The sequence below is a fragment of the Lolium perenne genome, chromosome 7, assembly GCF_019359855.2.
Source record: "Lolium perenne isolate Kyuss_39 chromosome 7, Kyuss_2.0, whole genome shotgun sequence".
NCBI classification, from domain to species: domain Eukaryota; kingdom Viridiplantae; phylum Streptophyta; class Magnoliopsida; order Poales; family Poaceae; genus Lolium; species Lolium perenne.
In genome coordinates, this window is record NC_067250.2 from 145,481,136 (window position 1) to 145,553,224 (window position 72,089).

Below are 72,089 nucleotides of genomic sequence, written 5' to 3' on the forward strand. Positions count from 1 at the left end.
GGATCTGCTTCAGCTTCACCATAATCACCAGATTTTTTTACCTTCATGCTTCCTATGTACTAAAGTACTCCTCTGTTGAGGTAAAGCATGAATTTTTTATTGGTACTTCCTTCTGAATATTGTGGTTGCTTCCCACAATTTTGCTTCCTTCTTCTGATGAACCTTCATCTTGTCTTCAGAATCTTCAGAATACGTCACTTCCTCACACAATACTATTACCCTCTAGATCTATAGCATCAAGTAGGATATTGATATTGCAACATGCATTTGCATATCAAAGTCAAACTTCATGTATGGATCTAGTCAAACAATGAAAATCCAATAAAATCCAAGAAGATTCAGCTTTGTGTTTATAATACACACCATCATAAGCCTGAATATGATTGTTGAGTAAGACATCTCTAAACATCAGGCTCTGATGTGTATTATATAACACCACATAAGATAGGTTTATATCGTAATACTTAGTACTTATGGAAGTCTACTATTTGTCTCAACCTTTACCTTAATTGCACATTAGCAATGAGATAAACTTGAAACAAAGTGGTCTGGAATAGTAAAAGTTAACCTGGTTTTGTTTGGAAGTACAAACAAAGTATTATACCATATATAAGTGCTATTGAGGACTATTTTGTATGATACCACTAGTTCTAATATGGTTACTCTGAATACATATTTATTAGGATATAGTTCCTATACTTCTAAGTGTTTCTACCATAAGCATATGGTCATGCTGTGCTTGGCACACTTCCCATGGTTCTGGAACACAAATCTTGCTTTGTTGTTGAAGACCTGACTTCTTATTGTTCTCCTCCTAAATAATTATGAGATTCTAGTCCATCACATAATGATTCTCAAATGAATCATATATGATTAACAACTCTACTATGTAAGTAAGCATATTTTCTTCATATCACTCTTCCTTACCTCCCATGATTGACTCATCATGGTCTATACTACCTTATATGACTTAAATTTTTCACTTACTATCAGTTGTTTCCTCTAGTTGGATAATTTACTTACCCATTACTTGTATTGGTTTACACCTTCTAAGGGGATATCTTCATGATATACTGATTTTAATCATATGTTATTACTCCTATTACATGTCTGAATAATTCTTACTTAATCATAACGTGTGTTGGTACACATCTTCCAATAGGATATCTTCCTTATGGTTGTATCCTCTCTTTGGACTACCATGTATTGTATACCAACTGTGATCCACCCATCTGTTGTATAAGGACTTCATGGTATACTTCATACTTGGGATTAGCTAACTAACTTTACTTAGAAAAGATAGATTGAAAAGGTTGACTCAAGTGTGTCAGGATTATTCTCAAGTGAATATCCATCTCAAGTCATAAGAACTATTTGGTTTATCTAGGACAACTTCCTATAGACACTACCAATCCTATAGGTCTCCTTTAAAGGGTTTTAATCCTAAGGTCAAAGCATTTGCTCTGATACCAACTGTGGTGACCCGGCATACCACTGCATGGTGTAGTATGCAAGTCTGATACAACACCAATGAAACACCGTTCCACTAGTATTATATCGCTCAGAGTGGTACAACAGAAACATATGCGGGTCCAAGGCATGTCTATAGAATTACAACATCGACTCTTTACAAAAGATCCACACAGCCTCCTACTTTACAATGAGGTGAAACTGCAAATAAACTCCAGAAGAACGACTCGTGGTCTAATCCTACTACGAACTCTATTTGTAGAGTATTTAACTAGCTATAGAGGCTAAGAATAGATCCTAGCTAAGTAGGAGCTAAGTTTAGGAAACTAGTTCCCTTCTATGGCTAAACTAGGTTTTCCCCTTGATGTATGTGGTATCTAACTCCTCTGACAGGGTCCTGTCTCTTGAAGTAGTTGTTGACTCCTCGGCCTTCGAGTTGCACTGTAGATCCTCCTTCGATGCCTTCATATCTAAGCAGGGGATTTAAGAGTGGGATGAGTACGAGCGTACTCAACAAGTTCATTATAGGAAAGAGGTGTTTAATGCACTAGCTACGGCATTAGACCAGAAAGTCTAATACCAATGCAAGTTTTCATAACCATTTCTTCAAAAGGTTGCTTTTATTCAGAAGAGCTATGTCCGTCAGCCTTCACCGGTTTACTAGAACTTCATGGAGCTCCTTTCCGGCCGCGTTCGCGATTCCATATCCCGGAACGAGGGAGTGACAGTCACGGTTCTTTACACTCTGCAGAGGTGTGTTGCTTTACCCATAAGAGATCTTAACCTTGGTGCCAACCGAGTCTAGTTCTCGTCCACACTTCCTTTGGTGTGAGGCCCGGTATAAGGTCTAGCCAATCATGTTCCTCCGCTACCTCGAACACCCACCCTTTGTTGCATACCCCGACCCTGGGTCCTCGTCGGTCCTCTTATACCACTTAAGGATGGACCCCGACCACGACAACAGTTTGGGATCGAACCAAACTCCTTCGCTGTAGCTGCAACCCATCATAGACCGCAATACCGTGGGGACTTTAGGCTTCCCCAGCCCACCGCTTGCACTTCGAGCGACAAGTGTCTACGGACTATGCCGTGGGGACTTAAGGCTTCCCCAGCCCACCGCTTGCCCTGACAGATACAAGTGTCTACGGTAAAGCGCATCCGTTGATGAACGAGAGGTGGAAACACTTTTGACTATTCCGTCCCACTCCGGATCTTATGGTTAACACGGATATTACGGCACAAGAATCACTGGCGACATTTGTTGTTTAATCCTAGATGGATATAAGCCCGTGCAATGGAACCTCCACCATATCAACATAATCCATGGTTCCATTGCCCACCACATAGTCATATTCATAGTTATGAAAGTAGTGGTTTTGATTTTTATGCAATAGTGATAACCATAATACTTTGCAAGTAATTTGATAGAAATACTCAAATGACATGAGCAAGTGATGAACTTGCCTTTCTTGACTGCAAGATTATGCAGACAAGGTCTTCGATACGCAATAACTCCAAATTCTGAAATAGTATCATCGTCCATTAAGGACGATGTTTAAAAGATTGGCAAGGATGCAATAATGCATAAGTATGAGATGCAATCGCTCTAAGCGTGATCTAACCCCGATGATTTAGGATTAGTGAGTGGTAATGATTAGTTCAGGGTGTGTTGCACTTTTAGAGTGATCCACAAACAAGGTTCTTATTCAGGTAGTATTACTTGGTATCATGGACAGGTAGATAATAAAACATAGTAATCAATTGGGCATACAAAAAATGATATTAGGCATAATGTAAACATGTAAAGAATAGTTGTCGAGTTTAGTACTATATGACATGGTTAATGATTAATTATCATATACTTCAAAAGAATAACTTTTGAAGAACATGTTCTTAATAAAGAACAAGTATGATAATTAGGTTGGTGGGTTCTATGGTTAACTATGGTTCCAATTGGCTCTGGAGTAGATATTAGATGGATCCTAACAAGGTTGGATTTATCAATACCAGGTGGAGTTATGCCTAGGCATCCTAAGCAATTAATTACACATGGGTGCTATCAAGATTGATTTATCTTGCTAATGATAGCTGGCTAGGGTTTATAAGTCCTTGTAAGCAGGGTTGGTGATGATTCCTTATTTTCTTCAAAAGAATGACTTTTGAAGAACATACTTCTTAAGTAATAAGAAGTAAATCAATTAAGGTTGAGGTTGTCTTTTATTAGCTATTGGATCTCTAAGTAGAGAATAGTTGGTTCCTAAATAGGATGGTTCATAAGTATCTCACACTAGTAGGGTTTAATGGAACAGGTTTATGTAATGTAAAATAGTGGGTATGGTTGCTATTAAGGTTCATCACAATGGTGTGATGCTAAATAGGGATAAATAATGATGGTGGCTTTGGTAATAGGATCTAGGGTTTTTTACTTGATTAACCCTACTTGATTATTTAGGTCTGATGGAAATGAACACATGGGATACCCATATATTAGTGTTAGGTCTTCTACATTTTATGTGACAAAGCAAGGATTTAGTTGCTACTATGTATCTCTGGATACAAAGTAAGTATTATGATCATAGGTTCCAACCTAGGTTTTAGGTTGGAGGCAATTAAGGTTCTCATGTGATAATAAAGCTAGGTTTCTAAATGAACCTAGGGTTTAGGATTACACATGAAATGATGAATTCCTGTTTTTCTACCATATGGAACTAGGGTTTTCTAATTACCCTATAATTTTTGGATTAATAACTTCATTATAAAGTTGAAGTTATTAATGAGTTTGAAATAAAAATAATACTGGATTGGACATTTTATTATATTTATGGAATTTAATAATTAAGGTAATTATTAATTAGGGTTTAAATCTCTCTAATAAAGATTTAATAAATAATAAATAAAGAAAATTAGCCTTAATGTTTTCTTTATTTCCTTACTGTTTTTTATTTATTTTATAAAGTTTTCTTAATTATTGAATTTTAATTCAATTTAGAATTAATAAATAAGGCTTAATTAACAAGTATTAAATAATTGAATTTTAATTAAAAATATAAATTTCATTTTATATTTTTATTAGATAGATTATTCTTTTATAAGAATTTTGATATCTCATTTGTATTTTTCTGAGCTTTTATGAATTTTCCACATTTATTTGAAATTGCATGTATTTTCTGGAATTTGAATTTAAACGAAATAACTAAATCTACCCGGGCTTCTTACCCACGAGGACACTGACCAGTGGGCCAGTCGCCACGTTGGCTGCCACGCGGACGTTGACCGAGGTCAAAATCCACGACGTGGCAGAGAAGCTCTCTGGCGGTGGCAGCGGTGACGGCGCCGCCGTTCCTGGGCTCGGGTGGACGGGATCCTCACACCCCTCGATTCAGCACAACATGGTGAACCTAATGGTACGAGCGCCGCCCTTAAACGGTCGCCGGAGCAAGCTCGCCGACGATGCCAAGCGGCAGAGCTCATGGACCAATGGTGCTAGGTATGTTACGAGATGCAATCGAGCGATTTAAGCAAGCTACTGGAATCAGTGGCTCACCAGGGGCACGACGCGCTTGATGGCGTGGCCGGAGGTGACCTGAGTCGCCGGAATTCATGGCGTCGGCCGCCAGGGGGTTGAGCTTGGTGACGGCGCTACGGGCTGCTCCAGTTCAATTCCTTCGGTAGGAGGAGCAAGTCGATCACGGCGGTGCTAATGGCGGTTACGGCTTGGTCTGGGGAGGTTTCTACCGGCGGCGAGGAAGATGGCCGGGCGAGCTAGGGTTTGCTCAATTGGGGCAAATGAGGAAGAAATCCGGGGGCTAGGGTTCGTCGCGGACCTTTATACGGCGCCAGGACGCGCCCTGTCACGAGGTGGAGCAAGGAGAGGCTGCCAGCGCCGAGGAGAAGACGGACACGCCGTCGTGTTGTCCTCCATGCGCGTTGGAGAGGATGAGGACGAGCTCCTCTCCTCTGTTTTAATCGAAGGGGTATCTCGGGCTGCTAGGTGGGCTGGTGTTGGGCTCAGGCTTGGGCCAGTGTTAGGCCACTTCACGGGCTGCACGGCCAGGTAAGTGTTCCTCCTATTTTTCTTTTCTATTTTTATTTTCCTGTTTTATATTTATCCATTGAAATTCATATTTGGGTTTGGTTTTCTTTTGCAGATCTTTCAATTATCCAAATTTCAATCAAGATTTAGTTTCCTGTCTTTCATACCAATATTCTATTGGAACAACTATTTTAGATGAAATTATATTGCATATTAGTGACTTATTCAAAATAACAATTTAATCATAAATTTTAAATGTTCCCTTTAATTCTCCTTTTGCTATGCAATCTATTCTGTTTAGAATTATGGAGGTGGATACTTTCATCTCAAAGTTTTTCAGAGATTGTTATTAAGTCTTGGTTTCCATTCGAGGAATTAATCACTTTGCATATTATTTTATGTGAGCAACATTTTATTAGGGCTTTATGATTTTCTATTACAACCCCCTTGTAAAGTTAATGTTATTATTATCTTTGAAAGGATCTAGGGTAGGCATTGTTCCATCATGGTTGTGCTTGGTTACAAAAATAAATAGTTGATCACTACATATATGGTTTGAACCATATAATGTAGCACAGGGTGTTTCTTATGTTCAAGAGTTGAAGCATAAGATTTTAATTAGTGAGCACTTCTAGGGTTATAAGCATATTTACCTAATGGCACATGGTTTGGAATTTAATTGTGGCTTAGTTGATATTATGATCACCATAGTGATACATAAACTAGGGTTGAGGTTTGAATCTCGGTTATCGAGATGAAATGGCACCATATTGCATGTGCTAGGGTTAATCTCCCCTAACCATGATAAGATGGTTACTTGCTTAATATTTTATGTGCTTCTCTTATTACTAAGGATTTGGGAATTGGTTTTATCTTTTACCAATTTACTTCCATTATTATCCTCAATTAATCATTAAAGTAACTACATTGATTATGGTTCTTTTTATAGTTAACTTTGATTATATGGACTAATGATTTCTCACCATATAGAGTATAGTGTTTAACTCTAAGGTTTTCTTATGTTTCTTAAATGAAAAATATGTGGAATGTAGATATGGTAGAATTCTACTTATGATCACCAATTGAATCACAAGTTAGGGTTGGAATATAAGCCTAGGGTTGCTTACTAGTTACTACCCTAAGATTTCATGTGGTGAATGATATCTACTTATCCTATTAGGGTTTATCTTATCCTCACATATCTCAAGAGCGTGATCATGGTTAGACATGATCAACTTGTTCTTGATATCATTACCTCAATTTCTTGGGGTTTATGATCATTACCCAATTTATAATGATCAAGGTTGGCTTCCTAAGGTATCTCTCATTAAATGGGTTTCTCACTTCCATGACCAAGCATTGTCTTGATGAACTAAGGTATAGCACTTCTATTTATTTTCTAGGATGAGCTATTATGATTGTCTCTTTAGTTTATATCCCAGGAGAATGCCTGAGATATTATGTTAGGGTTCTACTTAATCAATGATGATATCATCATCTGGGTATATGGGTAGTTCTCTCCCTCAACTCAAGTGTTGCCTCAACTAACTTGAGTGTAACACCATAATTGATCTCTCTTATATAAGAATGGATTATTCTAGGTTATGGTGTACTCCTAATACTCTAGTTCAATGGTTGTCCTTTATTCTTAAATAGATAAAGCTAAGATTGGCATGATTGGTCTCTCTCTTATTTGGGAAGGACTTTAATACTAACCTAAGGTTAGGCTTCCTAGAGGTTGATGTGATCATCAATGTCTATGTTAAATATAAATGATTTATCTCTCTAGGAATTGTCTTGGATAATATCCTAGGGTTTCTCTTAGAGATGCTGATTTGAATACTTGGATGTAGATCCAAGGTTTAGCTCAAGGTTTGTTATTGCTTCTCTAATGATTATGGTAGAACTCTCACCTCTCTATGTTTGATGTATATTAATATGGAATAGAGAAGGATATATATTTCTTAGTTGGATCTCTTTGTCTTGTTTCCAAGATTAAAGTAGAATGAATACCATGAGGTTTCACATGTTGTGATCTTTAATAAGATCAAGTAGTTGACCCTTGGTTCATATGTTCGTGTGTTGGTTTTAATTCCATTTGATCTAACCCCTTTAGATCAAATCATCCCTACCCAAAACAAGGTTTTAGCCAAGTCACATTGAGGTTTATAGCGCTTGACTTGATGAGCTACTTCAATTCCACCAAGGTCAAGTGAAACTTCAGTTACTGTGACTGTTTTACTTTAAAGCGCGAAAATTCCCCAGATTTTCTATGCATGAATGCAATGCACACATCTGTTTCCTCTATTTTTGTAACCCCAATACCTGGGATATTACAGGGGTGTAGACGGATCAGATCAAATCGGGTATTGTTATTTTAATATTTTTTACCATATTTTTTTGGCGGATTTTGATCAAAGCGGATAATGGTCGGATGTGGATTCGAATGCGGATTATATCTTATTGTTGATATGGAGCTGATTTAGAGCAGACTTGGATCAGAAGCGGGTATTTGATAAAGTACACACATAAAATTTGAAATATAATTCTTTTATGCAAAAATGTAAGAAGAATTATATCCAAAGTTGCTCACTTATTTATGCAACAAACTAACTTGCCTGCTGACACCACATGCATAGTTGGGCCCATAGACTAAGTGCATTGTCTACGTATTTGGGTTTGGACTAATTTTATCGGGTTATCCTCTTTGGAAATATCAGATTATCCGCAAAAAAAGTCGGATAACCTGTATTCCATCAGATATTAACAATACCATATCCTCTATCTGCTGGATATCTATTTGACCAATATCCACATTCGCAACTATACCCGCAGATTCCTACAAGTGCATACCATATCCTCAAAAAACGGATACATGTGCAGATATCTAGCGGGAATTAGCCCTACCATTTACATCCCAGCATGCAAGGTATCAGATATTTTAAATATATATAAGCATTTACACAGTAGACGTGAGGAGTATATCTAGCTTAGGCAATGGTACAAGTACTTGTCTGACTAGTTCGGGTTTATATTCTTCTCTTGACAATGACAATAGTCTGATTTTCTTTTCACCTATCCACGTGTCCATTTCACCTGTCGACCTAAAGCTGAACCCAAGTCTTCCAATAAACTCTGTTCGAACTTTGCATAATAAATTCAGTCTATGGAACGTGCAGCAACCATATATTTGTTCTTTATAATCCAAGAGGCTCACGATACCTTTTGTTTACAATGCACCAAATTCATTACCCACCTGCATTTCTATCTACCCCTCATATCTCCCATCCCACACGAAATGGGAAACACTAGCCACCGCCCTGCCTTGCTCCCTTTTCACTGCTTTTACTGGCCTCCACCGCGTTGACGGTGGGACCCCGCACCGATAGTGTCCGGTGGTTTTCAGGTTGGGCGCGGTGGCCAACTCCATAGTTGGGACCCTCGGAGCCTGATTCGCGGGTGAGGGTTTCGGTGTGTTCGGATAGAGCGCCATACACGGTAATCGGCCCTTGGATGGTTTGTTGTGGTTTGTGGGGGCTGTCTCATTGCAGCGTCTTAGTGGTCAGAGTTGTGTCATGCTTCATTGTATGGGCGACGTGCCATGGAGGTAGGCGCCCACTGCTGATGGTGGCTGTAGGAGATTGGGAGTAGGAGAGGCGGACATTGTTCGTTGAGGGTGACAGCCGACGGTGATCTTGTGGGTGACGTGGGGGCTAGAACTTGAGATGGTGTTGAACTTCGGCTCCGTTTTGATTCGGAGGACAGTAGAAGTATGGCACGCCCCTCCACCTCTAGTTCGGGTTTTATACCGGATCGCCGGATGATACAGAAGGCGCCTCTGGCAGAATCATTTGTCGAATTAGTTGTTCGCGTCAATGGTAAGGTGTCCATTTGTTGCCATACATGGTAGATCAAAGTTAGCGTGACAATAATTTGAAGTAGGGAGGTATGCGGATTTTTCCTCTTTCAACATATCCCTAGTTGTATCCAGCTCGCGGGAAGTTGTGAACTGGTAGGCAACAAGGAGATCCGATGGAAACACAAGTCTTTGATTAAGAAATGTCCGCATCAAGGTCGTGCCCTTTCCAAATGTGGTGGCTTACCTTCTTGAAGACTATGCCTAAGAGTATTGTACTTTTCATTTGTTTCATTCACCGGCTATATGGGTTATGATAGGATAGGGTACTTCCTTTCACGAGACAGAGGGCTTATCATTTTATTTTTTAATCGACTTATTCAACTTTGTTGCCTGACTTGTCTGACACTTTTTAACAATGAATAATACATCGATGCAGAGCCCAGGGCATGCCCCCTATGCCAAAAAAACATAACAGAAATTGAATACACGCACACAGAGGAAGCAGCTAGTACCAGTCCAACTAACCATAACTACCAAAAATAAAACAACAAACAATCAAATATCAATGTTTTGGTCCAACCAGTGAAGGCCATACCGAATTATCATGAGAAAAAGTTGCCATATCATCTTCCAAGGAAATTGTTTCAAGAAAGTATATATGCAAACACACAATAAGATTTGTTCTCATCGAAGCTTGGAAGTCAGGGGTTGAAGACGGTTTTATTAGGTTTCGTGCAAATAATACGATGGTTGATAGTGGCATGCTTGGAGTTTAGGTCATGCCGCCTGCATAATTGTAAGTTGTGGGGCTCTCCCAGTTGGTGTAGGCCCTAATCTATGCAATATCAGCATCTTTTTTTGGCATGGTCTTTGACGAAGGATTGTTTTTACGATCCAATGGGTGGATACCTTTTATTTGTTTGGCAAGAGGCTTGGGTCAATAGGTCTAGATCAAAGACACGGCAACGACGACGACGTGATGATGATGATGATGATGATGGGGACAACGATGAGGACGACGACGATGATGATGAGTAGCTTCTCTCAGACTTTATTATCAGTGTGATCACAAGACAATACAAGACGTGAAGACTAGAAGATGGACTCGAGTGTCTTATAGAGGCACCCAACGAGGTTTATAGATTTGATCTAGGGTTTATGGATATTGAGATCTACACACGTAGACTTGGTGCATATGTGTTCAACCTCCTATTCTTGGAGGAATGAATTTTGTGTACATGGTCGTCGGTGGTAGTAATCTCCAGGTTGCACCCCAGGTCTTCGTAGGCCTACACATTACATCATCATCTTGTGTTGTGCTTCGATGTATGTCTGGTCGAGGGATTCTTCATCAAGTCTTGGTGTAGCATGAAATGTACAACACAACATGGTAGGTGGGCCCTAGAAGTTCTAAACGCCGAGGGACGCTCCTAATTACCTCCCTCGAGTTGACCCGGAAATGATAAATCGCGAGGTATAAATGTGTCGGGGATTCTAAAGCCGGGGCGCTTTTTCATGTGGTGCATACCAATCTGTCGCGCCTTCTCGTACACAACACATATCACTGATGAAAATAAGCTCATCCATTATATGTTATTACAACCCATTAATATAGGCCAAACAACAATTCTAACTACCTAACTAATATTAATTTTTGACTTTCAGGGACCTTCGCAAACTCAAATACCCTAGGATTTATTCTTAATAAGTTTTTATGGAAAATCAAGACTTGGATAACCGCGACCTCAGCTAGGCCAGCAGGAGGCCCGAGAGAAGGCCCATGGTGTGGTCTGATACACTGGCCATGCCATGGGACCCACCTTTTCCGTCGTGGCTCAGATGACACCGATATTTGCACTTGTGGAGACTCGTATTTCCCTAAAAACGCCTGTATATAGCCTTCTTTACAATCTAGGAGCACGATGAATCACAAAAAAAATAGGAAATGGAGACTGAACCTGCAAAGATTGGAGAGGAAAATGTTGTCGGAGCAACGCCGGCTCGCATCTCCAACCTCTCCAACAACATCTCCTTCGCCTCCATGATGAAGAAGGAGTAGTCCACCTCGGATTGCCGGTTTGTGGAAGTAGCTTGATCTATTTCTCTCATGCTACCAATGTTCTAATGCCACATGAGCCGCCCTCATGATTGTGAATATGTATTTGCAACCACTTTGTGGTGGATCTTTGATTTTAATGAGGTTGGTATTTGATATTGTAATTTCCAGCATGTGTTCGATGTATGAGTAGATTTATATTATGTACCATCTTCTTGATTGCAAGTTTTGATATATTAGCATCATAGGGCATGGGAGGGGGAACTCGTGCATTAGTTGGAGTAACATGATAGCATGGAACTGGACAATGACAAGAAAGTTTGGGTCCTACTATGATTTTTAGCTTTCCGTTGTTACCTCACTAGGGATAAATGAATACATGTGCTACTATTACCAAGTGAACATATCTCATATATTTTTTGGTAGCATATTTGATATTCAACATCATGACATATAAGCAAAGGTAATACTCTATTTATCTTAAATGTGGTTTGTGAAATTTTCTCTTACTAGAGTATTAGTGAGATGTGTTGCATCATCTCAACCATAGGATGTAATTCTCATATAAATTTTTATCAAACATATTATGAAATTACATCAACATTATGCCATCTTTGAAATAGTTTTGAGTCCATCATGTTTATGAGAGAGTAGACAAGTGAAACTATGAACCCTGTTCCATTCTAATCATAATAAACACCTTTTACTTGCATTTACATACCTTCACATTGTTAGCACTAAATTAATTCGAAAATACAAAAACTACCAAACTTGCACTTAATTTTATCATAAAGTTTACATCACTACCATCACTATACCACTAAACTTTTTTCCAGAGAAAGTGCAAAGAACCTTTGATTTTTATTTCATTGAATAGGAAGAGTTTTGGTTACACGTATCCTAAGAGATATTTTACAACAACAACAAGAGAAAGACTCCTAGTGCACATCCCAGTCTGATGGTAGCACTACTTCCAGGCCAAGTGCTCCTGCCCGAGCCCGCATGGTGGCCTCCTCTTTGATGTTTGCTATCGGCTATTGGACGGATGGTTGTGCTCTATCAAAGATGCAATTGTTCATGTGCTTCCATAGCGCCTAGGGTATTAGCAAGGTGGTAGTTCCTAGTCCTTTGCGCAATGTCTTTGGTGTTGCCTGCTTGGCTGCATCAAGCTAGTCAGTGAGTGAGGCGTCGTTGTTGCCAGGGATCGTGTAGGTCATTCATAGCCACGACAACACCTTGTGCCAAACTTGCTTGGAGCAGGGGCACTTGATAAACATGTGTCGCATGGATTCCGGATGCTGATCACAGAGCAGATATCAGGGGTGATCCTGGAGCCCGCACCTCGCGAGCCACTCCGTGGTCCAGCAACGATCCTGTATGGCAAACTAGGTGAAAATTTTCACTTTTGGTGGCGCCCAGTGCTTCCAGATGTGCTTCTAGGAAGGGATAGGATGTCGAGCCATGGAATGTGCCATGTAGGCGGACCGTACATAAAAATTTCTAAGGAGGATCATGGTAGAATTTTTTTGTATATCTATGATGAGCATTACTTATTCTATAACAAGCATCTTTCAAACTTTCTCCCCCTTGTTGCTTAAAAGAATGAACCTCAACTTCAGGAGTACTCATTTTAGTAAAATTAAAACTAAGCAATAGAAATAACAAGTATAATAGAAACTAGTTTTTTGTGTTTTTGATATAAAGACAACTATAAAAGTAAACTAGTTTTTTTTGTGTTTTTTATATAATAAAGCAAACAAAAAAAATAAAGTAAACTAAGAAAACTATAACAAAGTAAAGAGATTGGAGATGAGAGACTCCCCTTGCAGAAATCCTCTTTCTCCCCGGCAACGGCGCCAGAAAAAATCTTGATGGTGCTCTAGTGATGGCAGTGGTGGAAGCGGTTGGGAAATCCCAAGAGGAAGGTGTGATGAGCACAGAAGTAAGTTTTTCCTAAGTACGAAACCAAGGTTTACTCGACCAGTAGGAGAAAGGCGTGACTTCTGAAGGTGTTGCTGGCTGACTAGTGGCAGGGCGCACTACCGGCATCAACAACAACATGGAACCTGGACACAACACAACCAAAGTACTTTGCCCCAACTTACAGTGAGGTTTTCAATCTCACTGGTTTGCTGAACACAAAGGATTAGACGTATCGAGTGAAAAGAGATGTTTGCAGAAAGTAAACAGAACATGATTCCAGTTGAATTTATCCGTAAAGGAAATAGGACCGGGCTCCACATTTCACTAGAGGTGTCTCTCCATAATGAAATAGCATGTTGGGTGAACAAAATTACAGCTGAGCAAGTTATAGAATATCGATCAATACATGACAAGATGATTACTATGAGATTTGATATGGTGATTACAACATAATACTTACACCGTAATCCAACTGCGTCTATGAATAATAATCCACCTTCAGTTTAGCGTCTGCACCCCTTCCAGTATAAAGTTGCAAGCAGCAGACTACCACATTAAGCAATGTGTGTAAAGCAAACAATAAAATTACCCTCAGATAAAACATTGTTGTTTTCTTCCTAGTAGCAACAGCACATCTACAATCTTAGAAGTTATAAAGTCACTCTCCCAGAAAATTAGAGGCATGAACCTACTATCGAGCATAAATACCCCCTCTTGGAGTCACAAGTGTCCACTTGGCCAGAGTTTCTACTAGCAACGGAGAGCATGCAAGATCACAAATAACATCTGACATGAATATATAATCAATCTCAACATAGTATACAATATTCACCGGATCCCAGCAAACAAAACATATAGGATTACATAAAGATGATCTTGATCATGTAGGGCAGGTCACAGGATCGATACATGAAGCACAAAGTGGAGAAGACAACCATCTAGCTACTGCTATGGAGCCATAGTCTAGGGATGAACTACTCACACATCACTTCGGGGGCAGGCATAGCGATGTAGATGCCTCCAGCGATGAGTTCCCCCTCCGGCAGTGTGCTGGGAAGAGCTTCAGAACCCCCGAGATGGGTTATGTGATGGAGGCCATGACAGAACTTTTGGTGGATGGAGGCTCGGGTATCCAAGGTTTTCCCGAGAAGATGTATAAATAGATTGAGGATTTAGGTCGGTGGGGCACCTGGTGGGCCCATACCTACCCTAGGCGTGGGCCAGGTCCAGGCCACGCCTAGGGGTGCACCCTGCTGCATCTCTTCGACCCCCCCCTCTGGACTTCGTCTTCGTTTCGGTAAAATATTGACTTCGGTTTTTGTTTCGTCCAATTCCAAAATATTTCATGTACAATTTTTCTGAAATACAAAAACAGACGAAAATAGGAACTGGCACTGTGGCATCTTGCTAATAGGTTAGTACCGGAAATCATGTAAAGGTGCAACGAAGTGTAAACAAAACATATATGAATTGGTGTAAAACAAACATGGAGCATCAAAAATTATAGATTCGTTTGAGACGTATCAAGCATCCCCAAGCTTAACTCTTGCTCGTCCTCGAGTAGGTAAGTGATAACAAAATAATTTTTGAGGTGACATGAAGCCAACAAAATCTTTATCAAGCATGTAAAGCATTGTGAGCTGGGATCTAAGTACTCTAACATAGGCATGATAGATATAATTCAATAGAATTTAGCAATTATGTTTTAACATGAGAAGTAACTGAAACAAAGGATCATGAATAATAGTGCATTGAAAGTAAACATAACAAAGTGTTACTCAACATGTCCTTTATGGAATAGAAAAACATAAATGCTTGGAAACTTTTAAAGTTCAGAGGGTGACTAGATACAAGTAATTTAAGAGCAAGTAATAGCACAATCATGAATCAATCAATAATAATTGTGGGACTATGCACATTGCATTTAAGAATGAAAACTATGCTCCCTTAATCGGTGCATAAAGCAGAACATGGAGACTCAACATAAAAGTAAAAGAGAGACCCTTTGTAGAGATAAACAAGTTTTATAAACCTTCCAAAAAGTATGGTACTTATTAGTTTTGAGCTCTCATTGCCACTATCATAAGCAGCTTCAATGGTTAAAGTTAGTGTGACTCAAAAATGAGCTATATACTTGCAAATCACAAGTTGAAAATCTCATGTCCCTTGAATGCGAGTACCTAAACCTCATGCTACTCAACTTAGGTCCCAAATAAGTTCTTGTCATTGTAAGTATACATGTATATTGAGAACCGCCAACGGGGTACCTCTTGCCCGATGATATGGAGGTATTCTTGTGGAGCAATCCCATGCCAAAATGACAAGACAAACAGACAGTAAGCATCTCAGCAATTTTTTATTTACTATGGGTATAGTTTTTTATTGCAAATGCTTCATAGAATGCTCACCATGGCTTAGCTATAAATTTCCACGATGAATGATGCATGGCTTAGATTAGCGGCCCAGACGTTTCCCTAACTCATATACAAACTCCATGGACTTACAAGTTTCAATTTTATTTCGCACCGCTAGGCATCCATAGACAAAAGAACATGACATCAACTAAATATAAGTGCAATGTCGAAAGTGTTCCCCATGAAAGCATGGTTCTACTAACTCCCAACTCGCAATTTGCAAACATATAGACTTCATAAGATAGGCACAGTGATCAAATTTATTAAGTGCAAGAAAGTAAATGTGCCATCAAGTTCGTAAGAGCTTTACTGACTAATTTTCTCATGCCAAGATTTAATTTGGAAGATAAAAACATGATGAATTACTTGGAATATCAATAATGCTACTAGGTAGATATGGTGGACACAATTGGAAAACTTTGTTTCATGGTGGTTGGATGCACGAGTAGTGATCATACTCAGCACAGGCGAAGGCTAGCAAAAGACTGGGAGCGACCAACTAAGAGAGCAATAATGGCCATAATCATGCATAGCGACAAAACAATATCAATCAAAGCATCAAGTGATATTACAAGTCAAAAACTAAATGATTATAGAGGCTTTAGTTGACTGGTTATATTCATAACATGGTGTAAGAATATGCCAAGTCAACCCAATAAAGCATCAAAGGAGAATACCACAATATTATGCTTTTATGATAGAACCAACACATGATTCTTTCAATGACACATTATGCACTCTCAGCCATTTGAGACAAGTCACGCTAAAACAATAAATACTAAGCATATGACAAGAATAACACCCAACATGACATGCCAAAGTCTATGCCACAGTCTAGACAAGCTCCTTTTGCATCACTATAGTCATAAAATATTTTACTCGTATCCAACACCAATCAACTTATTTGAAATAACTCTCAGAGATGAAATACATTATGGACCAGAGAGTAAAGAATACTAAAGTGTTTTGAACAAAATTCAAGTGAAAGAACAAGAGCTAAACGTAGTACCAGGAAACTAGAACACCCGCAGAATAATAACAATGAAAACTAGAGCGTTCTATGCAATTAAAAAGGAGCGGGTCTTTATCCAAAACAGATGTGCCAGGATCCAACATATGCTACAGCAAACTAAACTAAACTAAACTAAACTAAAAAACGCTCCAAGAACATCACATGGCGTATGAAGCAATAAAAATATAGCGCATAGAGAGATGACATGTTGCTTTATTGATGAAGAGGGGGTGCCTTGGGCATCCCCAAGCTTTGACACTTGTACCTCAGGAATATTTCTAGGGGTGTAGGGGCATCCCCAAGCTTGAGCTTTTGTCCATTCTTCATCTCATCACATCATTCTTATTTCCCTACACTTGAAAACTTTCTTCATACAAAACTTCACACAATTTTTCATTAGCAACATTAGTACAATCAAAATAAACAAATCCACTTGGGTTAAGTACTAACATATATCAAACATCTATCAATGCATAACCTACTGTAGCAACTTTCAAAAAGCTATTTGATCAAAAGAACTCAATAAGAAAGAGATTTAAGAGGCAAATGCAAATAATGCAGAAATCAGTCAAAACAGAACAGCAGGTAAAGATCGTTTTTTTTAATCCTCGGTTGCTTATCTCGAAAAGTAGTCAACTAACGAAAGTTAGATAATAACCTGGGGCATATGCATAAAAAATTAAAGATCACACATTCGCTCTGGCTATTTTTCTGAACTTTTATGGTAACAACACAGAATCTGTTTTCTGGACAGCAACTTCCCAAACACTACTTTCTTCCTATTAGAGGCTATTCTTGGCACAAAAACAAAATAAAAATGATAATGAGAGGTCATTACAGTAGTAATAACTTCCGAGACTCAACAAAAAGAAAACTTAGTGTAAATAAAACATGGGTTGTCTCCCATAAGCGCTTTTCTTTAACACCTTTCAACTAGGCGCAGTAAAAGTGTGAGCATCAAGTATTATTAAGTGAATAAGCATCAAGATCAATCAATTCCTATAAAACAAAACTTGTCAAAATAGGCACTTTAGATACCCCTAGAGATAATTCAACATGTAAGCCACTTTTAGTTGTACTAAAAGTTTTATCAATTTTTAGCATATGGGGTTTTGGTTTAGGTGCCTTGGGAACATACATAAATTTTAGCTCTTTTCCCACAAAAGCTTTCTCCTTCTTAAACCCAAGAGAGGAAAAGGTTGAACTTAAAGTTTGCATAGCCTCCTCTATTTTACCAATCTTAAGGTTTATACTATCATGGATATTGCTAACCTCTAAAACATTGATTCTTTTATTCATACTTTCCATAGATTCATTAATTTGGATAGAATTATCAAGGCAATTTGGCAAACTTTTCTCTAGAGAGCTTAGTATTTCTATAACATCCTCCAAAGTGTTTTCAGTTTTAACAACATTAGTAGGTGGAATTCCTATCAAGCTTTGAATTAAATTGCAGGCTTCCAAAGTGGGAGCACCCAGAAAATTACCTCCCGTGATCGAGAGTATCCAAAACATATCTATTGCAACTAGATAAACCAACATAAAATATTCTAAGGAGGATCATGGTAGAATATTTTTTTTGTATATCTATGATGATCATTACTTATTCTATAACAAGCATCTTTCAAACTTTCTCCCCCCTGTTGCTTAAAAGAACGAACCTCAACTTCAGGAATACTCATTTTAGCAAAACTAAAACTAAGCAACAGAAATAACAACTATAATAGAAACTAGCTTTTTGTTTTTTTGATATAAAGACAACTATAAAAGTAAACTAATTTTTGTGTGTTTTTGATATAATAAAGCAAAAGAAAAAGTAAACTCAGAAAACTATATCAAGTAAAGAGATTGGAGATGAGAGATTCCCTTGCAGAAATCCTCTGTCTCCCCGGCAACGGCGCCAGAGAAAGTCTTGATGGTGCTCCAGTGATGGCAGTGGTGGAAGCGGCCGGGAAATCTCAAGAGGAAGGTGTGATGAGCACAACAGTAAGTTTTCCCTCATTACGAAACCAAGGTTTAATCGATCAGTAGGTGAAAGGCGTGACTTTTGAAGGTGTTGTTGGCTGACTAGTGGTAGGGCGCACTACCGGCGTCAGCAACAACGTGGAACCTGCACACAACACAACCAAAGTACTTTGCCCCAACTTACAATGAGGTTGTCATTCTCACTGGTTTGGTAAACAGAAAGGATTAGATGTATCGAGTGGAAAGAGATGTTTTTAGAAAGTAAACAAAACATGATTGTAGTTGAATTCATCAGTAAAGGAAATAGGACCGGGCTCCACAGTGCACTAGAGGTGTCTCTCCATAAAGAAATAGCATGTTAGGTAAACAAATTCCAGCTGGGCAATTGATCGAATATCGACCAATGCATGGCAAGATGATTACTATGAGATTTGACATGGTCATTACAACAAACTACATAGAACGTAATCAAACTGCGTCTATGACTAATAATCCAACTTCAGGTTAGCGTCCGCACCCCTTCCAGTATAAAGTTGCAAGCAACATACTATCTCATTAGCAATGTGTGTAAAGTAAAGAATAGAATTACCCTCGGATAAAACATTATTGTTTTCTCCCTAGTAGCACAATCACATCTACAATCTTAGAAGTTATAAAGTCACTCTCCCATAAAACTAGAGGCATGAACCTACTATCGAGCATAAATACCCCCTCTTGGAGTCACAAGTGTCCACTTGGCCATAGTTTCTACTAGCAACGGAGAGCATGCAAGATCACAATAACATATGACATGAATATATAATCAATCGCAACATAGTATACAATATTCATCGGATCCCAACAAACCAAACATATAGGATTACATAATGATGATCTTGATCATGTAGGGCAGCTCACAAGATCGATACATGAAGCAAAAAGTGGAGAAGACAACCATCTAGCTAATGCTATAGACCCATAGTCCAGGGATGAACTACTCACGCATCACTTCGGAGGTGGGAATATGGCGATGTAGATGCCTCCGGCGATGATTTCCCCCTCCGGCAGGGTGCTCGGAAGAGCTTCAGAACCCGCCGAGATAGGTTCTGCGATGGCGGCCGTGACAGAACTTTTCGTGGATTGAGGCTTGGGTATCCAGGGTTTTCCCGAGAAGATGTAAAAATAGGCGGAGGATTTAGGTCGGTGCGGCGCCTGGTGGGCCTAGACCTATGATAGGCATGGGATAGGTCCATGCCGCGCCTAGGGGTGGTCTGGCCGCCCTGCTGCACCTCTTCGACCCTCCTCTGGAATTCTTCTTTGTTTCGGTAAAATATTGACTTCGGCTTTTGTTTATTCCAATTCGAGAATATTTCCTGTACAACTTTTCTGAAATACAAAAATAGCAGAAAACAGGGAACTGACACTATGGTATCTTGTTAATAGGTTACTGCCGGAAATCATGTAAAAGTGCAACGAAGTGTAAAAAAACATATATGAATTAGTGTAAAACAAGGATGGAGCATCAAAAATTATAGATACGTTTGAGACATATCAGCAGGCAGGAGCGCCAGAAGAGAAGAAGGGATCTTGACTACGAGGCAATTGACCGTGCTGCAAGCCGTCCTTATCAGTATGGAGATCAAGACGAATGATTTTAAAATGAGCGATTAGCCAGAAGTTGCAGCCGACAAGTTCGCCTCCCTCGGACGCCTCACCTGCCAGCTGCTGAACATTTAGTTGCCCCATGTTACTTGCATGTTTATATCGACCCAAAGGACAACATTGAGAAGGCATCGCATCTGCTCAAGGATTGTCGGCAGTTCCTCGATATTCAGAAGTTGTGCAAAGAATTGAGGTCCAACTCGGAAGCAATTGCGCACCCGATAAAAGAGGGTATAGCTACCTCTACCCAATCACATGAACATTCATACGTGCCAGCCGAAGTTTACCCCATATCTCGAGGACATGTGAACATGATTCACAAAGCCAGCGTTCCAAAAAGAGAATCCAAGAAGTTTTCGAGGGAGATAAAACCTGCAGAGGTGGCCATGGAAAGTGTGCCCAAATATATCGACTGGTTGTACCAAGGCATGGTCACGCTGCCCTAGTACTCGAAGCACAGATCGGAGGATACAACATGAGCAAGGTGTTCATGGATGGAGGAATTGGTCTAAATCTCCCTGTTTGCAAGCACAATGAAGGCGATGGGTATAACAGTCGATATGCTAAAGGAATCCGACACTGCTTTCCACGGCATCATTCCAACCCAACCCACACACCCTACAATTTCAGGAAGGAAAGACTTGAGTTCGAGGTAGTAGATTGGGAATCGCAGTACCACGCCATCCTCGGTCGACCAGCATTTGCGAAATTCATGGCAGTTCCTCATTATGCGTACTTAAAACTCAAGATGCCAGGCAATAATGGGACTACAATAACTGTTCATGAAAGTTTTTCTCGTTCCGATAATTGTGATAAGGATTTCCACAAGATCGCCTCCAAATTCGGAGTCAGGGAAGAGCTCAATCCACTAGACGTACTCACCGACCATACGCAGCCACCTGCCGATAATCGGAATACAAAGTCCAACGAGTTTGATGATGCCGAAGAAGCAAAGAAGCATCAAGTGCATCCCTCTGATCTGAAGAAAACAATCAATGCATCAGCCGATCTTACTATCGCATAGGAAGACACGCTCATCGATTTCCTCCGTGAGCGCTAGGAAATATTTGCATGGGAGTCATCCGACATGCTAAGTATTCCCAGGTAACTCGCTGAGCATGCCCTCAATATTGACCCTAAAGCCAAGCATGTACAGCAGACTACGTCATTTTTCAGAACCAAAAAGAAAAAACATCGGAGAAGAACTTAATCGGCTCCGTAAAGCTGGGTTTATTCGAAAGCTCTAAGAAGCCAAGTGGGTGGCTAATCTATTCATGGTGCCGAAGAAATATACAACAACTCTTCGTATGTGCATCGACTTCACGAGCCTCAACAAGCATTTGCCGAAGGATCATTTTGCGTTGCCGCGTATCGATCAAATAGTCGATTCCACGGCAGGCTGTGATCGCCTCTCCTTTCTATATGCTTACTCTGGATATAATCAAATCAAGCTCAAAGAAAAAGACCGGGAGTTAACATCATTTATTACACCGCACGGTGTTTATTTCTACAACGTCATGACTTTCGAGTAAAAAAACGTCGGGCGCAACCTATCAATGGTGTATGCAAGCCTGCCTCGGGGAGCAGATTGGCCGGAATATCGAGGTTTATATCGACGACATCATCGTCAAGATTTTTTTCCGCCACGCCAATCGATGACCCCCAAGAGACCTTCGACAACCTCGATCGTTACAAAATCAAGTTGAACCCGAAGAAACGCTTTTTCGGGGTACCATGAGGCCATGTACTCGAGTACTTTAATTCAGCTAGAGGAATAGAAGCTAATCCCTTTAAGATCAAGGCTATCCTCGACATGGAGCCACCAAGGAATTTGCAGCAGGTGCAACAGCTAGCAGGACGCGTAGCAGCTCTTAGCAGGTTCATTGCAAAATTAGGAGAAAAGGCCCTGCCCTTCTATCAATTAACGAAAAAATCAGAGAAGTTCGAGTGGATAGAAGAAGCACAAGACGCTTTCGACAATCTAAAGAAAGTCCTATTGACTTCCCCGGTCCTCGTTACTCCATACGATAGGGAGCCAATGCTAATCTATATCGCTGCAACCCGTCGAGTTGTTAGCACCGTGCTCATAGTCGAGCGCGTGGAAGCAGGGAAAGTTCACGGCATGCAATGCCCCGTATATTACCTCAGTGAAGTACTTACAACAGCAAAGCAGCGGTACCCGCACTACCAGAAGCTGGCGTATGCCGTATGAATGACATCACGAAATTACGACATTATTTCGCTGAGCATCCGATTATCGTTGTCACTGAAGCTCCACTCAAGAATATACTCACCAATCCAGATGCCACAGGTCGAGTATCTCATTGGGCCATCGAGTTAGCGTCACATGATATTTCCTATGTCAATCGAACATCTATCAAATCCCAGGTCCTCCCAGACTTCTTTGTCGATTGGATTCAGTCGCAAACTCCGGCTGCACCCGATATGTTGGGTTCATGGACCATGTACTTTGATGGTTCCAAGCGAAACACGGGCGCATGAGTAGGAGTAGTGTTAATCTCACCACAAGGTGACAAGATGAAGTACGTGCTAAGGATGAACTTCTCGCTACCAACAAACAATGAAGCAGAATACGAGGCATTATTGCATGGCATGCGTATGGCCAAAGCATGTGGCGCTACCCGTTTGGATATTTATGGAGATTCAACCCTCGTGGTCCAGTAGTCGATGAATTTGTGTGATGCCATCAGCGATAACATGATTGCTTATCGCCAAATGTATCAATCGATGGAAGCCAAGTTCGAAGGTTGTGAGTTAAAACATACCGGCAGAGCCAGCAACGAAGAAGCATATGCCTTGGTAAACATTGGTTCCACATGCTCCGCAATTCCAGATGGAGTATTTTATGAAGTAATTTATCAACGGTCTATCAAAGTCAAGACTTCGGCACCTCCTGAAAAGTCGACTACCGACTTGGGGGCTACACCCAAAGACGCTGCCGAAGATATTGTTGTTGGACCTAAACATCAAGTTCTACTCCTCGATCCCATGTGGAGTAAGCCTTTCCTGGCATATTTACTTTGAAAGGAGATACCAGATGATGCAGCGGAAGCTAGGCGCATCGCGCGTCGCTCTAAAGCATTCTTAGTAGTAGCTGGTGGACTTTACAAACGAAGTATCTCTGGTATATTCCAACAATGCATCGCCATCGAAGATGGAAAGGCCCTGTTGCGGGAGATACACGAAGGCACGTGTGGTCATCACGCAAGCAGTCGAGCACTTGTGGCTAAAGCTTTCAGAGCTGGGTTTTATGATCCTACAGCAGCAGCCGATGCAAGAGACTTGGTCAGGAAGTGCGACCCTTGTTAGTGTTTCGCACCGAAGCCACACGCCCCTGCTACGGACCTCATGACGATACCCTTGGCACGGCCTTTTGCGCAGTGGGGACTTGACCAGAGGTCGGACCTATGCCAAAGTCATCGCTAGGTGGCCATACCTATTTATTGGTAGCAGTCGACAAATTCACCAAGTGGATTGAGGCCATACCAGTAACAAATCAAACAACTACAACAGCTGTCAAATTTTTCAAAGGAATCACATGTCGCTTTGGTGTACCTCATAACATCATCACAGACAATGGAACCAACTTTGCTTCCAAGGAATTTCACAAATTCTATGAAGATCTCGGCATCAAACTCAGTTTTTCTTCGGTTTCACACCCCCAAACAAATGTTCAAGTAGAAAGGATCAATGGTTTAATCTGCGATGGCATCAAAAAGCGTCTCACAAAAGCAGCCGGGGCCTGGGTTGAAGAGTTACCATCAGTACTTTTGGAGCTTGCGAACTACACCAAATAGATTAAAGCAATATACTCCCTTCTTCCTTGTGCATAGAGCCAAAGTTGTTCTGCCTACCGACGTTCGCTTCGAAGCACCGCGGGTCGTTGAATATAATGAAAAAGCCTATGTTCAAGCATTGAAGGATGCTGTTGACCTTGTTAATGAAGCTCAAGATATTTCTTTAGCTAGAACAGTAGTGTATCAGCATGCGATACGAAATTATCACAGTCGAAGGGTGCGCACTAGAATTTTTGACGTATGCGACCTAGTACTACGCTTAAAATAGAAAGGACATCTGAAGCTCGAATCTCCATGGGAAGGACCTTATATCATTACCGAAATCATCCCAGGAGGAGCCTATTGCATCAAGAATACTACAACAGGACATGTGGAAGGCAACCCATGAAACGTTGCACAATTGCGACGATTTTATGCTTAGATCTCGTCTTTCTGCCCTTTTATTTTTTGCAATAAGGCTTCCTAGCCAATATCAGAATAATGTATAACCCAATTGCATATTATTAATAAAACTTCTGGCTCAGTCCATATAATTTTTATTTCACGTGAACAAACATTCGAGACCCCTTCAAAGTTATCGGCTACTATTATTCCCATCAGGAGCTCTTGTTTATCGACATATCACAGCTTACCCGGCAATACTCGGGGGCTGCAAGGTCTTTTGTGGTTTTCGTTAAGAGCCTCAGGGAACATGCGAGTGTTATAATTGATGAAAATCTTTATACAAAAATAAAAACTAGTATACTTCCACCAAGCCTTAGGGAACATGTGAGTGCTGCAATTAGTGGAAATTATATAAATAAGAAAGGCTTACGCCATTGCACCGCGTGATGAATCCAAATAGGTGCATGGTTCCCTCGTTTACTCGAGGGTTGTCACCAGTACAAAAATACGAATGGCCCAGCAAATATATTTGCGATTACTACAGGGTCGTCGAATGAGCAAACTGACTTGATCCCTCGATTGCCTTTGACAAACGAAATCTTCGGCTGGGCTTACGGTCCCTTCAAATATAAACGAAATTATCTACTCAATGCGATGTTATAAAAGAACATCGTCAGCATGAGGTGTTAAAAAAGCACATCGTCATTGCAATACAAGGTTATCTTCAAAAATAGAAGAGTAATTCAATTACAATAATTACAAAGCACACTATGTGCGAGGATATTAGAAAGTCTTTGTCATGATGAGGTTTCTTGGCCCGTCTGATTCCTCAAATCTCTCTCAGTACCTGCTTCCATCCTAGAGGTAACAATATAAGCAGGATGCCTGGCTACGGGGTAGTACTGGTCGAGTTTTACATTGGCATTAGCAATAGACTCTAAATCCAGGGTTGGATAACAAGCCAGCACAGAGGCAAATGCAAGTTCGGCTTCAACAAGAAGCTCCTTGCGTAACAAGGATTGAATTCTGGCAGGATTCTTGAATCGAGTCATTAATGCTGACAGAGTTTCAGGAGCCGAATCAAGAGGGAATATGGTCTTCCACACCATGGTCAGATGAGCATGGTACTTGTTGAAGTAATAATGTACTTTCTCTACTCGAAACTCAAACTTTGCCACAATTACGGCCTTCGATCTATTCGACCATAATGAGCACTTAGGGTGCGACATATCGGTCATGACTTCAATCTTCTCATGGACTCGCGTGTTTTCCTCTAATTCGTTGAAAGCAACGACTGTCGAAGATGGAGCGAAATCAAGTTATGAGAAGGTTTTTACAATTATGAGGGACAAAAAAACGTTGATTGCTTATAACTTAAGCTCTCAGTAGCTACGCGTAGACGATCTAGAGCATATTGTTCTACTGCTGTGGCAAACTCACTCTTCTTCTTCACCAATGCTGCCATGGCATGGAGTTCAACCATGTCTTTCTCCAATTGAGATATTCGATTGCGCAGTCGACGCACAAGTTCAGATTAATCAGCAGTTGCAGAGTTCAAAGAACTTTCGGCACGAGAAGAAGTTGAAGGCATCTGTAGCAAGTTGTTTAATATGCATTCTCAGAAAATCAACAAGGAGAAATTATCAAATTCAAGGAACTCCCATCAAAAGACATCAAAAGCTTTTCATTCAAAGACGAGGAACGATAAAAGTTGAGCGCTGGCAACAAAGCCAGCACAATTCATTACAAACCAAGAGGACGAGATAAATGTGTTCAAGGTACAACTAAAAGAGTTATAGACTCAAAGCGCATGAGTTTGCGCAGATGAGCTTGGAGCAGTGTCGGATGCAGATTTCTTCTTGTCGTCGTCGACTAACTTGAGGAGTTGGCTTGCGCATATACGTGCCGATTCATTGAAGAGGCCAAGATCGATAGGAGCACCATCTGCGTCTTCCGGTAACGCTTTGGTTAAATGCTCCAAATCGGATTTAAAGTCATGCCCCATCAGAAGTTGAAAGCAAGAACCCTCCGTAAAGGCGAGAGCGATGCTTCAATACCTCGATGGTGCCGCTGGAGTCGATGAAGAAAATATTTGCAAGCTCTCCAAGAGTCTTGTTCTGGTCCAACTTGGGGAACATCAACAAGAATAGCTATGATAAAGCTCCCTTGGCCTTCTTCAGAAGCTCCTGGATCAGTTCATTGGACTCCACGGCAAAAGAAAGAGCATCCGACATGGAATCCACTCTGAGCTTGTTGGTACGGTCGACAGGCATGTCGGCCCTACCTAAAAAATATTACGGGAAACAATTCATTACAAAGATAAAATATCACTAGGGAAGAAGAAATAAAAGGGGCGAAGGAGTTCTATCTAGCAAGATCTCAATGGATTTGCGAAGAGTGCCCTCCTTCTTGTAATCTTGGGCCGGAGGTTTAAGCTTCGACTACTCCTCCTCCTTCATCTTCTTCTTCAACTGCTTCAGCTCCTCCTTTAAGCTCGCTTTCTCTTTTTGAGCTTCGGCTGCCAGCCTATTTGCTTCCTGCAATTGATCAGTCGAAGACTTGGCAGCTTCACGGAGCTGAGCATTCTCTGCCTCCATACGAACGAACTGATCAGCAAAATCTACCACATTATCGACTGCGGCGTGAATTGGCTGCTGTTGACGCGTAAAGCACACGCCCGTTGGGAACCCCAAGTGGAAGGTGTGATTCGTACAGCAGCAAGTTTCCCTCAGTAAGAAACCAAGGTTTATCGAACCAGTAGGAGTCAAGGAGCACGTGAAGGTTGTTGGTGGCTGATGTCTACGGGAGCCTTTATTCTTGTAGACAGTGTTGGGCCTCCAAGAGCAGAGGTTTGTAGAACAGCAGCAAGTTTCCCTTAAGTGGATCACCCAAGGTTTATCGATCTCAGGGAGGAAGAGGTCAAAGATATCCCTCTCAAGCAACCCTGCAGCCACAAAGCAAGAAGTCTCTTGTGTCCCCAACACACCTAATACAATAGGTGCACTAGTTCGGCGAAGAGATAGTGAGATACGAATAATATGGATGAGTATGAGTGATAATAGCAATCCGAGTAAAATATGGCAGCGAGTAAACATTCAACAAAATAGTAAACAAACGGAGATTTGATGTTCGGAAGCAAGGCCCAGGGATCCTGCTTTCACTAGTGGACACTCTCAACAATGATCACATAATAGGACTACTCTACACCCTCTTGTTGGATGATGAACACCACTAACTGTGTAGGATTACACGAACCCTCAAAGCCGGAGTTAACAAGCTCCACAATGTTCAATGTTCATATTTAAATAACCTTAGAGTGTAAGATAGATCAACACAATCACACCGAGAACTAACATAGCATGCACACTGTCACCATCATACTATGAAGGAGGCATAGATCATATCAATACTAACATAGCAATAGTTAACTTCACAATCTACAAAAGATCACAATCATAGCATAAACCAAGTACTACGCGGTGCACACACTGTCACCATTACACCGCGGAGGAGGAATAGACTACTTTAATAACATCACTAGAGTAGCACATAGATAATATTCAACTTGATCACAAAGAGAGAGAGAGATGAACCACATAGCTACAGCGGAGCCCTCAGCCCCGGGGGTGAATTACTCCCTCCTCATCATGGAGGCAGCGATGGCGGTGAAGATGGCGGTGGAGACGGCGGTGGAGATGGCTCCGGGGGCAATTCCCCGTCCCGGCAGGGTGCCGGAACAGAGAGTTCTGTCCCCCGAATTGGACTTTCGCGATGGCGGCGGCTCTGGATGGTTTTCTCTGTTTTCGTCGAACTGGTCGATGTTTTTAGGTCAGGGACGAATATATAGGCGGAGAGTCGGAGTCGGAGGGTCAACGAGGCGACGACACCATAGGGGGGCGCGGGCCACCCCCAGGCCGCGCCGGCCTATGGTCTGGTGGGCCTGTGGCCCCCCTCTGGCGACTCTCGAGTGTTCTGGATGCTTCCGGGGATTCTAAGATCTTCGGCGTTAATTTCGTCCGATTCCGAGAATATTTCCTTACTAGGATTTCTGAAACCAAAAACAGCAGAAAACAGGAACTGGCCCTTCGGCATCTCGTCAATAGGTTAGTTCCGGAAAACGCATAAATATGACATAAAGTATGCATAAAACATGTAGATATCATCAATAATGTGGCATGGAACATAAGAAATTATCGATACGTTGGAGACGTATCAGCATCCCCAAGCTTAGTTTCTGCTCGTCCCGAGCAGGTAAACGATAAACAAAGATAATTTCTGGAGTGACATGCCATCACAACCTTGATCATACTATTTGTAAGCATATGTAGTGAATGCAGCGATCAAAACAATGTATATGACATGAGTTAACAAGTGAATCATATAGCAAAGACTTTTCATGAATAGTACTTCAAGACAAGCATCAATAAGTCTTACATAAGAGTTAACTCATAAAGCAATAATTCAAAGTAAAAGCATTGAAGCAACACAAAGGAAGATTAAGTTTCAGCGGTTGCTTTCAACTTATAACATGTATATCTCATGGATATTGTCAATGTAAAGTAATATAACAAGTGCAATATGCAAGTATGTAGGAATCAATGCACAGTTCACACAAGTGTTTGCTTCTTGAGATGGAGAGAAATAGGTGAACTGACTCAACAATAAAAGTAAAAGAAAGGTCCTTCAAAGAGGAAAGCATCGATTGCTATATTTGTGCTAGAGCTTTGATTTTGAAAACAAGAAACAATTTTGTCAACGGTAGTAATAAAGCATATGTATCATGTAAATTATTTCTTACAAGTTGCAAGCCTCATGCATAGTATACTAATAGTGCCCGCACCTTGTCCTAATTAGCTTGGACTACCGGGATTATCGCAATGCACATGTTTTAACCAAGTATCACAAAGGGGTACCTCTATGCCGCCTGTACAAAGGTCTAAGGAGAAAGCTCGCATTGGATTTCTCGCTATTGATTATTCTCAACTTAGACATCCATACCGGGACAACATAGACAACAGATAATGGACTCCTCTTTAATGCATAAGCATGTAGCAATAATTAATTTTCTCATATGAGATTGAGGATATATGTCCAAAACTGAAACTTCCACCATGGATCATGGCTTTAGTTAGCGGCCCAATGTTCTTCTCTAACAATATGCACGCTCTAACCATAAGGTGGTAGATCGCCCTTACTTCAGACAAGACGAACATGCATAGCAACTCACATGATATTCAACAAAGAGTAGTTGATGGCGTCCCCAGGAACATGGTTATCGCACAACGAGCAACTTAATAAGAGATAAAGTGCATAAGTACATATTCAATACCACAATAGTTTTTAAACTATTTGTCCCATGAGCTACATATTGTAAAGGTAGAGAATGGAAATTTAAAGGTAGCACTCAAGCAATTTACTTTGGAATGGCGGAGAAATACCATGTAGTAGGTAGGTATGGCGGACACAAATGGCATAGTGGTTGGCTCAAGTATTTTGGATGCATGAGAAGTATTCCCTCTCGATACAAGGTTTAGGCTAGCAAAGCTGTTTGAAACAAACACAAGGATGAAGCGGTGCAGCAAGACTCACATAAAAGACATATTGTAAACATTATAAGACTCTACACCGTCTTCCTTGTTGTTCAAACTCAATACTAGAAATTATCTAGACTTTAGAGAGACCAAATATGCAAACCAAATTTTAGCATGCTCTATGTATTTATTCATTAATAGGTGCAAAGCATATGATGCAAGAGCTTAAACATGAGCACAACAATTGCCAAGTATCACATTATCCAAGACATTTTACCAATTACTACATGTAGCATTTCCCGTTTCCAACCATATAACAATTAACGAAGCAGTTTCAACCTTCGCCATGAACATTAAAAGCTAAGAACACATGTGTTCATATGAACCAGCGGAGCGTGTCTCTCTCCCACACAAGCATTTATTCAAACAAAAACAAAAATAGAAACACACAGACGCTCCAAGTAAAGTACCTAAGATGTGACCGAATAAAAATATAGTTTCAAGAGAAGGAACCTGATAATTTGTCGATGAAGAAGGGGATGCCTTGGGCATCCCCAAGCTTAGATGCTTGAGTCTTCTTGAAATATGCAGGGATGAACCACCGGGGCATCCCCAAGCTTAGACTTTTCACTCTTCTTGATCGTAGTATATCATCCTCCTCTCTTGACCCTTGAAAACTTCCTCCACACCAAACTCGAAACAACTCATTAGAGGGTTAGTGCACAATCAAAATATACATGTTCAGAGGTGACATAATCATTCTTAACACTTCTGGATATTGCACAAAGCTACTGAAAGTCAATGGAATCGAAATATCCATCGAACATAACAAAACAGGCAATGCGAAATAAAAGGCAGAATCTGTCAAAACAGAACAGTTCGTATTGACGAATTTTATTGAGGCACCAGAATTGCTTAAATGAAAATGCTCAAATTGAATGAAAGTTGCGTACATATCTGAGGATCACTCACGTAAATTGGCATAATTTTCTGAGTTACCTACAGAGAATTTTGCCCAGATTCGTGATAGCAAAGAAATCTGTTTCTGCGCAGTAATCCAAATCTAGTATGAACCTTACTATCAACGACTTTACTTGGCACAACAAAACAGTAAACTAAGATAAGGAGAGGTTGCTACAGTAGTAAACAACTTCCAAGACACAAATATAAAACAAAGTACTGTAGCAAAATAACACATGGGTTATCTCCCAAGAAGTTCTTTCTTTATAGCCATTAAGATGGGCTCAGCAGTTTTAATGATGTACTCGCAAGAAATAGTATTCGAAGCAAAAGAGAGCATTAAGAGGCAAATTCAAAACAAATTTAAGTCTAACATGCTTCCTATGAAGAGGAACCTTGTACACAAATGAATTCATGAAGAACACAGTGACAAGCATAAGAGGATAAAACACGAGTAACTTCAAGATTCTCAACATAAAGAGGGGAAACTTAATATTATTGAAATGCGTATAACCATATTTCCCTCTCTCATAATAACTTTCAGTAGCATCATTGATGAAATCCACAATATACCCATCACTTAAAACATTCTTATCATGGTTCATATGCATAGAAGTATCATTAATTTTGGCATAAGAAGAGTTATTCTCATTAATAGTAATTGGAACAAGATTATTATCAAGAATTTGAACATGGTAAACAAGTTGCATATTAAAAGAATTGTTTTTGGTAATCCAATCATGACTATGACAAGTTTCATAAGGATATTTATAACCTATATCATAGCATTCTTTATAATAATCATCAAAGGTCGGAGGCACAGTGTCATCATAAGAAATAGAACAGTTGTCTTTCACAGTCGGTTTATCTATGACCATACCATCACTGTTATTAGAAGGAGATGTATCAAACACATAATGATCATTAGCAAAAGGATTTTCAAACACCTCTTCCCCAAGCTTAGAGCTTTCTATATCATTATGGGAGGAAGCATGGATAGCACTGATACTATGGCAATTATTATCATCATCGTTTTCAGAATTAGTTTCCCAGAGATTTGCAATATCAAAAGTAGTGTGCTCATTCAAATCTTGATCACTAATGTATGTAAAGGGAATAGGAAGATCATTGTATTCAGATTCATTGTCATAATAATCATTAGGAGCAACATACTTACGGTTACCTATCGTTATCTCATTCACGCGGGGATATGCCGTTACCTCTTTCTTTTTATTCCCCTTCTTCTTCTTCTTCATTCCCTTCTTCTTCCTCTTCTTCTCTTCCTTCTCCTCGTTCCCTTCTTTAGGAGGAAGAGGCTTGAAGGGTGGCTTGTCCGCATAACCTGATTTTCTTTCAGAAACAATAGAAGAAACTTGGGAGGATTCCTCCTTTTCATTAATTAGTTCAAAACACACAGCGGTCCTATCATATTTTGGCAAGGTGTCATCTTCTAAAATATTTTGTATGTAAGTAGTTGTATGGCTATTATCAATGCAATAAGAAAAACACCCATGCAGGACATCATCAATATCAAGATCACTCATATGTAACAAAGAGATTTTTCTCGATAGCTCTTCACACCACAAAAATAAAGTAAGTTCATCATGCTGATTAGGAGTAATTTCATCATCACAATACCAATTTGTAGCACTCATGGGGTTCAAATTATCATTGGAGGAGCATTGAAAATTAAAATGACCCACTCCGTGGCAAAGTTCACAAATAAAAGGATAGAGGGCACACACTTTTTTACCAAGATCATCTAGAGCCCTAAACCACTTTCTAGTTTTTTCATTAATATGATGGATACAATATTCATCTTTGATTTGATTAATTCCACAAGGTCTATGCATTCCACAAAAATTAACATGCTTATAGGAAATAGCATTCTTAGGAGTTTGAGCATGCTTATTGCAATAATTAACAACAATTTCATTCTTCATGCAAGCCTCTTTAAAAGGTTCATGATACTTATCAAAATTCTTCTTAGGCAATTCAAAATGAGAAGCAAAGGCTTTATAAAGATTTGCAGCAACTTGAGAGTCAAGACCATAGGTAGCACTCATATTTCGAAATTTATCGGTATCCATAAAAGCTTCAATGCATTCATAATCATAATTTATACCTGACTCTTTACCTTCATTGTTCTCCCATCCTTCAGCGTTCTCCTTAATCCGATCAAGAAGATCCCACCTAGCTTCAACCTCCTTGCTTGTGAAAGATCCCTCCGAACATGCGTCCAGATAGTCCTTGTGTTGTCCTGAAAGTCTTGCATAAAAATTGTTAACAATAACATTACGGGGGAGCTCATGAATGGGACATTTGAGCATTAGTGATTTCAATCTTCCCCACGCTTGAGAAATACTCTCTCCATCACAAGGATAAAAGTTATAAATATAATTCCTATCAATATGCACTTCATGAGGAGGATAAAATTTAGAATAAAAGAGAGGTACAATTTCCTCCCAACCAAGAGAATGACTATTCTCCAACAATTTATACCAATGCGCCGCTTTACCGTGCAATGACAGAAACAGAGAATAGCTTCTTCCTCACTTCATCCATAGAGATACCTGCACACTTGAATAACCCGCATAATTCATGCAAAAACAGTAAATGATCTCCAGGATGGACAGTTCCATCCCCTTCATAGCGGTTATCCATAACACGTTCAATAATTTTCATGGGTATCTTGAAAGAAGTACTTGCAGTAGGTGGATTTAAAATATCAGAAGCATCATTAGAGTTATCGCATATGGGAGATAAAGCATTATCAGAGCAAAATATTTCTTCAAAAGCTGAAGAGCAAAAAAGATTATTTTTATATAAACTAGCTTCCCCAAGTTTAGACTTGTTCATAGCATTAGTAGTGATTGCGTTCATACTAATAACATTGCTACTAGCATGCAATTGAGGCTCCATAGGTTCTTTAATTTTCGCATCACACAATTCATGTCCTAACTTAGGAAATAGATCAAAAAGCTCATAGTTGTATTCCATTATGCCTAACTAGTGTAAACAAGAAACAAAAAGTTGCAATTGCAGGATCTAAAGGAAATAGCTTCGAGCAAAAACACAATGGCACCAGAAAAGTACTGTTACCTGGAACCGGAGTATGAGTGCCTTTTACCTTTCCTCCCCGGCAACGGCGCCATAAAAGTGCTTGATGTCTACGGGAGCCTTTATTCTTGTAGACAGTGTTGGGCCTCCAAGAGCAGAGGTTTGTAGAACAGCAGCAAGTTTCCCTTAAGTGGATCACCCAAGGTTTATCGATCTCAGGGAGGAAGAGGTCAAAGATATCCCTCTCAAGCAACCCTGCAGCCACAAAGCAAGAAGTCTCTTGTGTCCCCAACACACCTAATACAATAGGTGCACTAGTTCGGCGAAGAGATAGTGAGATACGAATAATATGGATGAGTATGAGTGATAATAGCAATCCGAGTAAAATATGGCAGCGAGTAAACATTCTACAAAATAGTAAACAAACGGAGATTCGATGTTCGGAAGCAAGGCCCAGGGATCCTGCTTTCACTAGTGGACACTCTCAACAATGATCACATAATAGGACTACTCTACACCCTCTTGTTGGATGATGAACACCACTAACTGTGTAGGATTACACGAACCCTCAAAGCCGGAGTTAACAAGCTCCACAATGTTCAATGTTCATATTTAAATAACCTTAGAGTGTAAGATAGATCAACACAATCACACCGAGAACTAACATAGCATGCACACTGTCACCATCATACTATGAAGGAGGCATAGATCATATCAATACTAACATAGCAATAGTTAACTTCACAATCTACAAGAGATCACAATCATAGCATAAACCAAGTACTACGCGGTGCACACACTGTCACCATTACACCGCGCAGGAGGAATAGACTACTTTAATAACATCACTAGAGTAGCACATAGATAATATTCAACTTGATCACAAAGAGAGAGAGAGATGAACCACATAGCTACAGCGGAGCCCTCAACCCCGGGGGTGAATTACTCCCTCCTCATCATGGAGGCAGCGATGGCGGTGAAGATGGCGGTGGAGACGGCGGTGGAGATGGCTCCGGGGGCAATTCCCCGTCCCGGCAGGGTGCCGGAACAAAGAGTTCTGTCCCCCGAATTGGACTTTCGCGATGGCGGCGGCTCTGGATGGTTTTCTCTGTTTTCGTCGAACTGGTCGATGTTTTTAGGTCAGGGACGAATATATAGGCGGAGAGTCGGAGTCGGAGGGTCAACGAGGCGACGACACCATAGGGGGGCGCGGGCCACCCCTAGGCCGCGCCGGCCTATGGTCTGGTGGGCCTGTGGCCCCCCTCTGGCGACTCTCGGGTGTTCTGGATGCTTCCGGGGATTCTAAGATCTTCGGCGTTGATTTCGTCCGATTCCGAGAATATTTCCTTACTAGGATTTCTGAAACAAAAACAGCAGAAAACAGGAACTGGCCCTTCGGCATCTCGTCAATAGGTTAGTTCCGGAAAACGCATAAATATGACATAAAGTATGCATAAAACATGTAGATATCATCAATAATGTGGCATGGAACATAAGAAATTATCGATACGTCGGAGACGTATCAGTGGCGGAGTGTAGTGCGGCGCAACACCAGGGATTCCGGCGCCAACGTGGAACCTGCACAACACAATCCAAATACTTTGCCCCAACTTAACAGTGAGGTTGTCAATCTCACCGGCTTGCTGTAACAAAAAATTAAATGTATGGTGTGGAAAATGATGTTTGTATGTGAAGAACAGTAAAGAACAATGTTTGCAGTAGATTGTATTCAGATGTAAAAGAATGGACCGGGGTCCACAGTTCACTAGTGGTGTCTTTCCAATAAGATAAAGCATGTTGGGTGAAAAAATTACAGTTGGGTAATTGACAAATAAAGAGGGCATAACAATGCACATACATATCATGATGAGTAGTGTGAAATTCAATCGGGCATTACGACAAAGTACATAGACCGCTATCCAGCATGCATCTATGCCTAAAAAGTCCACCTTCAGGTTAGCATCCGCACCCCTTCCAGTATTAAGTTGCAAACAATAGACAATTGCATTAAGTATGGTGCGTAATGTAATCAACACAAATATCCTTACACAAAGCATTGATAATTTATCCCTAGTGGCAACAGCACATCCACAACCTTAGAACTTTCTGTCACTGTCCCAGATTTAATGGAGGCATGAACCCACTATCGAGCATAAATACCCCCTCTTGGAGTTACAAGTATCAACTTGGCCAGAGCCTCTACTAGCAACGGAGAGCATGCAAGATCATAAACAACACATATATGATAGATTGATAATCAACATAACATAGTATTCCATATTTATCGGATCCCAACAAATACAACATGTAGCATTACAAATAGATGATCTTGATCATGATAGGCAGCTCACAAGATCTAACAATGATAGCACAATGAGGAGAATACAACCATCTAGCTACTGCTATGGACCCATAGTCCAGGGGTGAACTACTCACACATCAATCCGGAGGCGATCATGGTGATGAAGAGTCCTCCGGGAGATGATTCCCCTCTCCGGCAGGGTGCCGGAGGCGATCTCCTGAATCCCCCGAGATGGGATTGGCGGTGGCGGCGTCTCTGGAAGGTTTTCCGTATCGTGGCTCTCGGTACAGGGGTTTTCGCGACGATGGCTTTAAGTAGGTGGAAGGGCAGGGTTGGAGGCGGCGCGAGGGGCCCACACCATAGGGTGGCGCGGGCCCCACCCAGGCCGCGCGGCCCTGTGGTGTCAGCGCCTCGTCGCCCCACTTCGTAATCCCTTCGGTCTTCTGGAAGCTTCGTGGAAAAATAAGACCCTGGGCGTTGATTTCGTGCAATTCCGAGAATATTTCCTTTGTAGGATTTCTGAAACCAAAAACAGCAGAAAACAGCAACTGGCTCTTCGGCATCTTGTCAATAGGTTAGTGCCGGAAAATGCATAATAATGACATAAAGTGTGTATAAAACATGTGAGTATCATCATAAAAGTAGCATGGAACATAAGAAATTATAGATACGTTTGAGACGTATCAGGTGCAATAGAGGAATGGAAGGAGTATGTAAAAATGTGCTACAAGACTATCATAACAAATACTCGGCTTCGACCAGCCAACAATCGGCTCGGGGGCTGCTGGGTGCGGATTATTAAAAGGAAAAAACACTTACATGATCGCTCAATGATGGAGGAATGGAAGCGCTTGCTGAAGGAGAAACGGAAGAAGCTTTGACCTTGGCCACAACATTCCTTGGAAGAAGAGCAACAGTTGTTTCATCTTCGGGAGATATGGGCATCGATTCCTTCGTCGATTCTGGCTTGTCAGAGCTAATCTTCGTCTTTTTCATAGGAGGAAGGTTTGTGTCTCCATCAGAACTATTCAAGAAGCATGGAACATGATAAGATGAAGATTACCAGAAAGTATTAAGGAAGAAACATAAGGAAAATGAACTTACGAATTTTACATCAAATCATCTTCGTCGGCGAAGAAACCTGATGATCTCTTTGGAGCTGGGGGAGCTAAAGCTTCACGAGAAGGTGCGTCGGGAGGACTTACATTAGCATCATCATCATTGCGCCCGCTAGGGCTCGACTGTGCTGTTTCAATCAAGTCATCATCGACTCTCCTGCGATGCTTGGAAGCAAGAAGTGCGACATCTTCATGATCTTCATCACCCGAAACATCGCTATTTTCGATCACATCGGGGTTATCCTCGGTTTCTTCAGACATGTCATCATCTTCAAGAGCTGCTCCACTCTCGGGTGCTGGAGGATAGAACGGTGCGAGAGTAGAAGGCTGTTAAGACAAAGAGAAAGTGTTAGTTTTGAGTGCAAAGAGTGAAATTGATTGCAAGATTATTAAGTAACAAAAATTACCATGGAAAGGAGATGAAGAATGCCATAAGGGGATTGAGCTGACGTCATGGCTATGGTGTCTTCTTGGCGGAAGCGTGTCAGGCGTCTCACTTCATCCCGAAGTTCGCTCTCTGTGAAGTCAGCCAAGTTGATCCGTGTCTTGTCGTTGGGGCCAATGTACATCCAAAGTTGTTGACTTCTCAATATCACTGGTTGCACCCGGTGCTTCAGAAACAGAGCAACAAGTTTGGTTCCACACATTGTTTGACCTCCTGCACTCTTCAGATCTAAGGTCCTTTTGTACAGTTGGTCGACCACCTCGCTCTCTTTGGTAGTCAAAGCGTTCTGCATAGACTTCTTCGGCACTGCCTCGAGAACATATTCAAATGGCGGCGGGTTGGAGCGATGGCCTATCGCTGGGTCGTCCCTGATATAGAACCATTTTTGTCGCCAGCCCTGGATAGATTCCCTCATCGGAAAGTTAAAGTACTTGACATCTTTCCTTATGATGAAACCGAATCCGCCAACAACGTGAGGACCTTGGCCTCTGCTGTGGCGCATGACAAAGAAAATTTTCTGCCAAAGACCCCAGTGGGGGTCAATGCCGAGGAAAGCTTTGCAGACGGTGATGAAAATTGCGAGGTGGAGAATGGAGTTTGGGGTCATTTGCCAAAGCTGAATCCCATAGGAGAAAAGAATGCAACGGAGGAACTCGTGGGCTAGGAGAGATATCCCGTGGTGCAAAAAGGCAGAAAACATGATGGTGAAGCCCTTGGGAGGCTTTGGGCGAGAGACAGAACCTGGATGAAAGAAATTTGACTTATTGGAATAGATGAGCCCCAGCGTCTTCAACTTGTTCTTGTCACGCTTCGAGATGGAGGAGGCCGTACAGTCGAGATTGGCGGCTGCGCCCGCTTTGCGGGATGCGGAGGGTGATTTGGCTCTGACAGTGCTTGCAGTGGCACCAGAGCTAGCGGTCATCCTCTTCTTGCGCATGACAGCAAGGGAGCTCTTGGATGCATAGGAGATGGTGAGACAAAGGCAATGAAGAATATGAGCAGTGCGGCGGGGGTGAAAAGTTAAAACTAAATGCTCCCCTTTTATAATGAAGAATTGTTATGAATAGTGGCCGTTGAATCCGCATTGAGGGGAAGTGGACGAGAATCTAGCTGCACACATGTCAAGAAGGGAGAGAAACCGGCGGCCCATTACCCCCACTACGCATAATAATCGAGGAAACGCCTCGTTCAACGCGCAAGGATCACTCATTTCCTAACTGGCCGCACATATATAGGGTGGGCCTGTTAGGTCATGTCTTGTCAATCGAGCCGTCGCAGAGGCCACATCACTAATGATGTCATCAAAATTATCGGCTCCTCATTTATAAAGCATACGAAGTAATCTACAGCATTGGACTACTCGACTTGAGTCTACGCACCGTTGCAAGCATCCGTCCCTAGACTCGGGGATTACTCCCATGGAGAGGACTGGACGCGCACCCGATATCAAGCAAATTCAACTTCAAAATAATGAAGAGCGACCAATTATTTCCAACAGTTAAGGATATTCGGATGAAAACAGTTATAGTCCCTACCCAAAGCTTTACTTCGGCCAGTCACTCGGGGGCTACTGATGTGGGCATTACGCTTTGGGTACTTGATATTAGACTACCTCCTCCGGCCCCTAGGGGCCCATGATGATTTCCCAACAGTCAAGGTGGGCCTATACGTCGGTTCCAACAAAGAGAGATATCAAAAGATGGATTCTTTACGAACAAGGCAAGAAGACACCGTAAAAGGAAAGACTAGAATAGATCTCGTTGTAACCTAGTCGAGTTCGGACAAGACTCTCGGGACCTGGCCTGCTATATAAAGGCCAGGAGAGGGCCTATCGAAAAACAACTTCAATAGGTAGAACCACCGCAAGTCAGAGCTAGAAACCTAGAATCCTTGCCTCTCGGCGAGACAACCAACACAGCCTATCGGACAAGCATGAAGGAAGGGTTTTACCTCATCGAGGGCCCCGAACCTGGGTAAATCTCTCTCCCCGTTTGTTTGGTATCCGATGTCTCATGCTAGCCTGCAGGATTCTATCAACCCTAAGCCCCTCATGGTGGGCATTGCCGGGGAGCACCCTCGTCATGTAGGCTTTCGTACAATGAGTTGAATCCGAGGTAGGTTAGGGGTAGCTCGACAATGGGGCTACCTAGCAGCTCCATGGTCGGTTCCACATCCACCGAAGCACATCGGATTAGTGTGGCGGTGCTTTTGGTGTAATTGATGCATAACCCAGTTGTGCGTCCGAAGAGCTTCAAAAACTCTTTGAATGCCTTAGCTTCCTCCAAGAGAGGATGACAGAATAGGATCATGTCGTTTGCATATAGCTATATCGATGGTAGCATGCGTCACGGGTGGAGCTGTCGTAGCACACCTAGCTCAGTGGTGCGACAAAACGTGCCTCCCATAGCGTCGACGGCGAGGACGAACATCTATGGGGATAGCAGGCTGATTCCACATCGAGGGCCTGGTTCTGCGTTGAGGAGTACTCTGGTGTTTGCAGATACAAGAAGAATTGCCAACCAATCTAGAACCGATCCCCAAAGCTATACCGCTAGAGCGCTTCGAAGAGGAAGGGACAAGATAAAAAATCGAATGTGCGAGCCAAGTCCATCTTGATTAGAACTCGTGAGTCTCCTAGTTGATGCAGTAGGCGAGCGGATTGACACGCCCGGAAAAAAAATGCCGTGGAGGATGCGGCCGCCGATGAACACATTCCATACGGGACTGACCAGATCGTCGATTCTAGGGGATATCCGTAGGAGAGGACCTTGGCGAAGAGCTTGGCCACCACATGGATGAGGCTTATAGGACCAAAATCCCTTAGCGGATGATCAACCAAAGCGCTTTTCGCTACATGACTATGCATCCCATAAAGCCCAACTCCGAACCAAGATCGAAAGTTAATCACCTCAATGTCTAGCTCCTTAATGAAGTTCCGGGGTAAATGTAGCGGATCATGAAAGTTTTGAGTAAGTGGTTCAGGCTCAACCACAACAACATAGAGGGACTCGAGCTGATCTAGAACAAAATATGACGGCGTGACGAAGGCCTCATCATGGGCTCATCATTGATTATAAAGAGTGTTAGAGTTTTGTTTTGATTATGTGGGTGTTGAATAAGATACCCTAATGCCACGCTTTTTGTTTATTTGTTTATGCTTCGAACCTTCCAAGTGTTCACTAGAAGAATTCGAATAATTTGTTTATGCTTCGAACCTTCCAAGTGTTTCTCGGCAGGCACTCTTAATTGAAGTCTTGCCTGTCTTAATGAAATTTCTGTTTTAGTTGTCTTGGCATACAAAAGCATATGATTATCTCTCCTACTATATATATGCTAAGCTTTCAGGTGAAAGAAGTGTGAGTTATCTTGGACAATCGACCCTATGTGAACTGACATTCTCATTATTTCGATTTCAATTCCAGTTCATTATGATTTTAGTTCTAGCTCAAGGATGATTAAGGTTTGAGCTTGGGCATTTTGATAAGGGCATTTACAGTCATTTTTATCTTCGTTCAAACCGGACAATTCTGAAGATATTGATGAGATGATTACTTAGACCTGCCATCAATCACTAATTATTTCATAGATATGCAATATTTTTGGCGATTTGTTTCTTTGCAAAGAGGACACTTTATGATGATATCTAATCATATATGTAAACAATCACGTGATTGGGGAAAGCCCAAGTCAACAAGACTCTACTAAGTGTTGGTGGATCCGTGAGATCAGGCCAAGCAACTTTCGAGAAGGTCCACACAATTTTTTTGCAACATAAGACCTCCAAAACCCTACACTCGTTCACCGCATATAAGAAGAGATCAAACCATACCCACCAAAAGAGTACCGATAAAGATCTGCCGCTGCCATCACCACCATCTCCATAGCCATTTCCCTAGCGTTCTCCATTGCCGTTCATACTTGTACTATTTATTCCTTCGTGATTGGCGAGATTACAAGACTATTTTTATTCAAATATAAGGATTTTAATACAACATTTTATGACGGTTGATCTAATCATGCGTGTTGTCCTAACAGGTTGAGAGCTAGGGCCTAGCCTCGCATCACACATTGAAATGAGATTCTTGGTGTAATCTATTGCTTTATGTTTCATCTATATTGTCTCTTATCTTTGCCTCGATTGTAGGACTTTCCTCATACCCAAGACCCCCGAAGATCCGTAAAGGCCTAGGAATTTGTAGGGAAGATTTGTCAGCTACCCTTGTGGGAGTAAAGAAGAGTAAGTTAGTCGAATATTTTTATCTAGGGAGTAGAGGTGACGTCACAAAGTCTGGTCGTGATTGCATTTTTGTATCACTAGCTTGTCAATATCTTAGTTTGATTAACGTCTACCTTGACCTATTTCAAGAATACCCATTTTCAGGAACCATATCTTAGCCAAACGAACAGATCGTGCTCATTGCGTTCAGAGAACTGACGCTGAGAAGAAACGAACCACTTTATGAAAAGCTTTTGAGCTGACAACATATAGTGCATACTATTGATAACATGCAATGCATATTTGCGATCAGTTGCCAGTTGGACCTTTGATGCCTGACATATTTGCGATCCTATTAGGAACCGTTTCGCACCCAGAGCCCGTTCCTGCGTTCGGTTGCAAACTGGAATGGAATGAAGTGGTTCCTCCAAATGGAATGTTCCCTCTAGATCCGGAATGAAGTGGTTCCTCCGATTTGGCCGGACGAGGTGGAACGGGTGACTGTCACAAGCTAATTAATTAAGTTTAGCAATAATTAACCAAGTTTAGCAATAATTAATCAAGATTAGCACTACTTAATCAAGTTTAGCAAATAATTAATCGAGTTAAGAATAATTAATCGGGTGATTATCTCACCCATTCCATTCCATTTGCATCCCATTCCAAAGCCGAACACAAGGATGGAACCGTTCCGTGATAAAATTTTTTTCCAAACCGAACACAGGGATGGAACGGTTCCGTGCTAGTCACCCCATCCCCAAACCGAACACACCCTTAGTTGTCTGCATCTGAAGATGTGGAGCCTGTAGGCTTGTTCTTTCTTGTCAGGAAACAAAATAACAATGGGTGTGAAGTTCTAGGAATAAATTGACAATGGTGATGTTTGTTGCAGATGCAAAGAGCTTCGTTGAGATATGAAGCAGACACATGAACAGAAATTTAAGAAGCATCTATGCTCTTGTCTTGCTCTTCAATTCATATATATTACTCTTGTACACGCGTAATCAGAAGTTATATATAATTACACGGGTAGGTGATTTTGCCACCTTCCTGCGCCGCCAGATAGCTTAGCCAAGCCAGCAACAGCCGCCAGGCGCGTCCCAGAAAAAGAAGGGATGCGCAAATCAGCACGCGCGCGGACGCACACACTGACAGCGTACAGCAAGGTACAAGGACATGCACCACGCACAGCACGGGGAGCTAGGTAACTACTGATGAAGATCCGTAGACCAGAGTCCATGGCTATATATCAGCATATATATGCTTCTAATCCACACGATAATCTCCTCCTAGTTGCAAGGTCGCAGGGGAGTAGTTAATTAACTCGGTAGCAGTATGTTAATGATCCGTCTGGCCTGTCCATGGATGATCGAGCATCACCACCTGGGCCGGGACTTGGAGAGGCGATCCCACTCGACGAGCCGCAGCAGGAATTCCATGACCTGCAAGGAGCCAATGCAATAGGAATCACTTGTCAGCGTCATGGCGCGCGTGGGCAAGTGGAGGGCAGAAGCAGACGCCGGCGGAATTTAATGGAGCGGCCGGGCCGCGACACCGACGGCGACGGCGTCGCCGGTGGCCCCCGGGACAGCTCGCATGCGTGAGGCGGACTAGAGATAAATAGCAGACAACTACGCGCGATCGCAGCCACACGCCCACACCATTAGCGTAGCGCGTGCCGTGCGTGAAAAATGTTGGAAAAATACTGAATATTATGCATTATGCACTTGCCTCGGCGGGCTCCTGCAGCGAGTAGGAGGCGTTGGTGTCCTTGGCGTGCTTGGAGACGAGGATGCCGACTCCCTGGCCTCGCTTCCGTAGCACCTTGAAGGCGTCCTCGTCGGTGCGGTCGTCGCCGATGTACACCGGCAGCACGTTGCTGCAGTCGGCGAACCCTGCAAATTGCAGAGCAGATCATGGTCAGGACATGGTCGAGCATGGGGACAAGAAGTGTTGTTTTCGAGCGCTAGCTATCTGTGGATCTTACCGAGCGACTCGAGGAGGAACTCGAGGGCCTTGCCTTTGTCCCACTTGATGGTGGGCCGGATCTCCAGCACCTATTACAGGGGAAGAATCCAATGACAGGAAAACGACTTAGTGATCGGCCACGACGACATCTGACTAACTAGTAATGAGCAACGGAGCAGGCAAGCGAAGATTGACGACTGCGAGAGGTGTGGCATGGCGCACCTTTCTTCCCTGTGTGAGCTTGAGCTTGGGGTAGTCCTTGAGCACCGCCTTCACTATGTCTGCCAATGTGCTCCAGCTCTGCATTTACAGGCACAGGTGCGTCGTCAGATACCGAAGGCTACCTGAGAGAAAGAAGACGAGGAAAAGGAAAAGGAAAAGGAACATTTGGCATACCTTTTCCTCCACACATCTGAAGTGGACAGACACGCAGAACTTGTTGTTCTCCACCTTAGATCCAGGTATGCACTTGGTCTTTTCTATCAGAGATTCGTTCACCTAACAAACAAACAAACGAGTTTCCATCAGGTCGAGAGCCCCAACCAAATTGAGTAACATGCCAGAGCAAGAACATAAACAGAAGAACAAACATTTTGTGTTGGGTACCTGTTGTATCATGGGGATGAACTCGCTGGCCGGCTGAAAGAGAACTCCTTTGGCCTGTGAACCACACAAGGGAAAGATAAGTATCTAGCCATTTTGAGTGGCCGTACGTCGATCAAGCTGGGTGCAAATTAACCTTGGCCTTGGTGTGCCGGGAGGCCTTGGCTGGGCCCTTGATGTCCATGCCGTGGCTGCCGGCGTAGTACAGCTCCGCCAGCTTGACGAAATCAAACACCTTGTCGCGGCACCGGCCGCTGACGATCGCCGTCGGGAACTGCTTGGCGACGCTCCGCACTGCAAGCCGCATCTGAGCAGAGCAACAAATGCACGGTGATCAGATACGAAACAGGCAGGCATGGCGCAATTTGGAGCGGAGTGTTTCAGGCAGGCAGGCAGGGTTGCTGGTAGCTAGTTACCGTGTCGCTCATGAAGGCGGCGTCGGGATCGTCCACGATGGGGGAGAGCGTGCCGTCGTAGTCGAGGAACATGACGATGCGTTTACCCTTGGAGGCGGCAACGATCTGCTCGAACATGGTGAGCGCCGACGGGTGCTTCGCCTGCAGCCACCGACCAAACACAGAGACGCGTACGTTTCAGCACGAGAGGAAGAAACAGAGCAGCATGCAGCAACCGAGAGTTGTCACGCAAGCTACAAGGAATCGATCATTTGGTGATGGAGTGGCGCACTGACCATCCACGCGGCGTGCTCGTCGTCGACGCCGGCGGCGAGCGCGGCGGCCGCCTTGGCGTGAGTGGGCGAGGAGGCCCGCATGGACTCGACCCAGCCGCTGATGAGGCCGGAGCCCAGCTCCATCTGCGCCTGCAGGTACTTCTTGCGCACGGCGACGCCGGGCATGGCCCTCGGCGGCGGGTACGGGAACAGGGCCGCCGTGTTGGGCGGCGTCGCCGCGGCCACCTCCGGCACCACCACGCTCTGCTTCGTCATCGCCAGGGCAACTGCTGAACCAAGCTCGTGGTCCGATGGAAGCCTCGAGCTGGCTGCCTGATTGCTGCTCTGCTGTTGCAAGGCGAGGCTGCAGGGAGAGCGGAGGGAGAGAGCTTGGGTGTGTCTAGGAGGCGAGGCGGGAGGCGATTATTTATAGATCGGGCGGGAAGCCGAGAGCACGACGCGAATCGGCTAGGCGCGGGCCCAGCCGATCGAGGTGCCATTCGCGGGGCCCCGTCCGGTTCTCCGCGGGTCCCACCACGACACGAAAGACGAAAGCAGCCAACCCCGACCTCTGGCCCGCCGAGAGGCTCCGGGCTAAACGTTCGCACGTACGGCACGTCGACCTTGGCCGCCGCCGCTGCAGCGTCGGCTTCAAGTCCGGCCGTCGCGATGTTGACGAAGGTGGTGGCCCGCGTCGAACAAATTAAGCAGGGCCCCCGCTTGGCAGGTGCGCCTATGTGTTTGGTCGGTAGGTGCAAGTGTGCAGCGCAACGCAACCAAGGACCCGGCCCCCAGTGAGTCAGCTACCCAACAGTGGCGCGCGACACGTCGACGGCAGCCGCCCCCCGCATCCAGCACGGCGACGGCTCAGCTGAGGGGCAGCGCAACCGCGAGCGGCCGGCGGACGCGACAAAGATACAGCGGACCGGCGGACCACCCGGCGGGCGACACGGCGCTCGGCCGCGAGCGGACGCGTGGGGTGGGGTGACACCACAGGCCTCGTGACACCCAGCGCGGCCGCTCCCTCGTGGCGACATCTCCGTGGGCGGCCTCCCGCTCGGCCATGCGCGCGCGTACGGCAACCCCATGGCTGCTTCCGCTGACACGCTGCCCCGCGCCACCGCCACCGCCACCGCCATTGTCTTCTCCCGCGTTTGTCCCTACGTGCACGCACCTACCTCCAGACCCTAGGCCTCATGGATCCATGGCGCCCATGCATCATGCATGCTCTGCGCACAGCGCATCCAAGGACCGGTCTCCAAGCTGTCGACTCTAAGCAATGTAGCCAAGCTCCGCTGTGTAGCTAAGTTCAGTACGAATCCCGGCTGAGGGACGACCAACTTCTTTAGAAACGAACCGGTACGAGAGTCAGGGACAGGCGCCAAGGGAGGCGGCCAAAGTAAAACACATCTAGCTAGGTTTCCGCCGCCCCTCCTCGACAACGTTACCGGTTTGCTCCGGTAGCTATGGGGTATTGAGTTGTGGCGGAACATGGCCTCTCGTTTCGGTTGAAGAGTTTACTTTTTCTGTTTAAGTTATTTTTATTTCGTTGTCTTTTTCGAGATGGTGGTGTGCTGCCTACATCTTGAAATTAAGATAATGTCTTTTTCATACTATCATCGCTCTAGTGGTGCGTTTAGCATCGGCGGAGGATGCGTGGAGTCATGTGCCCGTCGGATCCCGTGGGATATGGTCGATCTACAGTCTCAACACTCGTGATGGTTCCTACACAAGTGCGTTGGTTCTTTGGGGCATTAGCATGATGAATTTCCGTATGTCAACTACAACAAACTCTACTATGATAAATTTTGTCCGGCTCTGGTGAAGGAGGGGTAAGGACCAGAGGAAACTGGCGAAACCCAGTTCTGGCCGAGAAGATTACCACATTGTTTCATCCCTGGGCTCCCGCGAGGCCCAGGGCGAAACCCTAAATCGCCGCGGCCGCCGAACTCTTCTCCCCTTCCCCCGCTTCGCCGCCGCCAGGAGGGCGCCGCCGCGCGAAGCTCGGGGGCGCCGGCGGCGGCGGGCACCTCTCCCTCCTCGCGCCGTCGCCGGCGCGGGCGGTCTCATCGCGAAGGGGCGCGATGCGGCGCGGGGGTGTGGCGGCACGGCCGCTCCGGCGGCGGCGTGGTGGCTATGTGTCTTGGGCGCACTCGGGCGGCGGCGGCTCCGGCGAGGCGTCTGCGGTGCTAGGGCGGCGCGAGCTCGGCCCGGTGGCGGGATATGGGCGTCGAGCACGGCGGCGCGAACTTTGGCGGCCACGGCCGGCGGGCCGGCGGTGGCGAGGCCTTCAGGATGGAGCATGGCGTGGCGTGGGCGGGGTGGCGTCCCGGGCTGCCCGGGGTGGGGGGTGGGGCAGGGGCCGGGCCTGCCAGCCGGTTCGCCCCAGATCTGGTACCCGGCGGCCATGGTGGCCGGCGGCTGCCTCTCTGGCCTTCTTTGGGGTCTCTTGGTCGAACCTCGCGGCGGTGTTTCTTGCTTCCCTCGGTGCTGCAGCGGGCAGGGTTAGGATGCCGGGGCGGCGGTCCTGGAAGGGGGAGCTATTTGGTTGGCGGGCGAGCCAGTAGCTCTGGTGCTGGTCGGTGCCATGGTCGTGGGGGCGACGTGGTACTCGGCGAGTCGAGTGGTGTGGGGTGTAGATGGTGGTGAGGTTGCCAAGGGGAAACCTTTGCCCCTCGGGCCACGGCGGCGGCGTCCGCGGACGGTGTTCCCTTGTTGAAGGCGCCGTGAGGCCAACCTCCGTCCCTCTACTTCGTCCGGATGAAAACCCAAGATCCTCGGATCGGGCGGTGGCGGCACTCCAGTGTCGTGCTCTTCTTGAAGACACCGTCTTGGAGCCCACAGCGCGAGGCTCACCGAAGGTTGTGACGGAGGTGATTCTTCGGCGATCTTCGGCAAGGCTTGCTCCGTGCCCTTCCCTTGTCGAGCTTCCTTGGCGCTGCTATTCGGTTTGCGAGCAACGTGGGTCGGTCTCCGGTGGTGGTCGGCTTCCGGTGGCATCTCTGCGACGGAGGAGTTTTGTTGAGGCGCGCGTGAAAATGGCTCGCTCTCGAGTGAGCTCCGGCCCGACACTGTAGACTCATGTTCTTCTCCGAGTCCTCGTAGGTGCTTTGGCTGAGCCTTTTGGTCGTGCTTCCGGTTGTAGCTTCTTCGGTAGTTCGTGTGGGTGTGTGGTGTCGTTCTGTAAGCTGGGTTCAGCACTTTGTATCGTTCTCTCCGTTGGTGGCTTTGTTAATTCAAAGTTGGGCACTTGAGTGCCTTTTATCTAAAAAAAAGGAGGGGTAAGGACAACGGCACGACTTCGGCTCACTCTAATGTTTATAGCCATCGCTATGTTGTCCAAAGAACTATCTTTTTATTACTTTTAGGATTGTGAGTGATGTCATTATGATTATCAATAAATAGGTGGAATTTTCGCAAAAAATATGATTCCCGACTCAATCTTATCCTTCCCTACTGTCACCTCACTACAATACCTTGAGGGACGTCTTCCTACTCCTGAGCAGAACCGATGCTCTTTCCAGCGACAGCGTCGCCTTGAGGGTCGCGCTTCCTACTCCTGAGCAGAACCGAGGCTCTTTCCAGCGACGACGTCGCTAGGAGATGGCCAAGGTGAGGCGCCGGAGTCAGCACTTTATGTCTAGCCATGTTGTTGTTGCTGTTAGGGCGTATGGCACTAGATCACCAAAACTTCTTTGATGGCTCTGGTGCATCCTGGAGGTGGTTCTGCTCAATGTGGTGCTCTGGTGGCGAGAATACTTGCTGGCAGGAGGGCATGAACTAGGGGTGTGTTCGGTTCTAGAATCAGGTGGAATGGAACGAAATGGTTCCGCACCTAGCACTGGTTCTTGTGTTCGGTTGGATAGGACGAATAGAACCAAGTAGTTCTTCAGAATGGAATATTCGGCGTAGATGCGGAATGGACTCGTTCGGCCGATTTGGTAGAATCTAGAGGAACGAGCAGCTAACCATCATCGAGCGAACGGAAAAAAGGTCGCGGCATACGCTAACCATCTCGTTCTTTCCTTATCCTCTCTTGCGCGCTCTCTCTCTCTCTCTTCTCAGCAGGCGGGGCTGCCAGCGCGCGGCAGCGGCCAACATGCGCGGCGGCAAGCACGCCCGGCGGCTAGGCATGCGCGGCGGCGGCCCAGCATGCGCGGCGGCAAGCACGGCCGGGAGGCGGCTGCCAGCGCGCGGCGGCGAGGCAGTGGCCCAGCACGCGAGGCGGCAAGCACGGCCGGGCGGCGGCAAGCACGGCCAGTGGTGGCCCAGCGCTCGGCAGCGGCCAACATGCGCGGCGGCAAACACCGGCGGCGGCAAGCACACGGCGACCAGCACGCGCGGCGGCAAGCACCGCCGGCGGCGGCCCAGCGCGTGGTGGCGGCCAGCACGCCCGGCGATGGCCCAGCACATTCGGCGACCAGACCATGCTCCTCCCGTTTTGCTTGTTGATTTTGGCCTGTGTTGATTTTGATTTGCACAAAAATAATCATGTTTAGGCCTGTGTTAATTTTGATAATGGGTCCAATATGAAAGGGAAACACCAGGGAGTACAAAGTCGTTTGCTTATTATGAATTCAAAAGCTTTGTATATGCCATGTGCATGTCACAGTTTGAACCTTACACTTTGTGACATGGCGAATTCTTGTGCTAAAGCTATTTGATTTTTTGGAATTGTTCAACGGATATATGTACTATTTGCGAGCTCCCAAACGATGGAAAGTATTGCTTGAACATGTTCCTAGTTTAACTGTTAAATCTTTGTGTAATACTCGTTGGGAGAGTCGAATTAAAAGTGTTAAAGCCATTAGGTTCCAAGCTCCTCAACTCAGGTCAGCTTTGGCAGACTTGCATAAATCTGGTGATCACGATGCCAAGACTAAGAGTGACGCTAAAAATCTGTTTGATATGCTAGGTTCTTTTGAGTTTTTACTTGGTATGGTCATATGGCATGATATTTTGTTTGCTGTGAACATGGTAAGTAAGAAGCTGCAATCTGCAACCATGTGCATTGACTCTACGTTGCAGCAAATTGAAGGTGTAATTGAATTTTTTGCTAAGTACAGGAATACTGGATTTGCATCTAGTTTGGACATAGCTAGACGTATTGCATTGGACATGAAAATAAAACCATCCTTTCCTGTCAAACGTTCGTGCTTCTAGGAAAAAACAATTTGATGAAAATGATAGTGATTGCATTGAAGAAATTTTAGAAGCCGAAAAAGCTTTTGAAGTCAATTATTTTTTAGTTTTGGTCGATATAGCAAATGCTTCATTGAAAAATAGATTTGAGGAATTTAATGTGTTTAAAAGTATATTTGGTTTCTTGCTTAGCTCAAAGACCATGAAATCACTTAATGATATTGAACTGATGAAATGTTGTGCCATGTTTGCTGAAACTTTTACCAAAAAAGATTCATCAGATGTGGAGGTACATGAGTTTTTCTCCGAGTTAAGGGTGTTACAAATGACTTTACCAAATGCGACAATGTGTGCTATGGAGATATTTGAGTTTGTTAGAAATGTAGACTGCTATCCAAATGTTTTAGTTGCTTACCGGATCTTATTTACTATACTTGTGACTGTAGCATCAGCTGAGAGAAGTTTTTCAAAGTTAAAACTACTGAAGAACTACTTGAGATCATCAATGTCACAAGAAAGATTAAATGGTTTGGCTACTTTATGTATTGAGAAGAATATGCTGGATCAGATTGATGTTGACACTATTATTGATGATTTTGCATCTAGAAATGCCAGAAGAAGCTGCTTCCTTTGATAATATATCATAGCTCTTTTCATTTTTATTTGCAGGTGGCAGATGGTGCTCAATACAGTCAGCAGTCCAATCAGGCTATGGCAGTTATGGTGGCAGATGCTGGCTCGTTCTTTGGACTATCCTGTTGGTTTAGCTTGTTCTAGCTTTGCTAAGAACCTAAGACTATACATCTAAGCGAATTTTTCATCGTGGGTCAGCCAACTGGTATCATATTGTTCTGATGAAACATCTGTAAACGGTTGGGTTTCAAGCGAAATAAAAACAATCTTATTTACTTTTTAATTTTATAAGTTCAAACGGAGGGGGCCTATTCTTCTCCCTCGCCCTAGGGCCCCTGAACAGTCAGGAACGGCCCTGAACGCAACCCTGTTGAAGGCTTGTTCGGTCTGTCTTGGTATCGTGTGGCGGTGTTGCTCCTACCGGTTCGTCCTCAGTAGCGGCGGTGCTGGCTCAATTTTTTTTAGACATGGGAGCATAGCCATGGCCTCTGCATCAATCGATGCACATAACCATTTATTAATAAGAACGTAAGTATCAAGTATTTATTATAAAAAGATAGTCCGGTAGATCAAGAAAACTAAACAAAAACTAGATGAGACCAAAATAGATGAAAGGTAGATCAAGAACTATCCATCTAGAATTCTGCTAATGTATCGCCATCCAGTAGTTTGGAAATAGCAGTCCTGAGTGACCTCTAGGAACCGGTTGCATCCAGTAACCATGGTATCCCGCTAGTCCGCCGGGAGCAAACATGCCCACAGTTGTAACCAATGCGCCGCACGAAGAATAACCTGCAAAAATTTTGTTCTCTTTTGTTTATTAAAGATAATATCATTCCGGCTAGTCCAAATTGACCAACAAATTGCCGAAACACCAATTCAAATATGTGCTTTATCCTTCTTATTCACTCCATTTAGCCAATAACCAAACATATTAGTTACATTGGATGGAGGTGGAATATTGTATGTAAAGAATATCATTCGCCAGACAATTTTTGCAAAAGGACAATGAAGAAACATGTGGTCAACAGTTTCATTATTGTTACAAAAACAACATTTCTGACAACCTGTCCATTTTCTCTTCGCCAACTTATCCTTAGTAAGCAACACTCTGTTACTTAGAAACCGCATGAAAATCTTTATTTTTAGAGGAACCTTAATTTTCCAAAGGTATTTCCGCAAAAATCTAGTGTGACCATTCATAATATCAAGGTATATTGATTTAACAGAGAATAAAGCATATTCATTTAAGTTCCATACAAAAGTATCAGGTTCATTAGTTAAGTGAATAGACATTAGTCGTTGGTATAAGTGTAACCACAAATTGTATTTATAATCATTGAATGTTTTTCTAAAGCCAATATTGAGCGGTGCTCGCTCAGATGTCGAGCGATCTTCGTTTTCACGGCGCACAAGAACCTGGTTTCTTTTTTCAGGGTCTTTTCTATAATATTGTAAGTCCTGGTAGCTATTTTCTTTCTTTAGAGGACCTTATTGTAAAAAAAGCACCCAAAGCTTGGAATGTAATGCAGCTCTAGGTCGTTCGGAACCTTTCCCGTTCAAACAAAAAAAATGTACTAGCAAAGCTAACGTATGGTAGATATAAACCAGACCATTTTTCTGCGATGAGGATAGATATACTGAGTACTACACTCCATGGATTGCCACTGTAGGAGAAGTACGAACTCCGCAGGTAAACTAGATCCTCCCAGAGCAACAACGACGGTACGGGATCCTATGTTGAACCGACATAGGAGCGTTGTCGCGGTCCCGTGGATGACTCGGAACGCGGGTGGCGACACGGCTGGTCGGCGCTCACGCTCTGGACGCTGCTGTACTGAGTACTGTACACCGGCGTATGGGACGAAGACTGTTTCGTTCTTCCGGCTAAGGTAGGTATTGCTAGCTACAGTACTACTGTACTAGCTACCTAGTATATTATACCTGTCCATGCATCTGTCCAGGGTCGGTCCATCGTAAGGTATGTCGTGTCGATGCCCCTTGTCACGGTACATATACGTACATCAGAACATATACGCCACGATGTAATGGAACGCAGATCGAAAGCATGTGGCGACACAGAACGATGTGGATCTTAAGACTTGTCGATCGACGGACCTGTGTACATCAATTGCCGAGAAGTCTATCATCTATTATGTACTTTAGCACGTCTCGAGCAATCCGATGTATTTCGGTTATAAAAATAATTATATGTGTTCTTTTAGTTTGGAGCGTGGATATGAAATTGGCTGCCCAACAACGATTGATCATTTAAGTGGGGTTGCCCAGTGGCTCGATGCATGTTCCCCCGACTTGGGTAATTTTGAATTATTTCTCACCATATTCTTCCCAAATTCACATAAAGATAAGTAATAAAATAATTGTTCAAGTGTGATGTTTAACAAACTTATTATATCTAAATAAATAACAATAAATAACATAATTTGCATGAAAGAGCATAGTTCATAATTAACAAATAAATTCAGATGTGATTGACTACTTCTCATTTCTTCCAATGCTCATATGTGATCAATCAAATCGATCCACGGGTGTTTAGAAATGTTGCTGTTAGAGATTTCAAGCTCATATGCCAAAACTCCTCCCATGTTCCTGCCTCAAGTTGTGGCTAAACCAAGTCACTCTAAAATTCTCATCCGTGTTCATTGAGGCTATTAGGACGCTCTGTCTCAACAATCATGTTATGCATGATCACGCAACAGGTTATCACCTCATGCATGGTCTTCAAAAACCATGTTCTAGCTGGGTGACAGATAATAGCCCGCCGAACTTGGAGCATACCAAATGTCTGCTCTACATCTTTCCTCCAAGCCTCTTGCCTCTCGGATAACCTCTTGGTTTTGCTTGCGTACTATCTTCACAAGTATGGCCCACTCAAAATAGATGCCATCGGCAAGATAGTATGGCTTATCGTAGGCCTTGCCATTGACCTCATAGTTTGCCACAATACCTTTTAGAAGTCGGTCGAATATCGAAGAGCAGTGGAGCACATTAATATCATTGTGAGAATCAGTCATGCCAAAGAAAGAGTGTCAAATCCAAAAAAATCATGTGATGTCACTACCTCAAGAATGACAGTGCATCCGTCGACATGGCCATTGTACTGATCCTACCATGCAAATGGCTTCCACTCACCATGCATGCAATCTATTCTACCGATCATTCCCGGGAACCCTCTTGCCTCATTGATTGACAACACTTGTGTTGTGTCCTCAACCGTTGGTTGTCTCTAGTAAAGTTTGTTGAACACCGCAATCACGGCTCGACAAAACCTGTAAATGGATTCAAGGCAGGTGGTTTCACTCATTCGCAGGTACTCGCCGAAGACATCACCAGGCACTCTGTACGAAAGCATGTGAATGGCCGCATAACACTTTTCGTAAGAGGTGAAGCCTAGCTTACTAGTGGCATCAGGCCTGCATCGAAAGATGGAGTTGTATTCTCTGACGCCCCGTAAAATTATCAAGAACAGGTCTCTTGACATCCGATAACAATGCTGGAACATGAATTCCATGTTGACCATATCGGAGAGGTGGGAGTAGTATTTAGAGAGCCCGTTGTGGCCACCAGCTCGGTTGCGCTTCGCGTTCCCCGAGCGGCCCCTCATCGAGCCCCGGTATACCGGCATCTGCCTTGCATTGTGCGCGTGGATGAGTGAGGCCGCGGAAACCATGAGCTGCGACGTCTAGTCGGACTCCTCGTTGAACGAGGTTCCACGACTTCCTTGTGGAGCATCTCGAGCGATTGCCTCAGGTTCATTTGCGGAGCAACAACAATGGGTAAATGGCCAGCATAGCTGGCGCAAATGGCCATTAATTGGCCGAACAGTTCGTCTGTATCGTACCACATAATTAATCGAACATGTCATGTATGTCGAGGTCGGTGGGGGCTCTGAGCAGATGGGAAGCCAACATCGAACGATGCAGGCAAGGCTCTGCCCTACACTAGCACCGAGTGTGGACTCCGGCGAGTCATCGCCCCAACTAAGCTTGGCTACTACGGCCAGGGGTTAGCTAGTGGCGGTAGGGTGGTGGAGTCTCCCAAGGGCTGCAAAGAAGGGGAGGGGCGCAATTTCGGTATGCTCGATTTTGTTGTCCCTAGCGAGGTAATTAAGTTAGAGGGCTGTCCGCGCACCGTCTGCGCAGATGCATTAGTGGCCAAAATTTGGTCTAAGAATGGGCATCCGTGGACCACCCGGTTACCGGGGACGGAGCTTATGTACAAGCGCTGGCGTTGACTTATTTTTTTTGAAAATTTAAACCACTCTATTACGCAAACAATAGACCGCTGATACGTCTCCGACGTATCGATAATTTCTTATGTTCCATGCCACATTATTGATGATATCTACATGTTTTATGCACACTTTATGTCATATTCGTGCATTTTCTGGAACTAACCTATTAACAAGATGCCGAAGTGCCGATTCTGTTTTCTGCTGTTTTTGGTTTCAGAAATCCTAGTAAAGAAATATTCTCGGAATTGGACGAAATCAACGCCCAGGTTCCTATTTTGCCCGGAAGCATCCAGAACACACGAGAACCGCCAGAGAGGGGGCACAGGCCCACCAAACCCTAGGCCGGCGCGGCCAAGGGGGGGCCATGCCCCCCTATAGTGTCGGCGCCCCTTCGACCTTCTGACGCCGCCTCTTCGCCTATATAAAGCCCCTCGACCTAAAACCTCGATACGGAAAAGCCACGGTACGAGAAACCTTCCAGAGCCGCCGCCATCGTGAAGCCAAGATGCGGGGACAGAGTCTCTGTTCCGGCACGCCGCCGGGACGGGGAAGTGCCCCCGGAAGGCTCCTCTATCGACACCACCGCCATCTCCATCAACGCTGCTGTCTCCCATGAGGAGGGAGTAGTTCTCCATCGAGGCTCGGGGCTATACCGGTAGCTATGTGGTTCATCTCTCTCCTTATGTACTTCAATACAATAATCTCATGAGCTGCCTTACATGATTGAGATTCATATGATGATGCTTGTAATCTAGATGTCGTTATGCTAGTCAAGTGAATTTTACTTATGTGATCTCCGGAGACTCCTTGTCCCACGTGTGTAAAGGTGACAGTGTGTGCATCGTGTGGGTCTCTTAGGCTATATTTCACAGAATACTTATTCACTGTTATGAATGGCATAGTGAAGTGCTTATTTATATCTCTTTATGATTGCAATGTATTTTGTATCACAATTTATCTATGTGCTACTCTAGTGATGTTATTAAAGTAGTTTTATTCCTCCTGCACGGTGTAATGGTGACAGTGTGTGCATCCGTGTTAGTACTTGGCGTAGGCTATGATTATGATCTCTTGTAGATTATGAAGTTAACTATTGCTATGATGGTATTGATGTGATCTATGCCTCCTTTCGTAGCGTGAAGGTGACAGTGTGCATGCTACGTTAGTACTTGGTTTAGTTGTGTTGATCTATCATGCACTCTAAGGTTATTTAAATATGAACATTGAATTGTGGAGCTTGTTAACTCCGGCATTGAGGGTTCGTGTAATCCTACGCAATGGTGTTCATCATCCAACAAGAGAGTGTAGAGTATGCATTTATCTATTCTGTTATGTGATCAATGTTGAGAGTGTCCACTAGTGAAAGTATGATCCCTAGGCCTTGTTCCTAAATACTGCTATCGCTGCTTGTTTCTTGTTTTTCTTTGCGTTACTACTGCTGTGTTACTACTGCTTGTTTACTGTCCTGGGCAAAGCACTTTTCTGGTGCCGTTGCTACTACTTATTTATACCACCTGTATTTCACTATCTCTTCGCCGAACTAGTGCACCTATTAGATGTGTTGGGGACACAAGAGACTTCTTGCTTTGTGGTTGCAGGGTTGCATGAGAGGGATATCTTTGACCTCTTCCTCCCTGAGTTCGATAAACCTTGGGTGATCCACTTAAGGGAAACTTGCTGCTGTTCTACAAACCTCTGCTCTTGGAGGCCCAACACTGTCTACAGGAAAAGGAGGGGGCATAGACATCAAGCTATTTTCTGGCGCCGTTGCCGGGGAGGAAAGGTAAAAGGCACTCATACTCCGGTTCTAGGTAACAGTACTTTTCTGGCGCCGTTGTGTTTGTGCTCGAAGCTATTTCCTTTAGATCCTGCAATTGCAACTTTTTGTTTCTTGTTTACACTAGTTAGGCATAACGGAAAACAACAAAAATATGAGAGATCTTTATGAACTTTATCTTGAATTGGGACATGATGTGTTTGAAGAGAGAATTAAAAAACCCATGGAACTTTATATTCATGCTAATGGGAATGTTATTAATATGAATGCTTTGAACACTATTGTTGCTAATGCTATGAAAAATTCTAAGCTTGGGGAAGCTGGCTTTGATGAGCATGATATTTTTAGTCCCCCAAGCATTGAGGAGAAAATTTACTTTGATGATACTTTGCCTCCTATTTATGATGATTATAATGATATTGGTCTTTTAGTACCGCCTGTTATGGAGGATAAATTTGATTATGATTACAATATGCCTCCTATATTTGATGATGAGAATAATAATGATAGCTACTTTGTTGAATTTGCTCCCACTATTACTAATAAAATTGATTATGCCTATGTGGAGAGTAATAATTTTATGCATGAGACTCATGATAAGGATGCTTTATGTGATAGTTATATTGTTCAGTTTGCTCAAGATGCTACTGAAAACCTTTATGAGAGAGGAAAATATGGTTGTAGAAATTTTCATGTTACTAAAACACCTCTCTATATGCTTAAAATCTTGAAGTTGAGCTTGTCTAGTCTTCCTATGCTTGTTACTTTGCTATTCATGAACTTGTTTATTTACAAGATTCCTATGCATAGGAAGCATGTTAGGATTAAATTTGTTTTTAATTTGCCTCTTGATGCTCTCTTTTGCTTCAAATACTATTTTTTGCGAGTGCATCATTAAAACTGCTGAGCCCATCTTAATGGCTATAAAGAAAGAACTTCTTGGGAGATAACCCATGTGTTATTTTGCTACAGTACTTTGTTTTATATTTGTGTCTTGGAAGTTGTTTACTACTGTAGCAACCTCTCCTTATCTTAGTTTAGTGTTTTGTTGTGCCAAGTAAAGTCGTTGATAGTAAAGTTCATACTAGATTTGGATTACTGCGCAGAAACAGATTTCTTTGCTGTCACGAATCTGGGCAAAATTCTCTGTAGGTAACTCAGAAAATTATGCCAATTTACATGAGTGATCCTCAGATATGTACGCAACTTTCATTCAATTTGAGCATTTTCATTTGAGCAAGTCTGGTGCCTCAATAAAATTCGTCTTTACGGACTGTTCTGTTTTGACAGATTCTGCCTTTTATTTCCCATTGCTTCTTTTGCTATGTGGGATGGATTTCTTTGTTCCATTGACTTCCAGTAGCTTTGAGCAATGTCCAGAAGTGTTAAGAATGATTGTGTCACCTCTGAACATGTGAATTTTTGATTATGCACTAACCCTCTAATGAGTTTGTTTCGAGTTTGGTGTGAAGGAAGTTTTCAAAGGTCAAGAGAGGAGGATGATATACTATGATCAAGAAGAGTGAAAAGTCTAAGCTTGGGGATGCCCCGGTGGTTCACCCCTGCATATTTCAAGAAGACTCAAGCGTCTAAGCTTGGGGATGTCCAAGGCATCCCCTTCTTCATCGACAAATTATCAGGTTCCTTCTCTTGAAACTATATTTTTATTCGGTCACATCTTATGTGCTTTACTTGGAGCGTCTGTGTGCTTTTGTTTTTGTTTTTGTTTGAATAAATGCTTGTTTGGGAGAGAGACACGCTCCGCTGGTTCATATGAACACATGTGTTCTTAGCTTTTAATGTTCATGGCGAAGGTTGAAACTGCTTCGTTAATTTGTTATATGGTTGGAATCGGGAAATGCTACATGTAATAAATTGCTATAATGTCTTGGATAATGTGATACTTGGCAATTGTTGTGCTCATGTTTAAGCTCTCGCATCATATACTTTGCACCCATTAATGAAGAAATACATAGAGCATGCTAAAATTTGGTTTGCATATTTGGTTTCTCTAAGGTTTAGATAATTTCTAGTATTGAGTTTCAACAACAAGGAAGACGGTGTAGAGTCTTATAATGTTTACAATATGTATTTTATGTGAGTTTTGCTGCACCGGTTCATCCATGTGTTTGTTTCAAATAGCCTTGCTAGCCTAAACCTTGTATCGAGAGGGAATACTTCTCATGCATCCAAATACTTGAGCCAACCACTATGCCATTTGTGTCCACCATACCTACCTACTACATGGTATTTCTCCGCCATTCCAAAGTAAATTGCTTGAGTGCTACCTTTAAATTTCCATTCTTCACCTTTACAATATATAGCTCATGGGACAAATAGCTTAAAAACTATTGTGGTATTGAATATGTACTTATGCACTTTATCTCTTATTAAGTTGCTCGTTGTGCGATAACCATGTTCACTGGGGATGCCATCAACTACCTTTTGTTGAATTTCATGTGAGTTGCTATGCATGTTCGTCTTGTCTGAAGTAAGAGCGATCTACCACCTTATGGTTAGAGCATGCATATTGTTAGAGAAGAACATTGGGCCGCTAACTAAAGCCATGATCCATGGTGGAAGTTTCAGTTTTGGACAATATCCTCAATCTCAAATGAGAAAATTAATTGTTGCCACATGCTTATGCATAAAAGAGGAGTCCATTATCTGTTGTCTATGTTGTCCCGGTATGGATGTCTAAGTTGAGAATAATCAATAGCGGGAAATCCGATGCGAGCTTTCTCCTTAGACCTTTGTACAGGCGGCATAGAGGTACCCCTTTTGTGACACTTGGTTAAAACATGTGCATTGCGATGATCCCGGTAGTCCAAGCTAATTAGGACAAGGTGCGGGCACTATTAGTACACTATGCATGAGGCTTGCAACTTGTAAGATATAATTTACATGATACATATGCTTTATTACTACCGTTGACAAAATTGTTTCTTATTTTCAAAATCAAAGCTCTAGCACAAATATAGCAATCGATGCTTTCCTCTTTGAAGGACCATTCTTTTACTTATATTGTTGAGTCAGTTCACCTATTTCTCTCCACCTCAAAAAGCAAACACTTGTGTGAACTGTGCATTGATTCCTACATACTTGCATATTGCACTTATTATATTACTCTATGTTGACAATATCCATGAGATATACATGTTACAAGTTGAAAGCAACCGCTGAAACTTCATCTTCCTTTGTGTTGCTTCAATGCCTTTACTTTGAATTATTGCTTTATGAGTTAACTCTTATGCAAGACTTATTGATGCTTGTCTTGAAGTACTATTCATGAAAAGTCTTTGCTATATGATTCACTTGTTTACTCATGTCATATACATTGTTTTGATCGCTGCATTCACTACATATGCTTTACAAATAGTATGATCAAGGTTATGATGGCATGTCACTCCAGAAATTATCTTTGTTTATCGTTTACCTGCTCGGGACGAGCAGGAACTAAGCTTGGGGATGCTGATACGTCTCCGACGTATCGATAATTTCTTATGTTCCATGCCACATTATTGATGATATCTACATGTTTTATGCACACTTTATGTCATATTCGTGCATTTTCTGGAACTAACCTATTAACAAGATGCCGAAGTGCCGATTCTTTGTTTTCTGCTGTTTTTGGTTTCAGAAATCCTAGTAAAGAAATATTCTCGGAATTGGACGAAATCAACGCCCAGGTTCTTATTTTGCCCGGAAGCATCCAGAACACACGAGAACCGCCGGAGAGGGGGCACAGGCCCACCAAACCCTAGGCCGGCTCGGCCAAGGGGGGGGGGGCGCGCCCCCCTATTGTGTCGGCGCCCCTTCGACCTTCTGACGCCGCCTCTTCGCCTATATAAAGCCTCTCGACCTAAAACCTCGATACGGAAAAGCCACGATACGAGAAACCTTCCAGAGCCGCCGCCATCGCGAAGCCAAGATCTGGGGGACAGGAGTCTCTGTTCCGGCACGCCGCCGGGACGGGGAAGTGCCCCCGGAAGGCTCCTCCATCGACACCACCGCCATCTCCATCAACGCTGCTGTCTCCCATGAGGAGGGAGTAGTTCTCCATCGAGGCTCGGGGCTGTACCGGTAGCTATGTGGTTCATCTCTCTCCTTATGTACTTCAATACAATAATCTCATGAGCTGCCTTACATGATTGAGATTCATATGATGATGCTTGTAATCTAGATGTCGTTATGCTAGTCAAGTGAACTTTACTTATGTGATCTCCGGAGACTCCTTGTCCCACGTGTGTAAAGGTGACAGTGTGTGCACCGTGTGGGTCTCTTAGGCTATATTTCACAGAATACTTATTCACTGTTATGAATGGCATAGTGAATTGCTTATTTATTTCTCTTTATGATTGTAATGTATTTTGTATCACAATTTATCTATGTGCTACTCTAGTGATGTTATTAAAGTAGTTTTATTCCTCCTGCACGGTGTAATGGTGACAGTGTGTGCATCCGTGTTAGTACTTGGCGTAGGCTATGATTATGATCTCTTGTAGATTATGAAGTTAACTATTGCTATGATGGTATTGATGTGATCTATGCCTCCTTTCGTAGCGTGAAGGTGACAGTGTGCATGCTACGTTAGTACTTGGTTTAGTTGTGTTGATCTATCATGCACTCTAAGGTTATTTAAATATGAACATTGAATTGTGGAGCTTGTTAACTCCGGCATTGAGGGTTCGTGTAATCCTACGCAATGGTGTTCATCATCCAACAAGAGAGTGTAGAGTATGCATTTATCTATTCTGTTATGTGATCAATGTTGAGAGTGTCCACTAGTGAAAGTATGATCCCTAGGCCTTGTTCCTAAATACTGCTATCGCTGCTTGTTTACTGTTTTACTGCGTTACTACTGCTGCGTTACTACTGCTTGTTTACTGTCCTGGGCAAAGCAATTTTCTGGTGCCGTTGCTACTACTTATTTATACCACCTGTATTTCACTATCTCTTCGCCGAACTAGTGCACCTATTAGGTGTGTTGGGGACACAAGAGACTTCTTGCTTTGTAGTTGCAGGGTTGCATGAGAGGGATATCTTTGACCTTTTCCTCCCTGAGTTCGATAAACCTTGGGTGATCCACTTAAGGGAAATTTGCTGCTGTTCTACAAACCTCTGCTCTTGGAGGCCCAACACTGTCTACAGGAAAAGGAGGGGGCGTAGACATCAACCGCCTCATTAAAAACCTTCCAGTCCCCTTCGGTACCCTGGAAGGAAAAGAGTGCGTCTGGAACCTGCTGCCGCCAAATCACAGAATTACATCATTTAGGAGTTGACTTTCACCATTTCAGCTGATATTCTTTAAGACTAACTGAATTTGACCAAGTAAAAAATGTGAACTGACCCCAGCCCAGCTGGTAAGATGATATTCTCAGCCCAAGGCACGCTTAGATAATTAAATAAAGTATGAAGAAAGCCCAAAAGACGGGTCACAAGTCACAACACAATGTTTAGGCTCCCAGGCACACACGGCCGTATGCGCATCGGCCGGCCGGAACAACGCACGTCTCTTCATCTCCTTGCAGTTCAATCGCGATCTGATAGACCTCCTCTCTCACCTGATCGATCTCCAATTCTCCACTTCCAAAAAGCCAAAAAAAAAAACCTTGAGAAATCTCAATCGCTCACCCGGATATGCAAGCCGGCAGGAGGGAGCAGCCAAATCAATAATCGCCCAAGTCCTGGGCGCCAGTGCGTGTGCGAGCGAGACTGCGAGGTACCTCTTCGCCAGATCGCTGCATTAGTCATTTAGTCTGTAGCCTGTACATTAGTACATAGGACCATGTTTCAAAATTCAAATTCGTCATCTTGTTTCCTTGCCAAAATTAAATTTTCTCTTAATTCACTTGCCAAATTATGGACAAATTTGTCTTGAAACGGACGGCACCACAAGGTCTTGATGCAGCGGAAACTTCAAGGCCACATAGACTTGGACAAGATAACCAGGGATCTTCAAGAGTGTTTTGCGGAATAAAATGGGTGAGAAGTTCATGAGTGATGTTATGATTTGCTATGTGGAGAAAGGTATATTTTCTACCATCACGAATGATGATGCGATCGAGTCTATTTAAGAAGATTAAAGATCGAGAAGGGAAGTTCTAAAATGTGAGTTCCATGTCACAATATATGCTTTGTTGAATGTTACTACTTTCCTATATATTTTTTCCATCTATTTGTCGCGGATATATATAATATATATATTTGCAATATGAATTTATTTATATTTGCATTGCTCTTCCATAGCGTTACTTGTACGGTGGGCATTAGTTGTCTGACACCGGTGCCCATTTTTTCTAGCTTCGTCCCTGCCGGTCACTATGCGCCAGGGGACGGGACAAACAAAATTTTTGACCGTGAGGATGCAAACCGTGACTTTAAATTTGTTTGTGTCTGGTCGCTACAGCTGCCCCTACTTGCAATTGTGTAAGGGTGGACCGATGAAAAAAAACACCAAAAATATCCGTTTTAGTTTATTTAGGTTAGGCCGCGAATACCAAATAGGTTAAATCTAAGTGTGTGTTTGTTTGGGTTTGGGGCTGCCCAACGGGGCCGACACAAGAAATTGTTTGCCAACTTTTATTGATAAAAAATTAAATTACAGAGGGGCGAAAGAAGGATAAAGACATAAAAAGATAAAACCCTAGCTAATTAGAGTTCACGCCATGGTCAGCTACCCGTCATCATCAAGGTCTAGGTCGATGAAAACTGGCGGCCACCATGGTCAGGGCCAGGACATCACCAGAAGGGATTCAGTGGCCAGACCTAAGCATGATAAGGTGGTGGCGGCGCAGGCGCTCGTGCAGTTGGTGGTGGAGGCACTCCGCGAGCAGGGGTGACCGATGGTGTCACCGGCCTGCCTTGTGCCAACACGGACTCCCGAAGGAGGACGACAAGGCAATGCCACTCAGCGAGATCGTCGAGCTCTTTCTGGGCTATGGCCAGCTCGACAGCCTCCTCTTCGGTTAGATTTAGTGGTTGCACCTCCTGGTTGACGACGGGCGGATCGGGTGGCCCACCATTGTTGCAATCCGCATTGTCGTCATTGTTGTTGTCAAAGAGGTGGACGCCTAACTTGCGGTTGAGGTAGGCCACATGCCGAGGTACCCTGATCACTGCCAAGAGTCAAAGTCCCACGTCTTTTGAACATGTCCCAGTTGGAACTGTCCAGCGCGCATGTCCTCCTGCAGATCACACATGAACCGGTAGGGATAGATCTCGTTGCACCGCACTCAACCCTCGCGCTGCATGGGAGACACCGGCACCCGACCCGAGTTGAGTAGCCCACCCGTCGGCATGTTGATGTCCGCCCAGGACACCATGCGCCCCTACTCGCACAGCGACAGGCTTCGTGAACTTGAACATACGGGCGAGCCTCGTCCTTCTAGCGGCCACCACGCGACGTTCCCGCCTCATTGTCGTCCTTTGTCTTCAGGAATGGCCAGTTCTTGTCCATGGAAGCTTCTAGCTCAGGTTTGCGGGCGAGGGGGGAAGAATTGAGATGTCAATGGCATGAGCTGTTGGCTTAAAAACCTAGGTCGATCGCCTTGTACCAATGCCTGGATGGAAGCCCAACACGGCCCGCTAGAGCTGGCTCGCAGAAGTTGAAGTGTGGGTATTAACGTGGTGCATAAGGCCACAACGATGTCCGCTACCAGCACCGACGCACAGAAGACGAAGCATGCACTGGTCGTTGGTTGGGGGGGCCAAGAAAGTTAGTCGCGGTGATGCAAATCCATCCCAAATTTGGGCCGAGAATTTGTCGTCGTGGACAGGCTTGTCCGTTTCAGTTGACACGTTGGTCTAGGGTTTCGCCCGCAGAGATTCTGCGTAGACACAAACGGACCGCTGGAGATGCCCTAAACAATTATACGTATGTGCAAGTTTTTTTTTTTTGCATGGGCTACCGGCGAGATGAGTTTTCAGAACATACACACAATATATGCAACAGAGTATAGGGTTTAGGGTAAATGTTGTGCAATGCACAATTTGTCGACACCATGTGCTATGAACGAAGGATATTCATATTGGCCAATGTCCCTTCATACGAAGGTGTGTTGGCAAGCTAACATGAGCCCATTAAGTTCAACATGTGGCAAACGTTGATTGTGGTTACCATCTAAATGTTGAGCTGCCTACTTGAAAGGTAAGTAGGAAAAAAACCTAGCAATCCTTTGTGGCTTTGTTAGATGAGCCAGAGAAGGCAAAACGTGTCTGCAATTGTTAGAAAACACATTAAAACACAACAAGTGAGAATAGATAAAGAAGAAGAAAAAACAAGAGGTGATTTATGCCTAGCTTTTCCACATCTCCAAGCTAGTGATTGTAGGCTCAAACACGTTTGGATTGACTCCAAGATCATTTTTCGTGATTATGTTGCGAACACATGTGGCTTCTCTTATACCAAGTTTGTGAAGTTTAGATATGCTTTTAAGGGGAGTTTTTTGATCACCAAATATGACAAAAAAATTATGATCGTTCTGCTTTGTTTTGTTATCTTGCCTCTTGTGGTTGTTGTTGTTGCTGTTATTGTTGGTGGGCAACAAGCTGAAGTTTGTTGTAAGTCTCTAGCTTTTCTAGATAAGACTTTATACCCAAATTGCTCCAAATGGTTTTGTCCTTCTTGTGTTGAGGAGGTTTCCCACGTAGATCTTTGTGCACATGTTTTATTTTTCCGGTGCATAACGGCTAGTTGAAATTATCCTCGAAGTTCTCACATAGTCTGGTCTCCTGAAAAGTGGTATCAACACTAAGGTTCAGTTAATTTGTACTCAAGTTTGAGAGCACGGTTTGTTGGAGCTCAGTGGAGTTTTCCTATGTGAAAAGGGAAGTGAATTCCAATAGAATGATATCTTTGAATGGTACAAATTATAAAGCTTCGAATAGCAAGATGAAAGATTTTTAGAATGTAAAGATATAATGGAAGTCAATGGTGTCCACTGAAATGCCCGGGGACATGAAGGAGGATTAGTGGGAGGTGCTTCATCTACAAATTTGTGGGTTCATTTGACAGTAAGTGATGATAATATTTTGAACCGTAGAATTGATGAGACAAATGCACATACCTTATAGAAGAAATTGGAGGAGTATATGCCTGCATAGAATGTACCAACAAGATGTTCCTGATCAAGAAATTGACGCAGTTGAGGTACAAAGAGGGCACTCTAATTTTAGATCATGTGAATAAATTTCAGGGCATTATGAATCTTCTATACTCAATGAGAATTACATCTGAAGATGAAGTGATCATCTTGCTACTACTCGAATCATTACCGAACACTTGGGAGACCTTTCAGGTTACTGTTAGAAATTCAACACCTAGTGACATTGTCACTCGGAACCTTGTGAAAAGTAAGATACTAGATGAAGAATCTAGAAAATTTGCTTACAAAGACAGTTCTTTCTCACACTCAGAAGTACATAGAGTATGTTTTTTAAGTGCTAAGAATATTTTTGTATGTGCTAAGAATAACATTTTTTAATCACCTAACAAGAATATGGTTCAAAATGGCACCACTTCGTATTTAGATCTTTGTATAATTTACCTTTTTAGCTCCCTCCAAAAAAAAGCTCAAACTTCAAAAAGTTTGCTCTTGAAATCAAAGTAAACACATGCGTTTTATTGCTATTTATTATTCGCCCATTGCCCTGGAAGAAACACTCTGCAGAGCGTTATTTTTTACCTACTAGTACACAGTGGCAAACAGCCGACACATACAACATTCTTTTCCTAGCAAGAACAAGTTATCTCCGGTTTGGTGCTGGAGAGGAGCTAAGAGCATGTCTAGTAGAGCCCCTAAACCCCTAAATCTGTAAAAATAACCGTTTTTTTACAGTTTTTGACGAAAAAATCGCAAAGACTAGAGCCCCTAAAACTGTAAAACTGTAAAAAAAATTCCCAGGTCGGACCTGGGAATCCCTTCTTGGCCTGTAGAAACGAGGGTTGGGCAATCCAACCCGTCCCCGACCTGTAGTCGTCTCGGACACGCGCGGGAGGGAACATTCAGCTCGTTCCCCTCTTCCTCCCTCTTCCTCCCCCGATCCCGCCGCCGCCGCCCTCCAGCCCCGCCGCGCCCCGCCTCCGCCGCGCCCCGCCTCCTCCGCCCCGCCTCCGCCGCGTCCCGGCCTCCTCCGCTCCGCCGCGTCCCGGCCTCCTCCGCTCGGCCCTCCTCCGCCTGCCCCGCCGCGCCCGCCCTCCTCCCGCCCCGCCCTCCTCCCGCTCGGCCCTCCTGCCGCCCCGCCCTCCTCCCGCCCCCGACCTCCTCCCGCTCGGCCCTCCTGCCGCCTCCCGCCGCCGCCGCGTCCGGCCTCCTCCGCTGCCGCCGCGTCCCGGCCTCCTCCGCTGCCCGCCGCGTCCCGGCCTCCTCACCATCGGCTCCTAGCCGCCGCCGCCCCGGTCAAGGTATGTTCTTTTTTTTTCTTTTTTTTCATTTCTTTTGTTTCATTTTGTAGCACTAATTGACGGTTGATTTTTTTGCAGATGGAGATGAACAACGACGTTGTCACGGACTCGATGTCGGATTCGTCGGATTGGTCGACATCCGACGATTCCGACATTGATGAGTTGTTGCAAGACGATGATGTCGAGATGATGAGCCTCCTCGTCGAGGTGCAATCGTTTGAAGACCGCGCGAAGCTGATGGATCAGAGGAGAGGGTCGACGATGGGGCGAACCACCATCTACCGGAACCGCGCTCTCGGACACGAGCATTTGATGGAAGACTACTTCGCCGAGGTACCTACATACCCTCCTCGCCTCTTCCGCAGAAGGTACCGAATGCGCCGTAGTCTATTTGTGAAGATTGTCACCGACTGTAAGGCGGCCTCCACATATTTCAAGCGTCGTAGATCCGCCGCCGGTATCATGGGGTTTAGTGCATACCAAAAGATATCGGCGGCAATGCGGGTACTGGCCTATGGTGTACCTGCGGACTACACGGACGAGTATCTTCGCATTGGGCAAGATACAACCACGGAATCCGTCCGTAGATTTGCTAAGTTAGTTATCCGGTTGTATGGTGAGACATACCTTCGAGCACCAAACGAGGAAGATACAAAAAGATTGATGGAAACCAATGAAAAAAGGGGATGGCCGGGGATGCTAGGTAGCCTTGATTGCATGCATTGGACATGGAAAAATTGCCCAAAGGCATGGCATGGAATGTATTGCGGTAAAAGCCGTGATGCTACCATTGTGCTTGAGGCCGTGGCATCGGAGGACACATGGATTTGGCATGCATTCTTTGGGTTGCCGGGAACACTCAATGATATAAATGTGCTCAATAGATCTCCTTTGTTTAAAAGATTAATTTCTGGAGATGCTCCAACTTGCAACTACACAGTCAATGGCAATGACTACTCAATGGGATACTATCTCACCGATGGCATTTATCCCGAATGGGCAACTCTTGTGAAGTCCATCAAGGAGAAAAATGGGGTGCCCTTGTCTAGAAAAGAGGCTCATTTCACAAGGGCACAAGAGGCAGCCCGCAAGGATATAGAGAGAGCTTTTGGTGTCTTGCAAGCAAGGTTTGCCATAGTTCGGGGTCCGGCTCGGTTTTGGGACAAGAAAACCTTGGTGGATATCATGAAGTGTTGTGTGATTCTACACAACATGATCCTAGAAGATGAGAGGGGGTTAAACTTGCCTTGTTTCTATGACAATGTTGGCACACGTGTGCAACCGGAAAGAAACCCTTCTCGTGTAGAAGCTTTTCTTCAAGCACATCGTGAGATTGAAGATGCAGCCACTCATGGTCGTCTCCGTGATGATCTAGTCGAGCACCAGTGGCAGTTGGATGGGCAGCGCCGTGGCTCATGATTTACCTTTGTTCTATTTGATTCGAACAATTATTGTTGTATGGTCCAACATTGTTGTAACAATTTGAATGATTATTGTTTTATGTGCTCAAATGTACTATTTGGTGTTGTAATAATAACTAGAATGATTATTGTTTTATGTGAAATGTGATGATATTTGTGATATGTGAAATGATGATATGTGATGAAAACTGTGATATGGCATATGACAGTTTTAGAGGTTGGGGTTGAGCCAAAGACTAGAACCCTCAAACTGCATTCTTTAGGGGTTTAGGGGTTCTACTCTTTACCCCTGTTTTTCAACCTGTAAAAGTGCACAAAAATAGCTATTTCCAACCTGTAAAACTGCTATAGAGGTTTGAGGGTTTAGGGGCTCTACTCTAACCATGTACTCGCTTGGTTCTAAAGTAAGCGTTATGGATTCGTCTAGATTCGCATATATTTAGTCGCTAAAATATGTATAGATATATTCGAATCTAGATAAATTTACGACGAACAGAGGTAGTATGCAATAGCAGTACTCAGCCTCGCACGCAGATAATTAAGCACTGAGTTTGGTCGGTGACTCTACTTAACCTGCAGGCATGTATGATATTTGTAGTCAGAATAGTTTATCTTTTGTTTTGTTTTGTCCTCCCTCTGTTGCGAGACAACGAGAGATCGCCGGGGGAATCACTAGGCAAAAAACAGAGCACAAAATCCTACAGGACACCAGGCAATCTTTCAGGTCGCCGCCATCCCCAGCAACCACATGGGGTTCAGTGAGTAATCTATACGCTCTTTCCACCCAACAATCAATCAGGTTAGTTAATCTAACAGCTCAAGTGGTAGCTTTTGAGGCCAGGTCGTGCATACACAGTGGCTATGGAGCAGCCACGTACCTCGCGTGGAACACTGAGAAGAAAACAAGTATTCTGAAGATTAGTTTACCGTATCCGTATCCGTATGTTATAACTTTGAGTACAATATGCGTATGGTTTTGTACTGGTCCTCACTTATCACGGCACACCTGACGGCATTTTGGGCTGGAGAGATCGATGGATCTCGTTGTTTATGTCTTGATGTGTCTACGTGTTGAGGCTTGTTGAATTGGATTCGAGAATCTTGCTGCGCATAATTGGCTGCACTACGGCTCGATCGATCGTTAGCTGTAGATGCACGCGACAATATTTAGCGTGCAGGTGCCTGGAACATACTCTGATTATCATACATACTCATTAATCATCCGGTTACGGGTGGGCTTGGCATGTTCGATCTCAAGAAATTTGCGAGAGCCTTGAGGCTAACATAGCTTTGGTATATGAATGGACGGAGCTGGAGCATTCTTAGGTTGGCTTGGGGCACCCTTGTGATGCCATGGATATGAAGCTCTTCTATGCCTTCACCAGCAAGGGTTTTGAAGCTAACCAACTCCGGGAAGTACTCCTCCACGCCCTTGGCCTATTTGGCTCAATAAAAGGTAATGCCCACAATCTTTCATGATGTCGATGATGTGGGCAAAGTGCGCTCCGCCTAAGGGGACTTTTTTATGGATGGTTGATTCACCAAAATCGGGTGTAGATGGTGGATCCCCTTGCTCGCCAAAGTAAGCCTAATTGTGGGCTTCGTAAACTTTGCAAGTGGGAGCCAGAGACCGTGGCACACCTCATACTTGGAGGAGGCGAGGAGCAAGGAGTCGCTCAGTCTAGCGTATTTGGACACGGATCAGTGGGCTAGCACTAACTCGGTTGAAAAATGGTGGTGCTTTTTCTTAACGGGTATGGGTCCAAGAAGGACCCGGAAGCTACTTCATTTATAAGCGGTGGGAGTACAAATTGCAATGGAGTCCAGAAAGAAAATAGGAAATATAGACAAGACACTAAGAATTACCGTAAGGCCCTCGAGAAGAAAAATGAAAAAGCAATCACCTCCTTGAGTTCCTTCTCCGCTGCATCGAGCTGAGCTCCGCTGCCAGGCCAGGAGAACCGGCACCGGGGACGCACCACTTGGGCCAGCACCACTGGATAGTGCCCAGCAGCAGGAGCTGGAGATCCTCCGCAACAACTTCAAGCCTGGAGGAAGAACGACCATCGAAGCGAGGTCGAGGAGGGTCGCCATTCGACCATAAGTTGCAGAGGCAGGACGGAGCATGCCGCCAGCATCGGTCCTCTGCTAATGAACTCCAGAGATGAGAGCGTGAAAGCTCTTAGGCCTAGCATGAAATCCCCGCCGTCGTCAAACCATGTCTCCCTGTACAGCCGCATCTGCACCTCCCCCCTCGCCACCACGGCCGGCCAGGGAAAGGAGAACGAACAACAAGAAGAACTTAAGCTCATCACGAGCTAAAAGGCCCTTTATTTGCGAAGGAACCCGCTGCCGACTCTGACTGTCGGAGTACCACGCTGAAGAATAGTGATGCAGGGAAGCCCCAGATCTCGACCGAAAGATCTGACAGCCCCCTCCCGGCATATCGCCAAACACCGGCATAAAGTCTAAACAACCTAGATCTACTAATACTAAACACTAACCTAACTCCGACACCTCTCCTAGGCCATCTCCGACCGGCTACGCCGGCGGGGAGGCCGTCGGATCGGCCCGGTATCTGGTGGGAGACTCTCAAAGCACTATAGCGAGACGAGAGCGGGGAGGGGAAAGTGCGGTGAAGTATTAAAAATGGTGGTACTCCGCCATGGGAATCCATGGGATGCGGTGGAAGGGGCTCACTTATGTGGTCCTACTCACCGCTTCGGATATTTGGAATAAGCGCAATTCAAGGGTCAAGGGTGTTTAGGAACATTGCTTCCATGCCTTCTATAGTTACCTTGACAATTGAACGGAATGCCGCTCATTGGGAGGTTTTAAACATAAGGCCTATGGCCTGGCTTTATATATAAAGCCCTCATGGCAACATCCTCTGATACAATAAACAGAGTCTGGTACCCAACACAACAACGTCACACGTACCACCAAGTTCACATGTAGACGTTACAACAACACACACCCAAGACGATACAAAGAACAAGATTAGCACA

General features: G+C 43.8%; 3 protein-coding genes across 3 annotated transcripts; 1 reads left to right on the forward strand and 2 right to left on the reverse strand.

Moving 5' to 3' along the window:
* Nucleotides 1-22,186: 22,186 nt before the first annotated feature.
* Nucleotides 22,187-22,585, forward strand: LOC139833730 (uncharacterized). The gene has a single exon (XM_071824076.1). The coding sequence runs from the start codon at nucleotides 22,187-22,189 to the stop codon at nucleotides 22,583-22,585; it is 399 nt and encodes a 132-aa protein (XP_071680177.1).
* Nucleotides 22,586-43,145: 20,560 nt separating this feature from the next.
* On the reverse strand, nucleotides 43,146-45,843 carry LOC127318734 (probable trehalose-phosphate phosphatase 6). The gene is made up of 9 exons (XM_051349215.2): nucleotides 45,470-45,843; nucleotides 45,195-45,335; nucleotides 44,915-45,085; nucleotides 44,782-44,835; nucleotides 44,572-44,673; nucleotides 44,398-44,475; nucleotides 44,195-44,264; nucleotides 43,939-44,102; nucleotides 43,146-43,649 (listed from the first exon to the last, which is right to left on the reverse strand). The coding sequence occupies exons 1-9, from the start codon at nucleotides 45,722-45,724 to the stop codon at nucleotides 43,584-43,586; spliced, it is 1,101 nt and encodes a 366-aa protein (XP_051205175.1). The 5' UTR covers nucleotides 45,725-45,843; the 3' UTR covers nucleotides 43,146-43,583.
* An 8,627-nt stretch (nucleotides 45,844-54,470) lies between these two features.
* On the reverse strand, nucleotides 54,471-54,914 carry LOC139833731 (uncharacterized). The gene has a single exon (XM_071824077.1). It carries the CDS (start codon nucleotides 54,912-54,914, stop codon nucleotides 54,471-54,473), a length of 444 nt encoding a protein of 147 aa, XP_071680178.1.
* Nucleotides 54,915-72,089: the final 17,175 nt, after the last annotated feature.

Bases quoted from the DNA above. Each gene is read 5' to 3' on its own strand.
- LOC139833730 (XM_071824076.1), top strand. From the start codon at position 22,187: ATGGAGCCACCAAGGAATTTGCAGCAGGTGCAACAGCTAGCAGGACGC.
- LOC127318734 (XM_051349215.2), bottom strand. From the start codon at position 45,724: ATGACGAAGCAGAGCGTGGTGGTGCCGGAGGTGGCCGCGGCGACGCCG. The intron at 44,674-44,781 runs GTACCCAACACA...TTTGTTTGTTAG, and splicing joins TCATCCCCATGATACAACAG to GTGAACGAATCTCTGATAGA. The intron at 43,650-43,938 runs GCAAGTGCATAA...GGCTCCTTGCAG, and splicing joins CGCTGCAGGAGCCCGCCGAG to GTCATGGAATTCCTGCTGCG.
- LOC139833731 (XM_071824077.1), bottom strand. From the start codon at position 54,914: ATGGTTTCCGCGGCCTCACTCATCCACGCGCACAATGCAAGGCAGATG.